General features: G+C 27.6%; 1 protein-coding gene across 1 annotated transcript; it reads right to left on the bottom strand.

Annotated features, from left to right (window-relative positions):
* Positions 1-2,288: 2,288 nt before the first annotated feature.
* Positions 2,289-24,294, bottom strand: LOC119685995 (paired box pox-meso protein-like). The gene is made up of 2 exons (XM_038100428.1): positions 22,949-24,294; positions 2,289-3,399 (listed from the first exon to the last, which is right to left on the bottom strand). The coding sequence occupies exons 1-2, from the start codon at positions 22,962-22,964 to the stop codon at positions 2,384-2,386; spliced, it is 1,032 nt and encodes a 343-aa protein (XP_037956356.1). The 5' UTR covers positions 22,965-24,294; the 3' UTR covers positions 2,289-2,383.
* Between the last annotated feature and the right edge of the window lie 37,706 nt (positions 24,295-62,000).

Below are 62,000 nucleotides of genomic sequence, written 5' to 3'. Positions count from 1 at the left end.
AATATTTATTTTTTTATGTATAATTTTTACATTAAAAATTAAATGGTCACAAATTTGGCAATTAGATACTGGGTAAAATTATTTAATGTAAAAATTGGTTAGTGAGGTTTTTTACTGCATATTGAATAGTTACGGACTAGTTGAAACTCAAGAGAAAGCTAAGGATTTTAAACTAATATAGATTTTTTTTTGTGTTAAATTTATTGGAACGCATTTATCTTCCTGTTGTAAAGTGAGCGAAAGTCTAATAAGATTTCAAATTTATAAATGTTGAGTTTATATGGCCGAATAATGGTAAAAGAAGTCATTTTAAATGAAACAGAAAAAAAATAAGAGCATAGAAAGAATTGTTTTTTTTCTTAATAATAAATTATTGAAAAATACATTAAAATTCTTTTAATTGAATTATTTCAAAGAAACTCCACAGTGTTCATATTTTCTGCAAATGCTGAAACTCCGACGGTAATTGTGACAGATATTTAATCATTTATGAGATGTGGTTCCGGATCATACCAATACCCGCTCTTAGTTATGATACATTTCAGTAGAGAAAAACAACAATATATCAGTACCTTAAATGTTTTTCTGGATGAACTACACCTGTTACATCTGTAGTGCGAGCACATTTTTTATTATATGTAATATTTTCTATTTTTTCTTTAATTTGCAAGACTCTACTTCAACCAATATATTTCTCGTGTCCATATTGTTATGTAGTCACTTTTTTTAGCATTAGTTTGTTAATTCACAAAATCAATTTTTTATACGACTACTACTACATCTAGCATTAATTTCTCTAATATTAATTGCTCTAATGTTATTGTGTTAGAGGCAAGATTCTACTCATCTCTCCATATACGCTGCATCTGGTTTCTGATTTCTGATTAATTTTATAATGCCAACCACAAAAATATAATATAAACAGCATTTTGATAACAAAATATATTACTAACTTTATAAAGTGAAAATAAAAAAAAATAATTAGAAACTGTGAAACAATGGAGTTAATTAAATGATATGAACAATTTTTTTTAAGGCTCTTATAATTAGAAACTTCTAAAATATATAGCTAATAAAAAAATATGTAAAATGCTCGATGGAGAAATTATTTAAATTATTAACTATTGGTTAAAAGGGTTTCTTAACCCATATCCGCCCAAGTATTTTTTTTTTTGGAATTTTTGGTCAAAATGTTTTTTTTTAAAGTTTAATTATTAAGGAGATGGGGTGTGTGTGGAGTGAAGTCACAAATATATTTGTAAAGCTAAAGTTTCATACATTCAAAGTAATGATATATATAAACTCTAAAGTTTTTTTACTATAAACAAAAAATCCATAAAAAGTGATAAGATTTGCTGTTTGATTAATCGAACGTTGGGCGGATATGGGTTAATAAGAGGTTTTAGCTGAAACCAAAGTGTTGGAGATGTGGAAAATGTTAAATTTATCGAATTCAGATCTTTTGCATGTTTCGACTCATATTAAAAAGTACTCACTTGTCTTACACAGCCACTGCACAGTGGTAATATTAATAATTAATAAAAAAAAATCTTTTAATTTCTTATAAGTGATAATAGAGTTTCAACTATTACTCCAATTTTATTTATAGATAAGGATGAGAGTGATTTAGATGTATATATATTTTTTTTTAGAAGTATAGTTCATAATTTTCTGAAGTAACTCTTGTACCTGCACTGTAATTATTGATTTTGTAAATATTTAAATTTCTCTTGAAAAATTTTATATATTTCTTGAGTATTAAATTCAAAATTTTAAACTATTGTGTTAACAATATATTTAAACAAAAATTAATATTATGTTATAAATTATAACATTTTTTTAAATTCAATTTTCAAAACAACTAAAACTCTTTACTCGTTAACTATAATACATGTTATCCCAAAGTAAGCTTAATTAAATTACTAATAATTTATATGATATGTATCTGAAATATGATATGTATCTTTTTGTGGTTTCCACTTTTTTACATAACATTATAAAATTGATTTAAATAATGTAAAATTAAAATTAAAATTTTCATTACAATTTATTTTATACTTAATTATTATTGCAAATTTATAACTACAAATTATTATTTTCTTTTTTGACAAGATTTTTGTTTACTTAAGAGTATTGATAAATTCTTTCTGTTCATTACTATATACAAATTCAAAATTAAATTTTTATCCATTTTTATATCTTAAAAATACAATTTCTTATAATAAAACTTAATTTAATGAAATTCCTTTACATTTTATCTTATGGCAAAATGAAGTTACACGGTATTGAGTATTTAAACTTATCTCTATTGTACGCCTTTCCGTTATTTAAATATAAAGTTAAAACCATAAACAAAAAAAAATTTGATTAACAAAAACAAACTTCATAAGCTCGTTGCGCCTGCAGCCATCATACCACCGTGATGATGGTGCATGCCGCCATTTTGAAAATACATATAATAATTATAGGGTTGCTGTACTACCTGATGCTGATGTGTTGCATTAGTGCTGATATTTTCATTATCGAGTGCTTGCTGCGTACTTCCTGTGCCGGCCACACTACCAACTGGAGACGGTGTCATTGGAATTGCTGGCGTCAATGGTGATATGGCGTTGCCTACTTGACAACTGGCGCGTAACGCAACCGCCTGATGATGTGCCAATATATCAGTAACTGAATGCGATGATGGCCAACAATGCGCCGCGGCTGCAGCAGCTGCAACACTGTGCAATTGATGTGCCTGGGCTCCACCTTGAGGCGGTGATGGACTTCCACATGAAACAGCGGTTTTCATACCGTATGTACTGTACGGTTGATAGATGGAGTTATATAAATGTGGATGCGCATGAGCGGCTGTGTGATGTGCTGCTGCAGCTACAGCTGAAACGGCATGTGAGGGGGGCGCTGAGTGATGATGATGATGATGGTGTGCATGAGGATGATGCGGTGAAGTATTTGTACTGCCTGTTATGCTTGCATTGTGATGATGTCCCATAGCGCCAAGCTTATTGCGTAGTATACGCGATATTGAACTGACGCTAGGCACATTCGTTTTATCGCAAACACCTTCTGACAGCAGACGATCGCGTATTTCCCAAGCAAATATGCCTGGATCTCGTTGCTTTAATTCTCGTATGTAACTGACTACTTTAGGTGTGGTCACCCGTGGCTTTGAACCGCCTATGGCGCCAGGTAATATGGAACCAGTTTCGTGATAACGTGCAAGTATTTTCGAAACACAACCATGACTGACACGTAGCTGTCGCGATATATCACAGGGTCTTATGCCTAAACGCGCCAACTCCACTATGCGCATACGTGTTGCGTTCGGTAAAGGTCTACCATTTACAAAGACACCGCCTAATTGATTTACTTCGCCATATTGTGGTAGGTGATTTTCTGTAAGGAAATAAAAAAATAATAATGATGAAACCGAATTGTATGATTAATTCTTGAGAAACATAAAAATCAATACTAAAATTTTTCCGTTGAGTTTGTAAGTGCGTTGTTCCTAAACTGCTTTTAATATTCTTGTTCATTAGAAAATTGAAATTTGCCTTGTTGTAGCAGTTCATTAATAGATTGTAAATTGTTGCAATTTAGTTCCTAGAATCGCAATGCATGCATACTTCTAATTATCGTAAGAAAGCAGGCACTTTCTGTGGGAAACATACCAAAAGCCACGTACTTGGAAAATGTTTCCGAAGTCGTAACAATTTCTGTTTTGTTATTTTTAAAACATAGAGTAAGAATTATAAGTTTTATTTGAATTGCAAGAAAAATTTAAATAATTTACGAATGAAAACAAAGAGAGAAACATACATTTAGTTTCTAAGGAAGTCAGTTGAGAATTCAATCACTAAAATTTTAAAATCATAATGTTGCAGTTAAATTTTATGTTCATAAAAGAAATAATTCCTATTGATTAAACATTACTTGAAATTACCTAATATGCAACATAAGTCTACGCTGTATTAATAGTTTCTGAATTTTCATTAGATCATCTAAAAAAATTTATTACATAAGATGATTCTATACGATTTTTATGTTGTATGTTATTGTATGAGTTTATGATATAAGAATTTTCTACATAAAATATTAATCCCATCTTTAATTTCCGAGTACTTATATGTGACTATATATAAATTATGTGGCGTTATAATTTATTGCGGTAAATTTCACTCTTACATCTCCTTCTTCTTTCCGCTAATGAAGACATTGTACAACTACTTGGCCTTGTCTGTTTATTCGGACCAGATATTACGTGTCGTTGAGTGTTCGTCGGTAAGTGGCGTGCTTAACTCTGATGCACTCCATGAGTCTCATAAATCATCATGTATTGTAACATCTAGTACTGATGCCTAAGTGATGTAAAACTCCTTACGATTTATAGATATGATCTGACCCATAACTTTCTTCAATAACCGTCACTCGCAATCTAACTCAACGATTTCCTCGTGGTTGGTATATATCATTGAGTAATGAACCGAACTTTTAAAGGATTTACTTGAGTTATGTGGTCCAAAGCCTTTCTCTGTACGTTTTGTATTATTTATAACTACTGTTATAATAACAAGTCTGTTATTCTTAATTATTGGTTTTTCAGATGATTCAGATGTACACCATTTCCTTTTCCAGCCTTTAGCTATTGTTTGCTGTTCGGTTAGAAGGAGTTACATGGGGTATAGCATTGCTGTTAACAATAGTAAGTTTGTTGATTAGTTGTGATGTTTGTTTATTTGTTGTGGTGGCTGGTGCTTGGTCAAGTGATTGCGCCTTGTACACTCGACACACTATGTTATTAAACCTTTTTACCGGCATTTTTACTGGATTCGGCAGATACTCGTGCCGTGGTCTTGCTTGCTTTGATGTTACAGTTTATATTCTGTACAGTTTAGTTAAAAAAATTCAGTTTTTATCAAACAGAAATAGCTACATCAGTTATATAATATTATATCCCAATGGCATTTCTAGTGTTAGACTAAAATATCGGTTACTAGTAGTTGATCTTAGTTATTTTTGCAATTCGTATAATTTTTTAGAAAAATAAATGCTTTTCGCACACATGTGAGCACTGTGACGATCTTATTATGTGATTAGTTTGCAACATTGGATGTCACCAATATACAGTATTCCCCCTGCTCTCCCCTATAATACGGTACTCTTATAACGCGTTTTCATATTACGCGATTTCAATCCTCCGTATAACACGGGCATTATTCCCTCATATAACGCGGAGATTTGTATAGTTCATTACTAGCTTCGCGTACCTTTTCACGTTCGTATACAGGGTATACGCAAATACCCCTATAACGCGTTTTCCTATAACGCGTTTTCCTATAACGCGGAACTAATTTTCCGTGTTATAGAGGGTTTTAGGGGGGATAACTGTGGTTCATTCGAATTCTACACGTTACTTGGCATATAGATACCAGTATTTCCACCTTTCATATGAAAATATTGTATTTATCGCTATTGTCTTCGTCGGCGAAATCCTTCTAATGTTTTGTATGTAGTATATTATTATTTATGTATGTTACGTTACGCTACTTGGCATATAGATACCAGTATTTTCACCTTTCATATGGAAATATTGTATTTATCGCTGTTGTCTTCGTTGGCGAAGTTCTTCTAATGTTTTATATGTAGTATATTATTGATGTGTGTTAAAAACAAGAATTTATTTAATCTTGCATTAAATAGTTAATCTCTAATGCTTCGTTTATAAATTTTACTTATTTTTTACTTAATAACCAATTCACTAAATCGATAATCTGTGCACTTCAAAAAAAACCAAATTGCATCATAAATTACCATAAATTCTACAAAAAAAGATTTTAAAAAATTTGTTTCGTGTAGTGTAAATTGTGCTTTCTGTTAGAGAAACAAAAAAAATTCTCAGCCAAAGATCTATCCGCTACAGATGTTGACTCAGTATATCGGCCTCATTTTCATTCATAAAATTTTTTTTTTTTTCAATATTTAAACAAACGTGCACAAAGCTGCTTAATCTTCAGAATTGTTATTGACTTCGTCTATGGGTCATAATTGTGATGATTGTTTTGTGGAATACTAATAAATATTTGCCGTTAAACACTTGCACTTGCTACTACTTCTGAACTCTTTGTGAGTGAGTGGTTTTAGTTTATTGAGGAAAGCAGAAAAGTTCTAAAAAGAAGTACTTGTACGTGCAAATGTAAAAGTACATCTCGGTACTTATTGGATAAGCGTGAGTAGTAATAATAGCGGCGAAATTGAATCACTAATGGAAATGTGTGCCGTAATATTGATTAATAAAATACCCTACAGTTGAGTACAATAGTAATAGGCCAAATAATGTAACACTAACGTGTACACGTTAGTTATGAGTAACTTCTAGATAACAACTTGAAAATTATGTCAATATTTAAATCACGTTTTCTTAATTATTAAACAGTACTAGGTATATTTCCTTTGCGTTATGTTACTACTCATACTTGAGCTGTAACCAAGTATAATAATATCTTACTAGTAATTGATAACACCAATTACATTTACTTAAAGGTTGTAGTGCTGTGAAGCAATTTAAATGTGTTATTTACTCTTATGAACAAATGATTTCTTTGGTGGCAGATCATATTACCATATAATAGTACGGGTATTGCACTTAGTGTCGCATGAAAAGTTAATTTAAAAAAGAAATAAAGAAACTAAAGCGTGGTTTGAAACTCAGTTTATGACATAGTCACATTACATATGACTCTGTTCCAACCGTCTCGACTTATATGACTGTGTTCAAATAATTAAAGAAAAATTTGTGTTATTAATCATTTAAGTTTTAATAAAAAAAAACATCGATAAATGTGTTACAATATTTATAAGATATGAAGTAAATCTAACTGAGGATATGAAGAGATTTTAGTCTGATAAATGAAAATATTATTTTAAAAAATACAAGTGATCTACGGTCCGTCATCAGTTAGAAAATAAATAAATGGGGCAGGAATAAGCCCCCCAGCCACAATAGAGTAAAAGTGCGCAATAGCACTAGCTCAAATCACAACAACAACAAGTCAATTTACTAATCAATTTTCCTTTAATATGTTTTTTTATATGTCTATACTTTTTAAATTTGTCAAGATTTAAAAAAGAATTTACTGTTTCAGTGACGATTGAAGCAAATTTCTCCTCTTTCGAGCATTCTTTCGAGGTTTTCGTATATTTAGTAGTTGTTTAGAGCCAAATATGAGAATATTCATATTTGTCGATATATATAATGTAAATATTGTAGATAATATTTTCAAAGGCAGAATCTATCTACTAATTCTGGTTTAGCACAATAAACCACCTGATTCACAGATTATAGCTTATCCATTTAATAATAATAAAAAATTTTAACGTAATTTTAAAAAAAGATTAAATATTTCGATAGAACTTCAATCCTATGGCTATGTAGCTTACTTAATATATTAAAAATTCAAATATGCAAAGTTAGTATACCATATTTTGTGAGCTCATTTAATGATTTCGAACAAATAGATCATTGACAGAGTATTACAATTTATAGAATACAAAATGTTTAATTTATTTAAAATTTACTGAATTGTTTTCTAAATAATTTTAAAACTTTTTTCAATAAATTTTTTATCAGTTCAAAAAGTCTGTTTAGTCATAACTCTTCTTCTAAGCATTTTAGTTGATCATTAATCTTCAGTAATTACCGAAATCGTAAGTCATGCGCATTTAGAAATCCATAAAAAATACCACAAACAAACATTAAGAATAAAATGAACAAAGCCATGAGTATCTGAATATATTTACATATGTGAAATCTGTATTAAAGTACAAATAAAGACAAATTTATTGACATTTGGTGCAAAAGTCAAAATTAAACAAAATATTTTCTCTAAATGCTCTTTCAGTTGGTACAAATTGTGGATGTCACTAAAAAATATTTCATCTTTAGAACTCCCCGCACAAGCAAGAGGAGATACTGAGCTGTCTCTAATATACGGATATATATGTGTATACAGAGGCAGATACGCAGCTCTATCTAAATACTACTGGGTGGCACTGTATCTCTCAATTCAGAAATAATTAACGATTGTAAGATTACAAATGTCAAACAGTGTAGTATGTTTATGTGATGTACTTCTTGGTATGTCTTAATGTTTAATTTCATGATGTTTATTTTTCTTCAAGACTAGTGAGCGAACATTATTTTTTCTTTTTAAAAATACACATTTTAAATGCAGCTATATGTATAAGATAAAAAAGGATAATATAGAAGTTCTACAAAATTTTTTCTTCAACCACTTTATTGATTTCCTTTTTATAATTAATATATAATTATTTTTTTTAATTATTGTAATTATTATTATTCTTATTATTTATTTAAATAAATTATTGTAATATATTTAAAGTTAAAGGCATTAGTTGTCTAGTTTTGAAGTTAATGGTAATACTCTGTGTATTGTTGCTATTCTTGGAGCTCTTGTTAAGATATAGCTGTCAGTTTTGTTAATCTTATTTCTACTAACAATAGGAATTACGCTGCACTTGTTGGTGATTATACTTAATGTGAGTTTATTGCAGTTATCTGAGGTGTTAATGTTAGCGGTATTGTAATCACAAATGTTTTAAAATTTTGGAATTGTACTGGTTGAGCGAAAATCAGACCATAACATTTTTCAGGGTTAAAAAATCTCAGATGGGGTTAAAAATGTGGTTGATGGTTTCTATTAACTGCTTCAACTAACGAGTATAGTACTTTGTAATTACGAGTTTGTAATTACTATAATTTTAAAGAATTTAAAGAAGATTTCAGTCTAATTATTAGTTTCATTCATTGTTTTTAATATTTTGAGTTAGAAAATAAATTTGTATGTTCGGAAAGAACCGAACAATTTCGAATATTTGTATTGGCAAAATTAAATCATCAACATATTCCAGTTTTTGATAAATATGGGTCAACATTTCTGAATTTTTATATTACATTTAATGAAAGTGTTTTTTTCAAGTTAATTGGTCAAATTTTTTTAATGTTGTTAAAAAAAAAATTAAGAAAAAGAAATCACAATTTATTTTACAATAATTTTTATATTATCGATATTTCGACTAAAATCATAATCAGGAACTTAGACTAAAGCCGAAATATGATTCTTTTTCCTAATTTTTATTTTTTAACAACATTAAAAGAAATTTGATCAATTAGCTTGAAAAAAAACACTTTTATTAAAATCGTTTGGTCATAAAATAATTAATATATATTAAATTATGTATAATAAGTGTAGATATTAACAGAGTTTGAGCGAAGTGTAGCGATCATGTCAGATCTTTTGTGTCAGTAACTGATTCTAACTGAACAGAAGACAGCGCATCGAATGAAGACCAATGGATATTGGATATATCTAAAAAATTAAATCTGTTTGTGATAATTATTTACTAAATTCTATTATAATTATATAATAAGTTTTCACTTAAATGAAATCAGTGTTTATCCATAAAGTCAGACTTCCCATTTACTTTATTTATTTATTTTTCATTAAAATTTAACACTTTTTTATTTACCTTGCTGAATTTGCCACGAGACATTATTCGTACATTGGCCAACTAAATATTATCTTATTAGTTATTCAAACAAGATACCATATATGTGTATTATGCAAATTATTATGAAAAATTTGATTAAATTTGAAATCACTAAACATTCGATAGATAATCAAAAATTAGAAAAATAAAGAAACACAGAAAAATATTTAAAAATTTCATCAACGCATATTAAATAACTCAAGTCAATACCAATAAATCCGCGTGCTTACTCAAACCTATATGAATAATACTGCAAATAGTATGCCAGAATTTCTCAATTTCATCTCGAAAAAGGTGAAGAAAGTATTTAAAACTCATTTGTATGTCTATTTATTTTCATTTACCAAAGGAGTATTTTGTTTATACTACGTTAAGTAGCTGATCTTAAATGCAGAAAAAAAATAGTTTTATAATCCGTCTTTAACAACTCTTTTTTCCTTTTTGAAAAAATTAAAACAATGCATATTAGAAAGGTGACATGGTGTGAGACCTTGTATAGGATGTTGCTGATGCACTGCATAATTGGCTGGCAGGTACATGCACGGTCAAGCAGTACATGGTTCGAATGTAATCCAATTTTAATACAAAAGGGTTTTCATAATTGTTATTTGATTGTAAATAGTAGGCTTGTACTTATGAAAAGTAGCCGTGATTATTTATTTTAAAGTAATTTTAGATTTGTTTATTTTGTTAGATTAAATAAAAAAACACAAATATATATTGATATTGGTGGTATTTAGGTTCTTTATTTTATGGGATTAATTTTTATTTATTGGTTAATATAATATATGTATTAAAATATACGTTTTTATTAATATTTTTTATCAAAATTACTTAAGTTATTTTGTTTATGTTACACTAACTTATAATAATTTATGAACAGGCTAATTGGTCATTTAAATAAAAATAAAAAAACTATAATTTACTATTTACATTTAAAACAAATTATTTTATTAAGATATTTTTTAATATTTCGACAATCTTCGATAGCCATCTTCAGGGAAACTAACAAAATATACAATGTAAAAGTTATAGCGGAAAAAATAATAAATACAATAACAATAATAACAACAACAAAAGCAAAAAGAGGATACAAATTATAAAATACATAAACAATATCCTTTATCAGTTATTTATAATATTCTGATCACAGTTGTCCGTATCCGTTTTATAATTCAGTCTCTTGTTATTCGGAGTTTTTAGTATTAAAAGCATTTTCAGAAAGTTCCTTTTATTTTGATTTCTTTCTTCATGTAAGATCTTTACATTCTCAAGATCTGCAGTCAATACAATTTATGTATGAGTATAAATGTATGCCAAGTGTACCAGTATACACAAATATTTTGATTCTCTCAATCGTAATACTAAGTACTTATTCCATAAGAGAAGATTTAATGATCACATTTTAATTAATTGATTATAAAAAAATTTAAATAAAGTTAGTAAAACTGTTATGCCGGTTCATTTAAAAATTTACTAATGCATCAGCTAATTCCAAACATATAGCAAAATTTTAAAATTTTTCTATCTATAACTAATTGTTTTCTTTACCGTCTTATAAGAAAATAGATAACTAACTCATTACGATATTAAATTAAATCAACTAAATAACTAACTTTTCTTAATTTTGAATTCATCCCGGAAAATCAGAATCAATCAACTTTAAACTGTTTCGAACTATAAAAAACAAAAAAAAAACACTAAACCCTAAATCTTTATAAAAAACTCATCGTATAATTGTAGTAGTAACTAAGTAATTTAATTAATGAATTCAATTTAATTAATTAGTAATAAATATGATCAAAAACACTATTTTTTCTGGAAAGAATGTAAATTTATGACTTTCATATATAAAAATTATAAAATATCCAGAAAAAGATGGAGGTACAAAATTTTCTATATTGTTATAGCTAAGAGCAAAAGATGGAAGTAATCATTGAAACTTGATATGTATTTCTTAACCCTCTAGCAAATATTTGTGAAATGGATTTTTATAAAAACTACAGCTAATTTTTTCAAAATTGCAGCTGATTTTATTAAAAATTCAACAAATTTTTACAAATCATTCCGGATTAATTTACTTTAAAACACAAGACAATATAAATAAATACATCTGAACTTGAGAGGTTAAAACGGATGATTGTTCACAAAGAATCAAATATAGGGATGTTTGTTGATAGAATAAAAAAATTATATAAAGACAATATAAACACTAATTTTTAAAAGTATTTGTTTTAAACATATTTAAAAATGATTTGTATTAGACTATAGAAGGTATATTGTTTATCTATAATCTGTTGTATGCAGCTGTTTTATATGAAATATGAATATTTGCTTAAATGTGAAATGTTTACTAAACAAATATATTTAAAAAAGTATCATAAATAGTACACCACTCGTATATATGCGAATTATACATATAATATTTGTTTCATTTCCAATAATTATTGCTGGAATTTTTTTTAATATGTAGCAATAATATAATAAATATGTATCCCAACCAACGGAACCAGCCTTTTCAACGCAATCAAGAATAGAGACTACAATACAATAAAATTACATTTACCCAAAGACATATAAAATAAAATTTAGATATAATTCTTAACATGAATTATAGGGAAAAAGATCTAGATCTAGATTTAAAATTAATTTCAGTGTTAAATCACAAATAAATAAATAAATATATATATGTCTGTTCCACTTTAAAAAAAATTATGTAAAAATTGATTTTAAAAAATAAGTTTTATATTAAAAACATTTTAAATAATATTATTCTAAATTTTTTGTTTAAGTTATTCATAATTTGTTAAATTTAATTAAGCAGAAAATAATATTTTGACGTTTAATATAAAAAAAATTTGTTGCGATTTCATTATACCCTTTACACCTAGTGTGGAAGGATCATTAAGTTTAACAAGATGTTTTTAACATAATAAAAAAGTTATTAGATGCTTTATAAAGAATATAACTTGCTAAGATGAAGGAATCTAGTTAAGACTAGTAGTGTGTTTATTTATGAGTTTGAAAATAAAATTAATCTCTCAGTTCTCAAGTAGGCAAATGATATTTCCACATTATGATTTTGGGTTAGATGTCAAAAATTTAGAACTAAAACTAAAGGTTACTGTTATAATATTTTAATAAACCTTTCATAACATTGTAAATAAAGAGTATTTGAAGTTGGCGAAGCTGTTTTTAATTTAGTCTAATATAGTATAATTTACTTAAGACGACGTTAGATATTTTATAATCCATGTTATTTTAAATTAGTTAACGTACGTCTTTTTTGAATCTACGTTGATCCTGTCTTCGAGTTTATAACATTGATGAACTATGAAAAAAATTATTTGTGCTAATTTAAAAATTGTGAATTATAAACAAAATTTTTTTTATTTATTATAAAATAACAGGTAAAGGGTTTTAAAAATTCGACAAAGCCAAATGTAACTATTTTTGTCTTTTAATCAATTTTATTCATTGAAACTTTTAAGCTTAGAAACTTTGCTTATCAGTTGCTGAAATATAACGAAACTGTGAATATGTAGAATGAATCAAATTGTTTTTCGAGTAAAAATATATAAAAATATTTATATGTATTCATGTGTTAAAATCAAAGGTCGGTAATTTTATTATTTTGAACTTAAAGTGAACCGTTTAATTAGATTTGAAAATTAAAATGTCTGATTTGATAGAGATTTTTTATTTGTTTACAACAAAAAATAAAAGACTACATAATAAACTAAATGTAATTAAAAATAATCAATTTTTGAAAATAAATATATCTATTTAAATTATCTATTGAAGTACAAACAATTTTATATGAGTAAATTGAGTCCAAAAGTTTATAAAGTCTTTTAATGTAGTTTAATGTAGAGCTTTTTCATAAATATTCATAACTTTCTCATTAATATACAAAACAAAAACTCATATTTTTCTCTTTTAAATTTTGGCATTTGAAAACCAATAAGAAATTTCTTTGTTAATTTTAAACACAAACAATAAATTTTCATGTTTATTTCTCTAGCATTTGTCTCGTTATACCGATATCATCCCATTGAGACATCCCTACCTTTAAACAATTTAACACTTTCTCAAAGAATTTTTTTTATATTATACTACCCTATTTCTGCCAAAATCCTGGTTACGCCACAGAAATGTTTTTTTTGGTTGTAAATAATAATACAGACTAGGGGTATCCAGACCACGTTAGCGGACCAATATAAATTACTGTGCAGATTGGAGAACCGCAGGAACAAGTACATACCTAGATGGTTTTTTTGGAAGTACGGTGAAGTTGTTAAATTTAGTTTTATTAATTTATTCATTTGATTTTTTTTGGGATATGGTATCCCAATAAAATATTGTAATTTTATTACAATATATAATGGGAAAATTTACGTAATTGTGGTAGATTAGAATAAATCTCTTAGGATTTATTCGGTATAAATATATATATTTTGTAAAAAGAGTGTGTTACCATATGGGGTACATTTATTATATAAAACTATATAAAAATCTCAATGTGATATTCAATAAACGGTGCTCTAGACGGCAATAAATGTATATATTCTAACTTAAATTTATAAAGTTCTTAGTAAATTTCTTTTTTTTATTTATAAGTTAATTTATAATTTTTAATTTATAAAATTTTTTTTTAAATTTGATTTTTCCTTTTTAAAAAAGCAAATTTTATTTAAAAATTTAACTTGTATTTAGCAGTTTATCCACTTACGTATTTGAAAAGTACTCAAATCTTTAACATCTGAAGATTTTAAATTTAATATATTTCAGTATCTTTAATATTTGATTATATTTAATAATCACTGTTCAAGTAATCGCAATATATTCTTAGATGTGAGAATGACAGATTGAATGTTGTATATAAAAAAATTATATCCATTATTTTTTCGATGATATTTTTAATTTAATCGGTTCTAGTTGGTTTAACATTGTTAATTGCCTTTAAAATTAGATTCTAGCACATCAATGAATTTTATAAACTAAATAAAATTTATTATGAAAATGATTAAGATAAACAAGAAATATTATTTTATGTTATTTTGTATTTATTTTTGTAGTTTGTTTAAAAATATTTTTTTTTTATATAATTTGCACATCGATTAGTTACTTAAAGCCAAATAAAATAAATAAAGCCTTTATTTTATTAAAAAAAAAAATATTTTCCTTTTCAATATTTTTTATAATGAGATGCATTTTATTTTTTATTTCTTTATAAAAAATATATTTTCGGTTTACACAAAGTTAAAGATTCTGAGAAAAGCTAAACTGATATAAATTGTTAATACGTCTTCTCTGCTCCGTAGACAGTGTCTTTTCTTATAAGCAAACATATTTATATGCGAATACATACCCTCGTTTATATGATATATCATTCTTATAGTGGATGCGGCATTGCAACATAAAATTGTGAATTATTATTTGAAATACGACGATTTAATAAAAACAATGAACTTTCTTGTATTCGTCAATTTCCCAGAATTTATAGTTTACAATTTCATTTTTTAAAACTAAAATTAATAAGGCTTTTTATAATCATAGCATTAACTAATTAGGTATTAGATAAGCTCACAAGATATTTCAGAAATATGTGAAAAATTAAAATTTGATACAAGCACTATGACTTTGAACATTTAATAAAAGTTTTAAATAAGTTTTACAAATGTTTTAATTTTATATATAATGCTATATCTTTTTATTTGAACACATAAAATTATTGGATATCTGTACGAACAAAAACATTGTTTAAATAATACTGTTTCATATAAGAAACAATAATAAGACTTTCAAAATTAAAAAATTTGATACTTTATATAAGTTTTAGGTTAATATTATTATCGCATAGTAATTTAAACGTGATTTATCTAACATACATTAACGATTTTCAGTGATTTTTGTAGGGCGGCTCAATTAAACTACAATCAGCACCAACTGTTATAACTTCCAAGCTGGTAGAAACAGTTCCCGGGTTTTTAGTCTACTGATAACAAATTTTATGGTTTATAAACTTCACAAGTTCTGTTATTGTATTGCAGATCTTTAGAGTAACATTTTTCCACTATTAAATTCAAACGTAATAGTACGATAGCCCTATATTTAAGCGAAAAACTACAGTTACCTTTTATTTCAGTCCTTTACTTTAATGGGATGCAAGAGACAGATTTGTGTGCCCCAATGGGAGAACGATGCAAATACACAGCCTAGCCTCTTCAACAGCCAACCTCACCTACACTTGGTGCATTCTGTTCTCACATACGAGGCTCTGGCGACCGACAACAGGTGATATAACCTGAAAACACCTAACAGAGGAGATATTTTCTAGCTACCACACACCAATCTTATCCCCAGGTTTGCAAATAAGGGGATCTGGTCCTCTAGGTTCGGGGTTGATTGCAAGGTTAGCAGCCTAGCATCGGAAAAAAAACATTCGCTACGCAACCTTCAAGTAGACTAAGGTTCACACTGGACTGTAGTGTCAAATAAGAAGAATCAGAATATTTGAATATGAATTAATCTTTCCTCTCTCGAAGATTACAACGAAACTAATATGATTTAATATTTAGTTTTATCATAGAGAACAGAGTGCAAGGTATTTAAAAAGGAATCGTTTGATCACTTTTTATTATATCAGTCTTTTCATTTTTGTACTTTCATTATTCGTTTACGACTGAAATTGAAAATATATTTAACAACAATTTCTTTCGTACTTCAACTCATGACTATATAAGTGGAAGGTTATATTAATGTCAATAAATTATTTATTTATATATTTATTTATTTAAATTTAGATAATGTTCAGTCAAAAAAATTATTTTTATGAAGTAATACACATACAAAATATACAACAAAAAATCAATTATAAACTTTCGGTCGTTTTTAATTTACACTTTCAAAATTAAATGAAGTATTTAATAAAATTTACAACAAAATTTACTTAAATAAATGTTTTTCTGTGGATAATTTCAATTAAAGAGAATAACAAGAAAATTAAGTCTAAGCGTCATCAACATAACAGAAAATATCTACAGGTAATAATATCAAAATAATAATTGAATTTAATAAAATTAAAATATTTTATATTATTTTTTTTCCTATTAATGGCTAAAAATTTTTTTAAAAATTATATTTAGTAGTCTACAATTTAAGCAGTCTCATTTATTCATTCCGATGCAGAAGGTATTCATTTTGGCAGTTGTTCAGGCGTAGCCATATTTTTAGTTTTCTAGGATCAACAAACATAAAATTGAATATAAATTTGGCATGAAATAGCATTTTTACCTTCAGTACTCGTACTATAATTTCCACTGCACTAAAATGGTGTCTGTCTGATTTTGTGTTGTCTGTTGTTGTATTTGTTGTATATTTGTTGTATGTAAAATGAATATTAATAATAAAAAGTAAAAAAAATTAATTTAAAGATGCATTAAAATAAATTAAAATGACACATGAATTGCAAGAAGTTGGCAATTCTGTTGGTAGTGGGGGTGTAAAATGATTTATAGACGCATATTTTGCAGGGGAACGAAAAGAAACAAGTCTCTGGTATTTTATTAATAAGTCCATGAATATTTTGAACTATGATTTTGAAGGTATTTACTGCAGATAGTGGTCAATTAAATCTGACTATTCTACTAAGTCCATGTATATTTTGGATATGGTTTTATAGATATTTACTGCAGATAGTGGTCAATTAAATTGGGCTACTCTACTAAGTCCATGTATATTTTCGATATGGTTTTATAGATATTTACTGCAGATAGTGGTCAATTAAATCGGACTACTTTGAAAACTGATTGATTCCGTTAATAAAAATGTATTTAAATGTAAACTAACAGGCATTATTAAGACTAACAGTTATTATTTAAAATGTTGAATATTACTTAAAATACTGAACTTATTTTCCATTAAGATGTGTAAGCCTTTTTAATGAAATGAGACCTGCAAGAAGGATTTTTATCTATAGAATTATACATAAAGATCACATTACTTTATATCAATGTAGGAGTTTAAAACAGTTACTAGTAGAAGGAATATCTTGTTTTTGAGCATATTTACCGTAATCGTATTGTATGTCATTCATCTACTTAAATTTAAAATTTTGTCTATGTAGCAATGAAAAACGACTAGAAATGTTAACGATCAGAAAAAGGAATGAATTGAATATGATTTTTAGAAACAAAAATAACGTTGGATTGAATCAAAGTGACTAAGACTTTTTTAATATATAAGTAGTGTATATTTTCTAATAAAAAATAAAAAACACAATAAAATATCAATATTTTATACTATGTATATTGCAAAGCCAGATCATTAGAAAATAAAATCGGAAGGAATTAATCAATACATGAAAAAGTTATAAGTTCTCATTATATATATAAAAATAATAATGAAGCAAATAAATGCTGACTGTAGCGTAATCTTAATATTTATAAACATTTTATATGAAATAAATATTTTCTTTTAAACGAATACTTTCTTTACCAGCAGACAGACAATATCTCGTTGTTAATCGTTCATTTGCATTCGATCAATGTATAAAGTTCCAGGGTCCCGATAATGTTTAACGGGTCATGATAACAAATTTTATAAATAAATCTCGTATTCCACTTTGAATGTTGTGATCATTTAAGTAATATTCACATAGTCACAATATTTGCAGGAAATAAAATATGAAAGATAATCAATTGATAAAAGTTATATTTTTAAAGACATGATTTGCAACATTATAACTATATATCTTTAGTATATTGTACTATAAAATTGCATTTCATACTAATGTTTACATTGATAAAAATGTTCACTATTCACTATACTAAACTTAAATCTAGAATGGCATTAAAAATGTTAGTTGTGCTACTTCATTATAGAGAATATATAATTAAATAGATTTCTTGTGTGCAAACATCTTTGTCTGTCAACAGAAATTAATGACTTCATAAATCATGAGAGCCAACATCGGAGAACGTACTTTTCCGTTAGCAGATATGTACTACTTTGTATGGAATCGGTAGTTGCGTGTGAAGTACATTCCCGAAAAAAGGGGGCGAAACTTGAAAAAATTTTGCGGTATCATCAATTAAACATACAAAGAATGTGGAAAATTTAAGAGAATGACAAGAAAGAGACACATAACACATAACGATGCATAGAATTTTCAAAGCAATTCGACCAATCACCTTCAATGCAGCGGAACGAGTGCATAGTGATCATAGTGATCGCACTAATCACGACAATCAAGATATATTTATTATATGTATAACAGAGCAGAAGTTTATATAAGTTATCCAAAAATTATTTGTGTCTAATAACATAATGTAGTACATATAATTCAAACTAAAAACAAGGGAAATATCATTACATAGTATTCATACTTATATATAACTACATAAGTAATGGAATTATATCTCAAACACATAGTAGATTTATAAATACTTATTAAAGAAACACTGGTTTTATAACGTGGACCAGCATGTGCTGCACATATGAGGCAATGCAAAATTGATACTATTGAAAATATGTGAATTATGTCATGCATCTAATATATTCTCCGGGGATCAATATACGTTCAATGAACATTAGTTTTCCCTTTATCTTCAATTTTTGATTTGTTTTTAAAAATTAAAATATTTCAGATTTAATTACTTGTAAAACATTTATTCTCATAAGTTGCTTTAAATATATACTCGTTTTTCCGATTAACTGTAGATCTTCAGCATTCATCAATAGGAGCGCTAACATATTTCTAGAATGTGAGTACGTGTGCCATGAGGATAAATGACTATAATCTAGCACAAATCTTCTGTGACTATTATAAATTCATTAAATTTATTTGAAAAAACTTAATGTACACAGTTTTACACACATTATATATGTATTTATATACAATATTAGTGCTTCAACCGCAAGTCTCAAATTCAGAAGTTGACTTAGCGACGCAATATGGTTTGAATTGTTCATATTTATACACTTGTCAATGTCAATGTCTCCTAGTGGGAATATGCGCTGCAGTGCGGTCCAGTCATTTATTTCATTCGGCGCACATTTTCCTGTTATTCTGTGGGTTTTGCACTTTACTGTAGGCTGGAGTAACACAGTTACAGGAAGATTGATGTTGATGTGCTGGGACTTATGTCAAGGGGTTGTGTGCTTATTGAAATTTTTGTTTGGTATTTGTGTGGTAAGGGATCAGTTTCCAAGCAAATTAAAATTACATTAGACATTGTATTTCGAGTCTAAATACTTTTAGCAGAGCATAAGTGCATTTTATTAACAATTACTTAATTTAGAAAAAATATTCTGTAATGAATAATAAATATATATCAACATGTAAAAACTATCTTGAAAACTGAATTCGCCTTAATCAGCACGAAAACTGAATATGGAATTAAATTTTGTCGAAGAGGCGATAAGTCAATCTAGCTCATCTATTAGTCTAGAAGCTAAATTAGAATTACCTTAGAGCTATTAAATTGTTGTAGTATAGTTTAATTATAGATTTTGATTACATTGACTTCGGATTTTTGTTTCTTGATATTAATTCTATTGATTGTTTTGTATTCAAAATTACATAAATCGGAAAATAATAAATACAGTCGTTATATAAACAACAACAAACACTTGAAGAAATCATGTCTTGTCTTAATAGAAAAACGTACGCTTAAGTATGTCCGATTTATTGTGTCTACCGATTTAAAAGGTCCAAGAAAAGCAGCTTTAAAAATAAAAAAACCAATGTAATTAGATATATAAAACATAGCATGAAGTATAAGTAAAAATATTACCCAGAATTCAAAAATGCATTTCAATACTCTATAGCTTGTACTAAAGAATCATGAATCAATTAAGGAAGTCTTATGGTAGATCGTTTTTAGTCGAAAGTAAATTAAAGGAAGTAAAGGAAGTCTTATTGTAGTTCGTTTTTAATCGAGAGTAAATTACTTAGCGTCATAAGAAATGCAACTTGATAAGTTTGCCTTTTAATAAAAAAACATATGAGGAAGTTTCCGTAGTCTGCAAATTTAATTCTAAATTTATATATATAAAATCTGTTATTTGTAGTGAAGTTTCAGATCACATATACACATTTATTTATATTTTACTATAAGCAACCAATGCGTTAAAATCAAACATTTTGCTTTATGTTAAATTGTTGAGATTAAGTAGAAGATTAATAGTCCTATACTGATTTGAATACAATTTTTTTAAATTAATATAGACTATCCATAAAATTAATTATAAAATATTTAATTAAATTGCATTTTAAGATAGAAAAATCAATTCATTTTTTAATAAATAAAATCTAATAAGAACTAACTAAAATATTTTGGTTTGTTGCTATTTTATCATTAATTGAAATAGAAAGCTTAGAAAACTCGAAGTAACAAATTTACTTAGAAGAGATTACAAATAACAATTTTTTAACATTCAAAAGTAATTACTATGTGTTATGTACTCGTACTCATACGTATGAAGACTACCTATAGCTGTATCAATGCTTTTAAATTATAATTTATAGATGTATATGTCGGTATTTTATGTCACGCATCTACCGTCGGCAGAAGAAAACACATTACGAGTATTAAATTTATGAAATATAGAAGAGATTTTATTTCATATTAACATAACATATCACTTAATAAGTTAGTAAGATAACATATGATATCTGTGAAAAATTTTATAATATCTGTTCTTTAGTTGACAAGTTAGTATAGTTTTAGTAAAGCTAGTTTTTCAGTTTTTAAAACTGTGGAATAATCCAAATATCGTTTAAATAACGTTATGGGGAGTCTACTTTATCGAAATCAACTATTTATAGTTGGTTTGATAAGTTTAAGCATGACTATCTCTAACATACGTGTACTGATAATACTGAAAGCGCAATGAACGCCTGCATTCAAATTTTCTACTAAGCATTAAAAAACTTAAACAAACACTTCAATTATAGAATCCGAAATCTTTAAAGACGTCCGATAAAAACTTTATATTGCATTCGGATAATCAATTGGTAAACAGTAAAACGAAAAAATAATGAAAAGAACATAGAAATGATGAAGTCAGTTTTTAACCTTTTGGTATATGGAATATGGTATATGGAAAATGTAAAATTGTTTGTCTTTGATTTTGGCTTGTAGATCAAAAATAGTGGCGCAAACGGTTACTGGTTGCGCATGATCGCTTCGCGGTTGGTAGCTACTCCATGATTTCAGTTGGTTGATCTTTGCACCTTTTTATAGCTCTAATGCTTTCTAATTTAACTAATGATCTCTGTAATGTTTGTTGTTTGTTTGTTTGTTGGGTACATTTGTTTGTATAAACGTATGTTACTTAAGGTAAATAATTTTTGTTTATGTGTTAATATGCCTTAGAATCTTTGGATGTTTGGTGGTCTCGTATTGATGGGTTTATTTGATAAAATGTTTGTTGTAGGTATGTGTTTATTTATTGATTTTTAATTAACAGGTTCTTATATTTGACTTTAAAGACGTGATTTTTAATATTTATGTGCATGTAGTAATATTTCAGTATTTTACAATTTCTTCTAATGTTGCGTTTTATAATTTGGCATGTGAATATAACTTTTAAAAAATTAATTGATGCTTAATATTGATTTATATATCTTAGTTAAAAAGGCGGAGAAAGCACTTAGAGACATGCTGCCTCAGGCCGAAAGTCTGTAACGGGTTGTTATGGTCATTTAAGTAATTAAGTAATTAAGTAACAATTTAAAATGTCGCAAAAAATGATTAGAATTAGAAATAAAGATACTAGCTCTCTAGAAAACGAAGCACTGCGATCATGATTGATCTTTTGTGAATAGTATTGTGGTTGAAAAGGATAGAATTGATTAAATATGAGTTATAAATGACTTGAGATATTGAAAATAAATAAATAAATATTATAAATAAATAATAATAAATATTATAAATATTTTTTAAAAAATTAAATTATATGAAACTTTATCTGATAACTATACAAATTTGCAAAAGATTTGATTTATTAACAAATGAATAAGACTATACTTAGTCTTACCTCCTATTTGTATTATTAGAAAGACAGCGTCGCATATATCTATGTGTTGTAAACTACTAAAAATTTATGAATTAATAAAAATATCATACTAATTAATACTAAATGGAGACCTGATAATTATATTTTCTGATTCATAAATAATAAAACAGCGGTTATAAATAAAGATCAAAGTATTTCGTCGGCGTTTACAAAACGCTGGATAATAAATAGCTTAATTAAATTAAAATATCAATAAAAGTAGACACTCTTACAGAAATGCTTTATTGTTTATTTGATTTTATTTTAAGCTTAAATGGTAACTATTATTTAAAATTTATTTAGTTTGTCTAACCTGGATCCATATTCATGTTGAAATTGTTTTGTTTCAGTAAGTGGTTTTATTAGCTGTATTAGATGACTTGCTCTTGTTGGCAAACTTGTTGATATTGTTTAATAGACAAAAATTTTTCCGATATTTGTCTATATAGTGTAGCGTTAAACACAATAATCTGCAAATTGCGGTAATTAATTGTAAATTACTAACAATTACAGTCGAAATAAAACCACTCAGTTGCGATAATTAAGATTAATCCACTTTTATGCTTTTAGATTTTGGTCAAAAAACTATTCGACAAAGCATTCGTTTCTGCCACAAATTTAATTAGCACTTCTCTTGAGCCCTCAAAATTTTCCTTTGTTGGAAAATTAGCTCCCACTTCACACCTTATTTAAATGTTGTATTTTTTTTTTTTTTGTGATTTTATGCTATGTTTTCACAAAAATCGTTCTTTTGAGTATTTTCTTTCATACTTTCATATTTTATGATTTATTGGTAATTGAAACGCTGTAATAAGCGTTTCCGTGCATTGGACCTCCCGTACATAAATCACCGAAAACCATACTACACGTTTGTTTATGTTAGGCTTTATCAATTCTCCGTCATAATTATAAATTAACATTCGCCTTCACAAAAAAAAAATACAATTTCTTTATTGAGATCAAAGTAACTTTTGCAATTTATCGGGTGATGGAGTTTAGAAAAGTTCAATGAAAATTAAATCAAGCGCTTATGCATAGCTTCTTAAGCAACATTAGCAGCCGCACTCACTCAACTGTAACCTTAAAGAATTTTTATGCTCACAAGTATCATTATCTATTAAGCCAAATTAATGATCATTAACACATTATATTTGTCATGTCACTTATAAAATAATTTATTTCAAAAAAATTATTTCAATTTTATTAAAAATTATGATTTTAATTCATGTGTGATTTGCGATTTTGACTTTCCCGCGGTTTTCGTCAAAATTTTACTCAAACAAAATGTTTGACGCGACACGTCTTCGGTCCAACTTGTTCGTCACCCGTACTTGCTGAGACTAATAAGGCGTTAATGCTATTAACGCAGGCATTATTTGGCGGGCATCTCATCTATCTCAACCGCATTCATGAGAAATGAGATTGAATTTTACCAACACCAACTTGATCGTGTGCGAGTGGCTTCACAATATATTTCTGTTTTTATTTGACTCATTTAGTTTATTAGAAAATTTGTTTTATTCCATTTATTGTGAATACTTCGAAGACCCGAATAAGATTGGTACTTCTGTGTGTGCATCATCAAAATGAGTGTATAATTCTTAATGGCGATTTTTTCCTTCATGGAAACATATACACAAATGAAGTGAAGATGATCTCTTGATTTTGAGATATTTTTTCAGTGGCGGCATTAAGAATTTTGAAAATAGTCGGAAAGTGCTTTGAGACTTCAGTTGATATCCACACATATATATTTTTATATCAAAGCGTTTAAAAATGAGTAACTAAAAAAAAAAAGAAAAAAAGAAAAATAAAATTGTGGTTGAATCAATATAAAAATAATAAAAAGAATAATATATTGTACTACAAGCTTTAGATTTAGGTTTTTTGCTACGTAATAAGTACTATCGTTTTAATAAAAATAATATTTTAATATTTCATAAATTCACAGAAGCATTAAATATTGCTGAAGATAAGCCATAGGCCGTGTGTGAGTTCGAGTAAATTGATGGTAAATTGAGGGAAACAATATATTATATCGGTATGGCAGGAAAGGTTGGTATTTAACAAAATTTCGAGTAAGATAAATTAGATAATAATTAGGTAAATTAGGTGTTACCATTGTGAAAATTTTATAAAATATTTAATAATTAAATTTGAAAACTTTTAACCAAAAAATAATAAATAAGTGCAATAAATAAATATTTACATAAAAGCAGTGCAAAAAATCCCTAGGCATATACAATTTACTTTACTTCAAATTACTTGAATAAAACATTAGGTCGTTGTTTTGATATTTTGAAAATTCTGCAGTAACATTAAATACTGCTAAAGATGAACCATAGATATCAAATACAAATATTAAATTAAAGGAAAATACATCAACTAAACAGCTTTGATTATCTTATTTAATTAGTAAACAATTGCGTAAATGAAATTCAGCGGGTCTTCTCAAAAAAATTTTTTCTTTTCTTGACTTATGTCACTGTTATACAAGTTATACTCTATATAACTATATATATAAGAAATAAAAATTTGCTTTTATTCTATTAACAAATTGGTTTGAACTTGTTCAAATTATAATGTTAAGGCCAAACTATTAACTTTAAAAATATATAATACGCCACCGTGTTTCTCTCTTTCTCTTCCAAGCTAACAAACACTATTGCAGGCGAATTCCAAGTGGTAATACTGCCATTGGTGCTCTTTCTTTCTGATCAATTCATTCATACATTATACATATTTATACTCAGTGTTCGATCGTTATGTTGTATTTAAGATCTTTAAGATGTTGTATGTGCCATGAGTGTGAAGTATGGTCGAGTAAATTTTGTTAGCTTCACAGCAGTATTTAAGCAAGATAAAATTTTGCTTACGGGCGGGGTTAATTTTAAATGCTTGAATGGCCAATCTGTAGCAAGTAAGCATGTCCGTAGCGTTCCGCAGTATAGTTCTGTCATGAGTTTTTAGTGTTAGGGCGCCCATATCGCAATCGGCAGTTTGGTTTAGTTTATGTATATAGAGGAAAGCATGTAGAAGGCGGAGCAGAGAAAAATTTTGCATTAATCAGTTACCACTTCATTGATGTACATATTTGTTAATAAATTGCCATTTTAGACGTAAGAGATACATTTTTTGTATATAAGTAATTAATATAATTAAAATTTGAAAATTCAGTTCAATTTGAAAAAAAGAGAATATATATTTTAAACGAGTTATTTTGTAAAGTATAATTGCGCATTCCATATAAGCTCAAAAAAAATAAATCAGTGACAGTGTAATTGAATAAATTGAGTGAGAATATGAATATTGTTGACTGAAGTAGTTAATGCAGTGCTGCATTGCAATTTCTATGAGGCGTTCTATTATGGTTGGTTAATATTAATTAGGAGCAATATCCAGATTAATATTCGTTTAGAATTCATATATTATTGTTTGACTTGTATTTGATTAGATTGTTTTAGCTTCTTCTTATCACTATGACGCTGGTTCAATTTCATCTGTTCATACATTTAAAGTTTTTAATGCGTGCTTTTTTAAATAATATTATGAACACACCTTTTAAATGAATAAATTTATTTCTAGCAGTGGCGGAGCTAGACCAACTCTGCACGACGGCGATATCAGAATTGCGAGGCCCCCTTTATAACCCAGTTTTATTGCTAATCAAATTAAAATAAACACAAAATAAAATAAATAAATTTTCCTACTTTTAGCCTCACTCTTATTAAATTATATCATAATTTGCGCCTGCTGCTATTTTTGCTTCAGTTTATAGAATTTCCAATGGAGATAGTCTCTCTTGGATCATAATACTTTTATAGTACTTCTTAATCAATTTTAACTTTGAGAAGCTGACTAGAACTGTGAACATGAATCTGGTTACTATATAAACATTCGGAAATACTTCGAATATGGTTAATGCCATTATCAAACCAAATTGTTCAAAATAATTATTAGGTGCTTAGAATCCACAGTCGGTAACTTTTTGCGAGGCCCCTGTGGGCGCGAGGCCATCGGCGGTGGCCGACATTGATGACGCCTAGCGACGCCACTGATTTCTAGATGTCTTATTCTTGATCAGTATGTTCAGAAATTGGAGAATAATAATTGAACCAATCAATAGACCTCACTTACTTGCTTATTTGGCCATAACAACCCTTTATCTTGTTTCAGCCTGGCGCAGCATATCTCTCTAGGCGCCTCTGCTGCGTACGAGTTTTCTCCAGTCACGCACAACAAGTCCGGTTAGTGCACCCTCAATCACTCAACCGGAGGCATTCTTCCTCTAATTTTTGCTTGAACAAGTTCCTATTCACAATTAAATTGATCGTATATAAATGTATTATTTAGGCTCGAAATCATTTTCTAATTTTCATATCTTTGCAACTTAGAAAAACAATTGGGGGAATGGAACTCACAATTAAATTGATTGTATATAAATGTATTATTCAGACGCCAAATCATTTGGTAATTTACATATCTTTGCAAGTTAGAAAAACTATTGAAGGAATGTTAGCTTGCCTTATAATTGGCATAAGATATGGTTTAAAGCAATAGTAGGCAGATCAATCACATCAGTAACATATCCAAATTCATATCTGCATAATCAAACTCTTCAGCATCAAAAAGAAATTGATATTTAATTAAGATGCTTTTATTACTTATATATTTGTGTTTTAATTTGAACAAAAGTTGTTTGTGTAGTTTTTTAGTACTTGTCGATGGGCATTGCTCGAATATTGCAGCTTAGAACAGCTATAGACATAACAAAAAAAACAATAACAAATCTATCAAAATGCCATATCAAATTTTGTAGTGCTAAACTGAAATTGATAATCGGCACTACTCCTTTTATTTCTACATTTGGGCATAGATTAAACTAAACTAAACTAAACTAGACTAAAGTTGTTACAACTGTTCGGACAATTGTTATGTGTAGTTGTAACTGCAAAACCTATTTTGTCGTTTTTCACTTGTTTTTATATTGTTTAGTTCTAACCTAAGTATTTTTGTTACCTTTATTCGCTTAGAATATACATATTAAACTGCGTTTCATAAACTGAAGAGAAGATACAGAACAAAACAATAACTGAAAGAAAAATATTTGTAATATGAGTATTTTAAACGAGTGTTTTTTTGAAACGGTTATAATTTTAAGATTATGAAATAAAGGATATGAATTTGCTATACTAGCAAGTAAAAGAGAATATAAGTTACGCCTATATAACACTTCTCTTTCAAAAAATGAAAATTATTTTTACCTATTTTAAAATATAAAAGAAAAATAATGTTATTCTTGTCATAAAACATGAAAGTTCTCAATATCAAACTAATACATACATAATACTACTACTAACATATGCATATTTAATTTTCTTTTAGAATCCAAAAATAGAAAACTGTTTGGTGTCAGATGCTTTCTTCAAGTAGATGTAATAATTCATAGTTAACTATTTTAGAACCGAGTCGTCGCACGCCCCAAAAATATTATATTTCTTAGGACATTTTTATAAGTGCATATGTTACATCCTTCGAATTGAGTTATTTCGCTGTTTTAGAACAGTTACGGATGGACAACATAATTTTAAGTGTGGATTGGCAAGTGAATGCGTAACTAGGTGAAACGTTTGTTTGGGCATCTCAAGTAGTTCGTATTTTCTTTCACAGACAATTTGACGCTTCCGCATCGGAGACCCGGTACTGGTAATTTTTTCTTTGTTGCTCTGTAACAAATGTATTATCTTTGATTTTTTTTATTCATCATTTCTGCTTTGATATTTGAACCCTCGCGTTGTTATTTTAAGTGTGATATTTTTCAGTTCATACAAACGCAACATTATGTCATTATTTTGGTGGAATACAATAAAAATAATGTTAATTGGCTACGCTCAAGATGTAGTATGTTTTGCATCCATTCTCAGTGTAATCGGCAACATCAAAGTTTGTCATCCAATTTATTTGATTTGAAGTGTCATTTATATATTCACAGTATTATTGGTCTATTTTGCAATAACCAATTATTTTATAAAACTAAGAAAAACAGATTTATTAAACATTAACATAAACATATCAAATAAATCTGAATTGGATTTAAATAAATTAACTTATCATGTTCATATTTTTCCGCTTAAAGTCTAGAGCGAAAACAAGTAAAGCGAAAATACTTGAAATTCAGTACTACCAAATAATGGTCTCTGAAGTGAAAGGTTAATAATTAATTAATATTAGATTTTCCAAGTAAAAATTCTAAAGATAGCTTTAGAATAGCAGAGAAACCTTATAAATCTCATCAAACAGAAAAGCAAGAAATTCAAATTCAATCGAATAATCAATAAAGTTCTGCTAAATATCTATTTTTTTATCATTAAAATTTACTCTATTTATTAAAAGATACTACTTCAGACAAACTTTTTAACACAGCTTCGAACTGGAATTTTTTCCGTTCCGGTTCAAGACAAAAAATATTTTAAGGGAAGGGAACCAACAGTTCATATCCACCCCCTCGTCTATTCCTATGAATCTTATTATTTTTTAATAAAATAATGTTTTATTTATCGTTCAATGGATTTCGAACCTTATAAATATTTTTTATAATTAAATATCATTTTTAAAATATAAAATTCAATGGAAATTATAAACAATATCAGTAATCGAATGTGAATTGTTTAAAATTTTTCCATTAATATCTTAAAACAAATGCTTACATTAATTAACTTTATGGTGTTAATTGTTAAAAATTTACACTTTTTATTTCACTCATAAAACAAAATGCAGACACCTTAAATATCGACGTGTTTTGAAATACTTTATTTAAAGAAAAAATAATGTTTCACTTTGTGGTGACTGCAATTAAAAAAAAAACAAAAATATTTGTTAATCTACTAATTGAAATTCAAATAAATCAAATTTTAAGTAGTGAATATGCAATGGACCACACAGAAAGTAACCTACAAGATTTACACAAGATTTGTACCATTTCTATTAAATATATCAAAAATAAGTAAGTTTATATACTTATATAAGTAAACCATCAGATAAAATTTAATAACTTCTGCATAATGGTCTATTGCTTTGTCGTAGGTGTGTCCATAAAACGCACCTGTTAAACAATAGATTACTTAAGATTGTGTTTGTATCAAATATTAACCTCGGCAAGCGACAAAAAAAAATTATGCTGCATGTTAAGTGAAATTATACTAACATCATTTGTTCATTATGATTTACTACCGCAAAGACAATTGATAAATTTGGGGATCCACCGCCAGTTATTAATGCCATTCAGACAAAAAAATTAAAATCGGCTGAGAATAATGAATGTACATATAACATATTTTGTGACGCGGCAAATAATTATAGATCTTGTACGGGATGCTTTGATGCATCCATTGCATTCGATTAGATCTATCAACTACACTATCAAATTTTAATTATTTAAGCACTTTATTACACTCTTGTTATCAAAACAAAGCGATTGTCACCTCCATTAGTTATAATAACCGTTGTACATAATGTTGATTCGTTTTTTATATAAAAACTTCAGGCTAAACAGTAGTAAAAACAAAAAATTTTGTTCTTGAAGCTAGGGTTAGATTCCAAACTAAGTATTGAAAGTATAAAAACGAATATAGTAAGCATTTGTTTTATAATGGAAAACCTGAATAAGTACAACAAATGTCTGACTGCAGATTCGTTCTTAAATAGATGTTTATTCAAAAAGTAAATTTCCAATGGAATGCTTATGATTAAGTGAGTGAAAAGCATATATACGCAACATTTTATTTGATCGATTATTTTGATTGATATACATATCTTACAGTTATAACTAAAACTGTTACATATTATTTAAAATAAACAATTCAAGCCTGCTGCAAAAGTGTTGATTTCAATCTTTTACAAAACTACACTTTAAAAATAGATCCAAAAAAAATATACTATACCATCCTTGATCAAAAACCAAAGTAATGGTGATCGTTTTATTTATTTATCGTTGTTTAGTATATTCGAAATTTCTTTCGCAAGAAAATTTAAGCGTTTTGCAAAGTTTGAAATTGAATATTTTTGACTAGTGACACAGATTTTTGAAAACAAAAATTTTTTTGGACTTTTCTTCACGATAATGCATCATATTTAATATTCTAATATTGACTATTGACAAAACATCAAGATAATAGATATAATTATACAAGCTGCGAATCCTCTCTATATGGGTTATGTGACTATACTCTGTTCTTAAAACAGAATTTTTCGTTTTAAGACAATGGGTATAGTAAAAAAGAATTCGCTGAAGACCGCCACAAAATTGACTTACGAAAAATGTTCTCGCTTAGAGTTACCCATGTTAAAACAGTGGGTACAATGAATGTAAATACTATTTCAGAATGAAAGGCATAAATAACAAGAGCAAGTTAGCATATCTTTGAAATTCGCAGTATAACAAAATAAGAAAATATTAACATTTAAAAATATTTACAGATTTAGTCTATTTACTCTTCCAGCAGAAGGTGTTTCGACAATATTGCGGATAGTTTACTTACTCATAGTGTCTATCAAAATACAGAAAATCATTTTCTAAAAAAAATAAGTTCTGTTTTTCAGTCTTCAGTTCACTCAAGTGAACTCGAACATTAACACAGCAATATACACTTAAGAAAAAGTACTAAAAGTACATCGTTTGACATATGTAATCTCGTAATCGTTAATTATTTCTGAATTAAGAGATACAGTGCCACCCAGTAACAATCAAACATCGCTATATATCTGCCTGTTATATATATAAATACTGATATATTGGACGAACTTGATATCTCCTCTTGTGTGGAGAGTTCTTATAACGTTTGAAATATTTTTTACTGACATGTATAATTTGTACCAACTGATAGAGCATTTAAAGAAAATATTTTTTGTAATTTTGACTTTTGCACTAAATGTCAATAAATTTGTACTTTACTATATACGTACAGATTTCACATATGTAAACATATTTAGATACTTATAGCTTTGTTCAATTTATTCTCAATATTTTTTTTGTGGTATCTCTTATGGATTCTTAAATGCGCATGACTTACGATTTCGATAATTAGTGAAGATTAATGATTATTAAATAATTGATGTTTATATATTGTAAATATATTTACGTGTACTAAAGGCTTATGAACATATATAATGTTATCAAAATTACGTTTTAAGCACTTATATGTAACTCTGGCAATACATCTATGATCAATTACAAGACTAAACTAAACTCAACTATGTTAAGTGATTATATACCACGTTATTACATTCAGCAAGTGTAAGAAAGAAGTAAAAATTTTTAACAGAATTATAATTTTATATAAGCTAAAGATACTGTTCATATCCACAAAAAATAAAACTGGTTTTTGTTTTTTTTTCAATATAAGCTATTCACTTATAATATATTTGTTTTAACTTGAACGATTTTTGTTGATAGTTTGTTGTTATATATATATATATATACGTCAACTAGATTATTTAAATCCAGTTTCGTTTCCCAAATCCAAAAAATTTTCGATTTATATGAAAAGATAATCGTATATGTAACTTTGTTCCAAGTCTTGCTATTTTTTAATAATGGCTTGCGTGCATTATATTCCCGACGGTAGATATATATTTACTTTATAAGATCCTTACAGATGTCTTGAATTTTTTATATATTTTGAAGAAACTAAAAACATTGTTTTGCTTGTGTTCAACAACGTACTAAGATTATTGATAAAGACAATATCTCAGACAATAACTTCAATTTCGGTTTAATTTTTTTTCAGTAAACTTTAGTACTTCAGACTAAAGAAGAAAATAAATTAAAATAATTTTTCTAATGATTTTTTTGAATTTAATTCGTTATACTTAGTTTAAGATTGTTAATTGCCTATAAAATTAGATTCTTGCACATCACTGATTTTTATATACTAAATAAAATTCAATATGTGTAAGAAACCATTTGAATAAACAAAAAAAATGTTTTTTTGTTTTCTTTATTAATGCTGGTTTTCTTATATATTGAACTTTGAAACATTTAATTTATTACTTATGTCAAATGAAATAAATGAAGCTTATATTTTATTAAAAAAATAATACTTTTTTAATATATCTGCATACACAATTTCATTTTTATATCTAAAAATAATTATATTCGGTTTTATACAAAGTTGAACCGATTTAACGCATTCTCTTTGGCAGTGCCTGATCTTATATACAAAATCATTCATAGACGATGTACCGTCTTTATGTGAATATTAAACAATTGCAGTGGCTGAAGAATTTTAGCAATAAATTGTAAATTATAATTTGGAATATAACATAATGACTTATAGAAAATAATGAAGTTTCTTGTTTTCGTCAGTTTTCTAAAAGTTATAGCTCATAATTTCGCTTTTTGAAAGACAAACTAACTAAATCTTTAGTAATTATTGGGTTAACTAAGGTTTAAGGGAAATACACATCTACTAAACAAATCGTTCGGCTTATTATATATATATGTAAGACCCAAAAAGAATAAATGGGGTTAAGTCATGCTCTTAACAGTATGAATCTTTTTAATCTCGCCGATCTCGACCTAATCGTTATGGCTTTTTGTTTTCAAAAGATTGGGAGTTCGAGGTTTCTCAGTATAAAGACGATCCTAATTCTATTATGTGTAAGTTAAGATGTGTAAGTTTTCATACATCATATATATATAATTCACTTTTAACAGGCTTTAATTTAATTATTTTAATTAAAAGCAAAAGAAATTTAATTTAATATTTAATTTGTGAAAAATAACGACCTAAAGCCTAGTAAACGTAAATTACTTATATTATTAAGAATTAGTAAATATTTTTCTGTGAAACATTTAATTTAAAATAATTAATGACAAAATGAAGTTTGAACGTCATCAAAAAGTAACTAATAAGATGACAGTGCATAAACTAATTCAATTAATTTAAAAAATTAATTGAATTTAATAAAATTAAAATATTTTATATTATTTTTTTTCCTATTAATGGCTACAAATTTTTTTTTTTTTTTAATTATATTTAGTAGTCTACAATTTAAGCAGTCTCATTTATTCATTCCGATGCAAAAGGTATTCATTTTGGCAGTTGTTCAGGCGTAGCCATATTTTTAGTTTTCTAGGATCAACAAACATAAAATTGAATATAAATTTGGCATGAAATAGCATTTTTACCTTCAGTACTCGTACTACAATTTCCACTGCACAAAAATGGTGTCTGTCTCATTTCGTGTTGTCTGTTGTTGTATTTGTTGTATTATTCATTTTAATAGTAAAAAGTAAAAAAATTAATTTAAAGATGCATTAAAATAAATTAAAGTGACACATGAATTGCAAGAAGTTGGCAATTCTGTTGGTAGTGGGGGTGTAAAATGATTTATAGCCGCATATTTTGCAGGGGAACGAAAAGACACAAGTCTCTGATATTTTATTAATAAGTCCATGAATATTTTGAACTATGGTTTTGAAGGTATTTACTGCAGATAGTGGTCAATTAAATCGGACTACTCTACTAAGTCCATGTATATTTTCGATATGGTTTTATAGATATTTACTGCAGATAGTGGTCAATTGAATCTGACTACTTTAAAAACTGATTGATTCCGTTAATAAAAATGTATTTAAATGTAAACTACCAGCCATTATTAAGACTAACAGTTATTATTTAAAATATTGAATATTACTTAAAATACTGAACTTATTTTTCATTAAGATGTGTAAGCCTTTTTAATGAAATGAGAACTGCAAGAAGGATTTTTATCTATAGAATTATACATAAAGATCACACATTACTTTATATCAATGTAGGAGTTTAAAACAGTTACTAGTAGAAGGAATATCTTGTTTTTGAGCATATTATTATTTTGAGCGTAATCGTATTGTATGTCATTCATCTACTTAAATTTAAAATTTAGTCTATGTAGCAATAAAAACCGACTAGAAATGTTAGCGATCAGAAAAAGGAATGAATTGAATATGATTTTTAGAAACGAAAATAACTTTGGACATTGAATCAAAGAGACTAAGAATTTTTTAATATATAAGTAGTATATATTTCTTAATTCAAAAATACAAAAACACAATGAAATTTTAATGTGTTATACTATATTGTAAAACTAGATCATTAGAAAATAAAATCGGAAGGAATTAATCAATACATGAAAAAGTTATAAGTTTTTATTATTTATATAAAAATAATAATGAAGCAAATAAATGCTGACTGTAGCGTAGTCTTAATATTTATAAACATTTTATATGAAATAAATATTTTCTTTTAAACGAATACTTTCTTTACCAGCAGACAGACAATATCTCGTTGTTAATCGTTCATTTGCATTCGATCAATGTATAAAGTTCCAGGGTCCCGATAATGTTTAACGGGTCATGATAACAAATTTTATAAATAAATCTCGTATTCCACTTTGAATGTTGTGATCATTTAAGTAATATTCACATAGTCACAATATTTGCAGGAAATAAAATATGAAAGATAATCAATTGATAAAAGTTATATTTTTAAAAACATGATTTGCAACATTATAACTATATATCTTTAGTATACTATATAATTGCATTTCATACTAATGTTTACATTGATAAAAATGTTCACTATTCACTATACTAAACTTAAATCTAGAATGGCATTAAAAATGTTAGTTGTGCTACTTCATTATAGAGAATATATAATTAAATAGATTTCTTGTGCGCAAACATCTTTGTCTGTCAACAGAAATTAATGACTTCATAAATCATGAGAGCCAACATCGGAGAACGTACTTTTCCGTTAGCAGATATGTACTACTTTGTATGGAATCGGTAGTTGCGTGTGAAGTACATTCCCGAAAAATGGGGCGAAACTTGAAAAAATTTTGCGGTATCATCAATTAAGCATACAAAGAATGTGGAAAATTTAAGAGAATGACAAGAAAGAGACACATAACACATAACGATGCATAGAATTTTCAAAGCAATTCGACCAATCACTTTCAATGCAGCGGAACGAGTGCATAGTGATCATAGTGATCGCAGCAATCACGAAAATCAAGATTATATGTGTTATATAACAGAGCAGAAGTTTATATAAGTTATCCAAAAATTATTTGTGTCTAATAACATAATGTAGTACATATAATTCAAACTAAAAACAAGGGAAAAATCATTACATAGTATTCATACTTATATATAACTACATAAGTAACGGAATTATATCTCAAACACATAGTAGATTTATAAATACTTATTAAAGTAACACTGGTTTTATAACGTGGACTAGCATGTGCTGCACATATGAGGCAATGCAAAATTGCTACTATTGAAAATATGTGAATTATGTTATGCATCTAATATATTCTCCGGGGATCAATATCCGTTCAATGAACATTAGTTTTACCTTTATCTTAAATTTTTGATTTGTTTTTAAAAATTAAAATATTTCAGATTTAATTACTTGTAAAACATTTATTCTCATAAGTTGTTTTAAATATATACTCTTATTTCCGATTAACTGTAGATCTTTAGCATTCATCAAGGAGCGCTAACATATTTCTAGAATGTGAGTACGCGTGCCATGAGGATAAATGACTATAATCTAGCACAAATCTTCTGTGACTATTATAAACTCATTAAATTTATTTGAGAAAACACAATGTACACAGTTTTACACACATTATATACGTATTTATATACAATATAAGTGCTACAACCACAAGTCTAAAATTCAGAAGTTGACTTAGCGACGCAATATGGTTTGAATTGTTCATATTTATACACTTGTCAATGTCAATGTCTCCTAGTGGGAATATGCGCTGCAGTGCGGTCCAGTCATTTATCTCATTCGGCGCACATTTTCCTGTTTTTCTGTGGGTTTTGCACTTTACTGTAGGCTGGAGTAACACAGTTGCAGAAAAATTAGTCTTTAGTTGATGAAACTTATGTCTATTAGTTATGTACTTGAAGTGTTTCTGTGACATATTTCTGTAGCACAAGAGATCGTTTTGAAAACAAATTTAAATATTAATGAACTTGCTTCAACAATTATAATGTGAATAATAACAATTAGATAATTTATAATAAAATTTATTTAATATTTCTAAAATATTTACATTAAAATATTAAGTTTTACTTTTGAAGTTTTTGAACTTTTGAATCCTCATAAGTCCACTACTCTAAACACCTCAACAGCAATCATTTACTAAGATTTTGACAAATCAAAAAAACGCTTTAACAATATTTGATAGAAATTTACTACAGCAATAGTTGGTAAGATATAAATTGAATAATAAGTAGTCATTGTAATATATTTTAGCTTTAGCTCATTCACAAAAAATTGTGATTGTTATTACGCATCATCGCTACGTGGTCAGTAGCAGTAATATGATTTAAGATTGATTCTGTAGGTTTCTATGACTCTGAAGCGTCCCACTTTGTTGTAATGTTTGTTTTTTGTTGTTGTCTTATGTGTTAATTGTTCGCACTGATGTATGCATTGCCGGGCAAATATAATTTGTTTGAGCATTCATGTGCTTTAAAACGTTTGGCTGTCTGGTGGTCTCATATTGACGGATTTATTTGACAAGATTTCGTTTGTAAATATGTTTCTTGATTTTCAATTAACAGTTTCTATACATTTTATAGATCGTACTAAGAAGACTCGAATTCTAGTGCTCATGCACATGCAGCAATATTTTATACCTATACATTTTTTAACACTATTTTCATATATATCGGAATGCACTTATATATTTTAAAATAATATTTATTATTTTAAATAACTTGTTTAATTCATTAGGTTAAATTACTTTAAGGTGTTGTAAAAAAATGTTCATAACACAAAATAATTTAAAAGTATCTCATTTTTATAGCTTTTGAATTATTTATTTATTCTTCCAAATCTATTTTATCACGGTAAAGTATTCGTCTTCTGATACAATTCTCTCATTCCAATGGTTTTTTTCTGTCCTGGAAACAATTGTTAAGTGATTTGAATTCTATCTCCTTAATCGTGTTGAATCCGTGTTCCAGATTCAGCCCTTGAGCTGAGGGAATACTCAAAAGCCACAGGGTCCTAAATCAAATTAATACAATAGTTGTGGAACGATATGTGTTAAACTGTTATTGAAATTAATTACAGTGTGAGATGGTGAATTACAGTACAGTAAAAGAATTGTCTGCCCATAATTCTGGCCTCTTTTTATGAATAGTTTTACATAAACTTGTAAAACGTTCAATAATATTCTCTGTCAACAGCTCAGATCGGTGAAAGGAATTCATTATGTACTACACTACGATTCAAGGAAACTGTTAACTGTCTTTGCTCGCTTTTTGCACAATATTTGCTTGATATATTAATTGTTGATAGATCATTTGCATAGATCCAACTTTCATCCTCAGTTATCTAACATTATCTTATCCTGTTTTTCAGAGAGCCTTATTTGAAATTTAATGTTCTTGACATCAAACAAATATTCAGCTTTATTAGACAAAAAAAAAGGTCAAAACTTTTGAATAAATGTTAATATTGACTTAAAATTTGACACAGATGTTTTTTATGTTATGATTTATATATATACTAGTAGATGACCCGGCGAACTCTGTTCCGCCTTAAAGGCAATAAATAAGCAGTTTTTTTTTAATTGGAAAAAATACAAAAAAAAAAAAATACCTACATTAATCATTCATAATTTATTTGTGTATTTTAGTACACATCGCAAATTATCTATTTGTTGACCTCTGTTGTTCGCTCGACCTTCAGTCCTTAAATTTGCAGTATTTCGTATTCTTCTTGCATTACGGCTTTGTCGGGAAAGATTCGATCGTCTTGGTCGCGGCATTATTAAAAAACTAAAAACTCAAATTTTCAACCATACCATACATTATAATTGTTAATTATTTATTTTGTTGAGTTTGCAACAACCAGGTAGTTTTATTGATTAAAAACGATATTTATTGCAACACAAACTTATATTGATCTAATACAACTTTTAAAAACACATTAACTAAGTTATATTTCTATCTGTTAAATTTTAATAAAATATTTTCTTATATCAAAAATTTGATAATTTCAAAACCTACTTTGTCGTGAACGGGATAAACAGGTATCCTATGTCCTTCTCCTGGCCTTAAACTACCTCCCTGCCAATTTTCAGCTAAATCGGTTCAGCCTATGTCCTTCTCCTGGCCTTAAACTACCTCCCTGCCAATTTTCATCTAAATCGGTTCAGCCGTTCTTGAGTTATAAGTGGTGTAACAATAACACATCTTTCTTTTATATATATAGAAGATTTGATTATATATATATAGTATCCATAAACTTTTAAAAACTGCACATGACTTTAAAGTTATATATGTTGTGTTAACCTGGCAACACCAGTAAGGTGAGATGGTGTAAGGTAAGCTGAACTTAGTAATTGACGAATAGCCAGGTAGGAAAGACTTTTGATCATATGTACTCTATAACCCGTATAGTTTCCAAAAGCATATATTGTAAAGTTAAGCACAAATCTTATTGAGGGACAACAAGCTTAATTGTTAGATATATGGAGTTTACGAACTTTACTACTTGAAGTTTACTAATTAAGAAAATATTTTCTGGTTCTAAAATATAAAAACAACTATAAATTATATAGAACAAAGCATTTGATCGTTGTTCACAAAAGATTTATGATAAAGTGATAAATGTTTTCCTATAGACTATTCTTACGGCATAGAGAATTTTTATTATATTTCTGATTTTGGTCATTCGGGCAAAATCAAGTTGAAATCAGAATCCGATTCCATACCAAAACCAGATATTCAGATGGACTCTTAATTCAAATAAAAATCAAATGAACAATTGTAGATAATTATAATTGGTTGGTTGGTTAGATTTTACGCAACTAGAAATGAATGAAGTTACCATATGATTTGCAGTGTAAAATAGGTCTTCGTGCAGTAAAAATATATAATAATAACTATATTTTTTTAATTTATTTAATTTGTCTAACCTGGATCCATATTGGTGTTGAAAATGTTTTGCTTCTATAAAAATTAATGACGATATGTGCTATTTTAGTTGACAAATTTGTTTACTCTCGTTAAATTGTTTTCGGGATATATTTGAGCAATCACACTACATCAAACGCGATAATCCATTTCCGAATTATTTTATATAACTGGTAATTACTACTAATTATAATCGGAATAAAATCAAGCAAAGGCAATAGATCTGTTGAAGCACTTTAATACTCATAGACTTTGACGAAAAATCTTATTGTAGAATCGTAGAAAACGTTAAATAAACACTAGCTTCTGCCACAAATTTGATTAACACTTTTCTTAAAATAATTTTTGGTGGAAAATTAGCTCTCAATTCACATCTTTTTTAATGTTGCATCAATTTTTTTATTTTAATTTTCTGCTACTTTTTCACAAAAATCTTTTTTAATATTTAATAACGTATGAACTTATGATTTATTAATATATTGATAATTCAGTTGTATCGATTGTTGTAAGACACGTTCCGTGTATTTCAATTTCCGTGCATAAATATGTTATGCTCTTTTAATTTTCCGTCATAATTACAATTTAATATTCGTATTCATAAAAAAAAGAATACAATACCATCTAAAAAATCAAAGTAACTTTAACAATGGATCAAGTGTTGGAGTTTAGAAAAGTTCAGTGACAATTGAGCTTCTTAGCTGCACTGAACTGTAAATACTTTCCACGCTCAGATATATTATCTATTAAAAATAAATTAATGATCATTAACTTATTATATATATTATTCTATTTATGAATTAATATTTTGAAAAGTAGATAGTAATTTAAAAATGTGATCATATTTATTTATTTCTGATTTTGACGTTCCCGCTATTTTCGTCAAAATTTTACTCAAACCAAATGTTTGATGCGAAGCGTTTCCGGTACAACTTGTCCGTCATCCGTACTTGCCGAGACTAATAAGGCGTTAATGCGATTATTTGGTGGGGATATTATCCAACATCTCTGTCTCTGATGTATGAGTGAGCGAATTGAGTTCCACTAACATCAACTCTTCGGTTTTATATATGCGCGAGCAGCATCGCGATATCTTTCTTCTTGTATTTTACACATTTGGGTTAGTTATCAAAAAATTTGTTTAATTCCATTCATTTTTAATACACTTATCAGGTAGGCAAGATCAATTCTTCTCTGTATGCATTACTAGAGAAATGTGTGTGAAGTACTTTAATGGCGTTCTTTTGTTATGTGAAAGCAAATAATAAACTAAAATGAAGATCATCTTTTCATTCTTAAGTTTACACAGTGGCGGCACTAAAAATCTCCCAAATAATCATAGTGTCCTAAAACATACTGATATTAAATTTTATAACATATATAACACAGTACAATAAAATTTAAAAAAAAATAGTATTTAAAATAAACGTATATTAATTTATAAAGAATTCTTTCAGATTATATTTAGAGTACTATTCAAAATAAGGAATAATCAAATATGAGTATTCCAGAACCATAAACTGATATAATTAAATAGATGACTAAAAAAAAATTCTTAAACTTATATATTATAATATATCTGACACTGCACTCTTCTAACCATATTGTTAACTGATATTGATACGAATTTAGTTACAGATTTGATATCGAGTTATTATATACAATAAACTTTATAAAACCCTATTTTTGATTTTCATTTGTTTTTTTCAAGTCTTGTCAGCAATATGCCCCTTTTCTCCCTTATTGCCTTTATTAATGTTATGGTTTTAATTTTTTCGATAATTGTGTAGTGGTAAATCCATAGTTTGTTTCAACCATTCTATCGCAGTCTTAGAAATGTATAAACGGATTTTGCATTATTTCATTAGTATTTATCAACAAAACTGTTATTACCAAGCCTCCAACAAATTTCGATTACAGTGAATAATCCATTTTCGCAAATACTTGGAGTTGTCCGATGACAAATATTATTAAAAACATTTTTAACATAAAAACTAGTAATAATTTCACTTCCCGATTGTGTTGTAAAGCATTGCTTTTAAAATTAAAAAAAAAACATATATTCGCCGTGAAGCATCTGCTTCATGTGTGAAGGCAAAACTTTTCGTACACCCTACGTATTTAACACACTTTGTTGCAACTTTACCAAAAATTCTTGGTCAATCTCTTTTGAGTGGAAATGAGATTTAAATTGTACGAGTGAGTTTACTTCACACTCGATTCACTCCAATGAATGAATGCTCCGTCAGAATTCTGATATGTGTTTGGATCTAAAAATGTAAAGTTGATGCAGCATCAACAACAATTAACTTTATTAGGAATAAATTCTAACGCAAATTCGAAGATAGGAATATAAAAGTTCTGCTATAACTTTGGAAAATGTTATTTTTCGTCTCATGGTGCTCGATGATATGATATGCAAAATTTTAAACATATTTAAACAAATTTCTTATTTACTTTATATATAGGTGCGTGATGATAGTCGTTTTTGATTCAATTGTCTATGCCATTTGCCTGTAGTCACTAAAGTACAATCTAGAGATGGTGAAACAGATTTTTAGCTATTAGTTAGTTAGTAAGTTGTGGTGGAGGGAGGGCCGAATCCACAAATTCTCGTAATAATAGCTAGTAAAAAAAAGATCAAGTTAGAACCAGCCTATATAATTGCCTCTGATTTATATAGGCAAGAATCTGGTCAATACTAAGGCTAGACATATTGCCGAGTGAGTTGAAGAAGGGAGCCTCAGTAACTGATATTATAGAATATATCTTATAAGCTTACTTTCGACATTTCTATTCCGTAAAGCCTGTGAAGAAACGATTTATAGTCTCGGACAAATGTATAGAAAGTGAATAATATATTCACGTGGGGTATACTAGTCAGAATACTCCACGCTTGTAGCATTTGTGCAATGTCGCAATGCCCTGTCAATACTTCAGTCCACGAAGTGCAAAATTTACTGAAGCTCAAAAGACTATTCGTTTAATTCTTTTCTAATCTGAATTATTTTGGTAATTGGGTAGGTTACCCGACCTCATGATTAGTCCACAAGTCATTTGTCACCGCAATGATCAACAGTACACACAATGAACAATGGTCATTCCACTTAGTATTCCTTTAGTCCAGTAAGTCCTGATCCTAGATTTTATCGTCTTGGATTCTGTTGCATTCATGATTTCCTGACTGTCTGATATAGATAGTGATATTCGAATGGCAACATATAAATTTCGATTAGTACCATATTTTATTTTTATTATTTGCTTAAAATAATTTGTTTACTAGGACATATATTAGAGACAATAATCTCTTATGGCAAATAGCTGTTCACAATAATAGACAGAGTTAACACACATTTGCATCACATAGCTCTGGTTTGACTTGTAACGATGTTTTCTCATTTAAGAATATAGAAGTATATAGAAGTATTACAGTAAAACTGACAGAACAGAATAAATGATTTTTTCTACTGAAACTGTCGTTCATTTTTTTTCTGATATAATCCTACTCTATAAGATAAGAGAGGTTTGCATTTTTCTTGGATAGAGTTTAGCTGAGCTTTACAAAAACTATTGATTCAATTTTTTTTTTTTTTTAAATTTACAATATATCTTTATTGAATCGCTTTAAATTAAAACCTAACAATAAGTTTTAGAATCTTAAGGACTAGTAACATTACAATACAATTTATTTTATATAAACATACTAAAATGATATATATAATGATTTGTAAATTATTTCAATGGGCCTTTGAATAAGTAGCCAGGGCTTATTTACCAGAGATCACGGCGTATAAGTTCACTTAATCAGGATTCAATTGACTTGATTCAATTGACTTACAAAACTTATACTTTTTTTTACTTTTAATTAGTATAATAAATGTTTTTTCAATTAAAATAATTACTCCTGATACAAGCACAAAAACAAATAGTTTAGAAAAGCAATCTATGTATATATTAGCTTTATATATATAAAAATTGTTTATCTTAAAACTTACCTATTAAGCACTTTTCTTATTCATTTTTGAATTATTATTCCGTTGTTCTCAGATTCGGGGATCTATTATTTAATACATAAATGTGTTTTTAATTTTTTAATAATTAAATTTTCAAATAAAATGCTGCTATATGAATTTATAATTAATACGTGATAAACTACTGTATAGCAATTTCTACTTTTCTGTATAAACAGATGTAAAGTCCGATTCCAGTTTTAGACTGTAAATTGAAAGCATGGCTAATAGCTAATAATGAAAGCCGCCACATACAGTGAATGATTCCAAATAGAAAAATACTGATTCTGTGAAAGACGGAATATATGTAGCTATTTTATTATATAAAGTATTTTAAATGGCTTTAGATATTTTTTTAAATCTTAGGACTATAGTATGTGGCATTGGTAGTATGATCTGCTTTATGAAGTATTCGATAATTACGATTATCAGGGCTGGTTTAAAAATAGAAACGATATTGCTGTCGACTGTAACGTTGAGAATAATTGATGTGGATTGTAATGGTAAGCATAATTGCATTTTTAACACTATATATATTAATACTTTTAATAATTATTTGTATTTGTTGTATTATTATTACCTTATAATCTAAAAACACACAAACTTACAATTGCTGGGAATTATTAAACCATAGAAATAATTAAAGACTTTATAGAAGGTATAGATTTCGAAGAACTTGTGTATGTACAATTACTGTATTCAATATTGCTCATATGCTTCGTTTTCTGTTCAAAAAAATCTACTGTGCAATCAACACGTCTATCTCCTTTCAGCTTTTATTTATTTTTTTATTAAAGTTCAACACTTTTTCATTAACATTTTTGATTTTGCCACGAGACTTTATTTTGGCGAATTAAATTAAGTTTTGTTAATTTTTTAAACAAAAAATGTTATGCAAATTAATGCTAAAAATATGTATACTGCTTATTTCAAATTCATACTTTGATAATAGGTAAAAAATAGATAAAGATTCATCAAAAACTGTTTAAGAACTCAATTAACATAAGTTAATTGGCTTAGGTCAATAATAACGAATCTATTTATTCAGTTAAACCTAAATCAATAAGCTAAAAAACTAAAAACTCTTATTTCTGTACTGAAATATTATTAATATAAAACATTTAAAATGCACTTTTGTTAAAACTAAGCAAACAAGATGTTCATATTTCGCCGTCTCTTTATAGATTAATCCAACAATCCAGGAACCTTAAGTAAATTCAAACAATGCAAGGCGACTGTAGTTTGATGGGTTACAACGGTATGTGTTGTTGTGCACTTCAAAACAATAACTTGACCGGCACTTGAACGGTCAATCCAAATACCGGTCGAATATAAGACCGGTAATATATGTTTTGGGAGAAAAGGGATTTGTATTTGTTTTTTGCTTGTAAATTGTATGCTTACACATACGGCAAGTAGCACAAATTATTTACTTTAAAGTCGCCTGAGGTTTGTTGATTATTTTTATTTTGACGTTTTTATTTATCTGACAATTCAAATACTATTAACTAAGTATAAAATATTAATATTAATAATTAAAATTAATTTAAATTTATTGTTTTCAACAATATATGTATTAAAATAGAAAAGACAAAGTGATACGTGTTGTCCACATCTACGACAAAAAATTTCTGGCAAAGATATAATTAATATTCATTCTAAATGATGTCTAAATTTTTATAATTTCAATTTTTATAAAAAAAATTTTAAAAATATCCTGAGTGAAATTTTTTATTTTTATCAAATTCTTAACGATGTTAATTATCTCCCTCTAATGACTATAAGTATCTTGTGCAAAATATGTACATTTTTGATCAAAAAAATAATCAATATATTTTTATAATAAATTTTAAATTATATTTTATAATGAAACAATTTATTAAAAATAAAAGGACTTCTTAATGTCATCAATAACAACCAATATAAACCATATTTCTTCACGTTAAGACGTCAACTTATTCATCTTTTTATAATATCGTTTACACTAAAAGTAATACTATTAAATTAATTCTTCTTGCAAACTAAGTTAATTTTTTAAATCCACTTGTAACAGATAAACTGTGAACATAGCGATTCTTTTGAGAACGCAAAAACCCTTAAAAAATTTCAATAACCTCACAATCGTTTGACATAAGTGTCAGCACATCATCATCAATCTTCCTAAAAGTATGTACCACTAGCTTTTAGTAATATATAAAGGATAACAGAAAATCACATTAGCGACCCGACTGCATTGCAATGCGGATTACCGTTGGAAGACATTGACATTGACAAGTGTATGAACTAGTTCCTGCAAGAAGTTTTGGAATACCTATCAATGGCTGTAATTATACATGTACATTTGTCTACTTGTTAAGATAAATTTAATGAGTCGCAATTGATTTGTGTTAGATTATTGCCATAAATCCACATGGCACGCGGGGTAGCTATCGGAACTACGTACTTCCGAAACATCTGCTGAATATATATTGTTTTAAACAAACATTTTAATGTGAAATAATCGAAATTCTTGAAAACATATTAATATATGAGTTTATTTTTCGTTATGCATTAGGGTTAAAGAATAACTTTAATGTGCATTGAATGTCTACTCGTCCCCTGAGACTAAAATAAATGCATATCATTTAAAGATTGAATATGAGTGATCTTGAAGCGCTATGTACTAAATTATAATACAAATAGCAGTGCAAATCAATTTTTGAAATACTTATCTATATTAAAAAAAAAACCATAAATAATATATTTTTTAGTATGCTCAAAAGTTACTTTACTTTTCTGTCTGTAGTCCGATGATCATCGACTTATGTCCACAATCAACGACTTATGCCCACAATCATAAAAATGCATATGGGCATGACTAACTGCTACTGGAGACAACTACTTCGGTAGCTGATATGCAAATACCATAAATGTTAAACACTTAAAAGAATGGTAGTAAAACATAGTACGAAGATCAGAAACTATTGGAAAACACAACAACAAAAGCCACTATATTACCAACAACAAACACTTGAAGAAGTCGCGTCAATGTGTACACGCCTTAATGGAAAAACATACATGAAAGTGCCTTCTCGTCACTGGGTTTACCGATTTAAAAGGTTCATGAAACGCAACTTCAAACAAAGCAACTAAATTAAATAAAACAAAACATGAATGTAAATATAAACAAAAATATAATAACCAAGACTTTAAAAATGCATTTTAGTAGTTTAAAGTTAGTGTTGAAAATCAAGAATCAAGAATTAAGTATCAAGAATCAAGCAAGGAAGTTTTATGGTAGATCGCTTTTAGTCGAGAGTAAATTACTTGGCGTCATAAGAGACGCAACTTGATAAGTTTGCTTTTTAATAAAAACACGTGTGACGAAGCTTCCGTAGTCTGCAAATTTAATTATGATTTTATATATACAAAAACTGTTTTATTGTACTGTATATGACAAGCTATTTAAATTTTATTAAAAAACAAACTTCATTAAAACAAAGTTTTGTTTTATGTTTAGTTCCAGAGATTGGGTCAACCAATGATGGAAATTAATTTTTTTGAAAGTAGCATCTAATAGGTTAGGTTAGGTTCTTTTTGTCAAAGAATTGTTGCAATTAATGAAAAATGATTTTTAAAAGTGAATCTTGCTACTAACTAGGATTGTTTAGAAAGTAAGTCCTAAACATATGTCAAGCATATTTCAAGCCTTTTCTCAACTTTTTCACAACAACTATAAGAGGTTATTAATAGAGAAAGGCTTAAGCATGTTGTTCCTAACAGCTAAAAATCCCTCAAAAAATTCACAATAAGATAATCTTTGAGGGCATCCTAACTTATTATAGATCAGTTAATTTAAAATTCAGCACCTACTCCAAATAAAGTGAAAAATCTTCGATCTATTAGTATTATATCTTGAAATGACAAATACAAAAACTACAAATTTATTACTAAATTATAAAGATAATAAAACTTGAAAGATTTGATAACATTTGACTTATGTACGAAATATGCATATAACACATAAACACTGTATCTAAACCCAAGCTTTTTTTAATATTTAATTTAAATATCTTTTGTTAGAATACAATATAGGTACATACATTTGCATTTAATATTATCTATCTACCAACAATAGAATAAAACACATGTTTAATGCAACAGATTTAAGAGATTCATAATTTTAACAACAATTACAGACAATTCTGGCAACTTTTGCTGACCGTTTGACAACTTAAGTAAACACTTTAACTCTGAAATCCAAAATATAAAAGGCGTCCGATGAAAATATCATACTGCATTCGGGTACATCAATTGGTAAGAAGAAAAATAAAAAAAGGAACTCACAAATAAGTATATAGATATGATGAAGTCACTCTTTTGGCTTTTGTATATAAATGAAATTGTTGGTTTTTGATTTCGGCTTATAGGTAAAAGATTGGAGTGCGGAAGGTTGATCAGTTGCGCTTGATCGGTACGCAGTCGGTAGCTATAAAATGATTTCAGATTGATCTTTGCACCTTTTTATGGCTCTGATGCTTCCTAATTTAACTAATGATCGTTGTAATACTTGTTGTTTATTTGTTGTGTTAAGTTGTTTGTATTGTTGTATGTATCTTAAGGCAAATATAGTTTTGTTTGTTCAATTGAATGCTTTGGAGCCTTTGGCTATCTGGTGGTCTCATAATGATGGAATTATTTAACAAGACTTTTGTTGTAGTTATATTTATTTATTGATTTTCAATTAACAGTTTATATACACTTTTCATGTCGAACTTTAAAGATATGATTTTTAGTACTTATGTAAATGAAGTAATATTTGAGTATTTTACAATTTTTTTAATTCAGTTTTCATAATTTGGCATGTGGACATAAATTTTAAAAATTAGTTGACGTTTTATTTTGACTATAAGATGTCTTAAAAATGATTTGCAATAAACACTTTCGAAACGATGTCAAATAATTGAATTAAATTTAAAATATTTCCATGTGAATACAACACTATGATTGTTTTATGCTATTATAGGTAAATCTTATTTTTTTTTGCGGAGAGAAGGTTTAAATATGCCTAACGCAACGTCACTATGTCGTCACAATAGTGGTATGCCTGGTTTGCACGGACTTAAAACAATATATCAGAACCTTTCTGTCCTAAAATTTTATCGGAATACTTCAGGATAGGGTCCCTATATTTGTTTTTTATTAAAAAATTTTGTGTTGTTTCATTAGCCTGCGTCCAGGCCTCGCTTAGAGGTTTATTTGTTTTTCAGTTTTAGTATGATCGCAATGAATCGCTCTATGGCGATAGGTAAATCTTAAATAATATATATTTGTATATTTTTTATGATATTAGATTAGAATTTAAGATTATTTTAATGTTTCAGTATTTTATCTTCATTCAGAATTAAACTAATTAAATGAAAAAGGTATTTTTTCTAAATAGAAATATTATAGGGAACCATTGTGTGATCTAAATATAATCGAACATACTTTATAAAAATTTATATGATTTTTAATTTCATGAACCATAACACCCCATTAATTTCCTTCAGTTATTCAACTTTCAAATGTGAGAAAGGAACTTTCTATGACAAAAAATACATTTGATATACAGTTGAGTAGCTACGATCACTCGATTACTAGAGAAATCTTCAAGTTAAGCTGTAGTTGCGGTTAAAAAACTGACAATTTGTTTTGTTAAAACACATGTGTACTATTTTGTTACGAAAAGATATAGAAATATTATATTAAACAAAAACTATTTGAGCTATTTTATTTCAAGAATCCGAACTTAAAACAAAGACTTATTGATATCAGTTGTTTGCTTTATTCATTTTTTAAGCAACAATAACAGTTCGTAATTATCTACTTTTCTAGCAGACCTATAGAATTCACGCCCTTAACAAGTCCGTCAATTGTATTCGTTGCATTATTGACAATAAGTCGTTAAGTTTTATCTCTACTCCTTTAAATGGACAAGTGTTATTTTAATTGTTGTTTAGATATATTTGTTAATATCTATTTGTGTTATATCTATAATATCTATAAAACTAAAACTCTTGTTTATGTGTCTCAGTTGATTTATGTTTTTTTATAGACAAATACACGCTTCCACACCGCACCGTAACCCTAGATACACTTGTCATTTTGCTATTCTGTAACTAATAAATATGTCGATTCTAGTACTTTTAGCCGGCATATATGCTTTGATACTTGACTCTTGCGTTGTTATTTTAAGTGCGATATTTTTCAGTTGATGCAAAAGCAAAACTATTTTTGTCGCGATACAATAAAAATAATATTAATTGGATACGCTAAAGATTTGTGTTTTGTCTTCAGTGCTTGCTTCCCTCATCAACGTAATCGGCGTCTTCAAAGTCTGTCATCCAATTTGTTTGACTTGAAAATATTACTTATTTACTTTCAGCGTTCATTTTACTTAATATTTTATTTTACTAAAGGCAATTAATTTGTAAAAAAAAATTAAAATATTTATTGTCGACTATAATATCACTTATGCTTTGAGAGAAGTTAAAAATTTTAATTTTCAAACTTTTTGTTTTCAAACCCGAAATTATATTTCAATTTAATTGTAAACAGCATTTTAATGATTTTGAAGTCAAGTATATTAAGAACCTATTTTAAATTGCAATGGATAAATATTAATGAGTTGCAAAAATATTTTACTTCTAATTAATTGATTATTTTGACGGTATACAAGGTTCTTTTGGGTATTACCAAACACCCATTATCGGTGGTCTCTGGATTAAGGTATAAAGTTTAACTCTGCCAAAGTTGAACCACAGAACAATCTGAACAATCGCTGTACTTGATTGTGCTATTCAAATTTAAACTTTTGTCGACTCTTTGTTGTTCTTTCATTAACAAATTCACTTGCTAGTTTTATTAAAGAAACACATATATCACAGCTATATGTAATTAAAATTAACTACTGTCTTTGTTGTAGTTTTTTTATTTTTTAGGCTATTACTTTCTGTTGTTGAAATTTTGTTTCTATAAGAAAAAAAAGTTGATATACATATATTTAATTAATTTATTAAAATAAATTTTAAGTTTGTCTTGTCACTAATAGGTGACAAAAACTTTTCGGTTTTTTTTTTCATCATCATTTTGGCATCACAGTCCAGGATGGACTATTGCCTTCTCTACAATACGCCTCCATTTTTCTCTGCATTTTGCTTTCTTTCTTTGTTGTATTATTCTCATCGTTCGTATGTCATGTTCTACATCTTGTAACCATCTTCGCCACGGTCGTCCCCTTTTTCTACTCACCTCTAGCTTTGTCTCGAAAATTTTCTTAGTCATTCTTTCGTTACTCATTCGTAGGACTTGTTCATACCAGCGTAATCTTTGGGCTTTTATGTAGCATATTATAGTTCGGCATTCAGTTCAAGATTCCTAAAATCATTTTGAACATCATTTATTGAAGAATATTAAAGTGGTGATTTATTAAATATTCTTCTATTAAATAAATGCTTCGTCTCAAATGAGTTAGCTATTCTTTAAAAAATCTATAGTTTTTACGGGTATATAAATTTACTAAACTCAATATACCCGGTTAACCTTAACATTTCAGGAAGTTATATGGATGCAAAAAGTTCTTCAAAATGAAGTCATAAATTTGTATTAATTTGACTTTGACTTTGTGACGAATTGCTTTCGAGTAAAATTGGCAAAAAAAAAGTAAATGTCAGTTCTAAGGAAACTAGATGCATATACCATAATTAAGTTTTATGTGCTTTTTCATGGAGCGAAAGTGTGATTCGAGGTGTCAGTCTTTCATATTTGCAATGAATTTTATTTTTACTTTAGTAGTATCTACCCATCGTAGCCATTTATATTGAAATTTTTCTGGATACCAACGCAAATCGTCATGTTCTCTTTGGAAAAGTGTTAATGGCAAACTTCAGTTTAGTAGTTTTTTTTATGAGTTCGCACAATTTCAAAATTTAAATGTTGCGTAGCGTTAAATAGTGAAAATTGTTTTATGTAACATAGAATAAATAAAGAAAATATTTTTTAAATATAAATTGTAAGAGTATATACAATGCCTATAAAGTTTTATAAGATTGACATTTGCTATTATACGCAATTTTTCTGAAAATAGGAGTATTTCTGTATTATTTGATCTGGTTTGTTTATTTATTTATTAACAGAAAACATTATAATTAACATTATCCATTTATTTCAATTTTTTGGTTGTAATATATATATATTTATATTTTTTTTTGCAAGACACCGATTTGCTTGACTTGGAGGTATATCTCCGTGGAGACAGTAAAGAGCAATGCCGCCCTTTAATTTATTTTCTACACTGTCAGTGATTTTACCGACTGCTCTTACTTTGCAGACAAACTTTTAAGTTTAAATTATGTTCCATATATAGTGTGTTCACGGCTCATAAATTAATGAGTTTTAACTTAACAAATAATGGACTTTATGTTTGCTTTTTAAATCTGCATAGTTTTGCAAATTTTTTACTCTCTGCTTTGCCAAAAATGTCAAATTACAAAAAAAAATAATAATATAAACTATAATGCGGTTCACACTAGCGGAAAATAATTATTAGAGAAAGTTGATTTAGATGGTGATGAATGATATTTACTTAAAATATTTTTACAATATATACTTCGAAAAAAATAGTTCTAGAAATGTTCAATTCCCTAGACAAGATGATTTCAGAAATGAAGAAACCATGTCATTAAACTGTCTTAAATAATTGACTTTATATATGATTTATGTATATATATTTGAAATATGTATAGTTGTACCTGTACCATAAATGTCAAATTACCAAATAAAAAATTAATGACTAATGTAAATTACAATACTACAATTAGACAAAAGAAAAGATTATTATTAAGGACAGGTAACTTAATGTCCATGTAGGCTATGTACTCAGATTTTTTTATTACTATATTTAGAAAAAATAGTTCTGCAGAATATTTTTATTCCCTACACAAAATAGTTTCAGACTTCGTTTGAAAAGAATAAATAATATAATTAAACTATCTTAATGTGTACTTAGACATAAGTACACATATTATGAATTATTTACTTTGCATTGCATATAGCATATTATTTTTCATAGACTGTGAAAAATGTAAACACAGTGGAATCACTGAATGTCTCCGGGAATCTAATTTAGTATCAGTCGGCTCTGCTTCAGTGACCTCAGGCAAATTGCATAAAATAATTTAATGTCATGAGTAAAAGAACCCACATAGTCACTCTGCCAATTTAACTTTAAATTAAATTAGAAATTGAAACGAACATAAAAATTGAATTAACTTAAATAAACAAAGAAGTATAAAATTTTTATTTCATAATATATTATTTACAGTTGTAATTTTCTGCATTTAACATCGTGATGCGGGAAAATATATTCTCAGAATATAAATCAGAATAGCTAAATTTTACTTAAAGGGCTTAATACTCCTTTCAATAAAAACAATCCTTAATATTTTTTTATCAGCAACTTTCCACATTTACTAAAAACACCTTCCACGTAAAAAATAAAATAAAAAAAATATTGCTTATATTTAGAAAACTTCCTTTTTTTAAGAAACTTTTAATGTGGCTGCGTTTTTATAATTTTTTTCTAATGAAGTTTGTTATAGAAAAATTGCAGAATCGGCATTGCATTTGCAGATGCAGCCACAAATCAGAATTTCGACGAAGCGTTCATTCATTGAAGGGAATCGAGCGTGAAGTGAACTCGCTCACACAAGGTAACGTACGTCCTACTAAAGAGCGAACTACCAAAGAATTTGTAAAATTGCATTAGAAGCGCAGACACATGCTATCGTCCAGCACTCAAAAGGAAATACATTGTATGAATGTATCAAGCAACTCATGCTGTAGTTTTTATTAAAATAGAGAATTTTAAGTCATAAAGTGTATCTTAAATGTGAATAAAACACTAAAGTATAGTACAAAATTGCGAGTGATTTGTATTTGAAAATTAATAGCTATGAATTGAAATCAAATAATATCATTTTTTTAATTATAGTGAGAAAATTAAATGTTTAGTTTGGCCAGTATTCTAATCGGGTAAGTTTCTTCAAGATCATAGATCATCATTCAAATTAATCATATATCTTTTAAACTTACTGATAGGCTAAATTATCCTAAGGTGAAGTTTAATCCAAAACACTTTTATGCTTCATGTCAAGTGAACCATTAACACATAATGCTGTCAAAAATGCACTTCACAGATACAATCAGCTCAATAGCAAAGTTAAGCAACTTTGCCTTGAGAAACTCATCCGTCGGCTATTAGTCGGGTATTAGTGCTCATCAGATAATATTAATACGAGCCTAGAAAAAAAGTTCTTCGTGATTATGTTAATTACTAACGATGAGCTAGTGACAACTATTATACAAAGTGCTAAAGCTTATAGTTATAGTAAAGTGACAAACTTTGAAGAATTTTTATTGTATTTAACTAGGAGATAATTTACTTGATGTCATGAATTTTTTCCACGAGCCCTAATATTGATCTATTATTTTTTATACTTGCTCCACATCATGCGGCATAACCTCCTTATTTCGTTATCCCTTTATTAAAACATTTTTCCATTAATTCTACTCTAAATTCGAAGTCAATGAAACTCAGCTGACTCAGTATATAACTAATTCAATCTGGCAACAGTTTAGCTTTTACTCCACACTCTAGCCATCAACATTTCTCTTATTTTAGTTGTTGTTCATGAGTTGTAGTTAAGATGAAACTTACTTTCTAAATATTTAACTTATTAGTTTCTCAAATCTAACTTTATTTACTTAAAATTGATCTTTCTTCAACTGCGGGTTGGAATCTTTTTTTTGCTATTAATTCCTGAAATTTGACTTTAAATACTTCATGTCTCATTCTGTAGTATTTGAGCTTTTTATTTATAATAAAAAAAATGTTGTATGCGTATTACTAAATACACTGACAAAAAAATTCTTTATCAGACCGGCATATCTCTATGGTTGTGTCGCATATAGCACACAAAGTCACATAGTTGCTGAAAGTCAGGCTCTCCGAAGACTCTTTACAACGCCATGGTACATTTGCACGAATGCTAAGAGATCTCAGAATAGACCCGTTCAAAAACTACATGAGAAACAGAGCCCTGAAGCCATACGCGAAAACTCACAGGCAGTCCTACATAGCACTATCTAATCTCAGAGCAGTCTTTACCCGAACGGCGCGGTATGCAGGTCTTAGATTAGTCATCGAATAATTAGCGAACAGAAGGAGGAACCCCAGCTAAGAAAGAGTAAAAGTGCTCAGTTGCACTAACTCGGAAAAACCTCAACATAAGAAAAATTCCTAAACCAAGAATTCATATTTTTCAAAATACAAGTATAGTAATTATTTCGTTAACGAAAAAAGGAAGAGTCACTTTAACTTAATATTCTGTATATTGTGTTTAACTATAAATTTCTATACATTAACACCCAGCAAATATTTGTAGAAGGGATTGTTTCAAATACAGCTAATTTTTAAAAATTGCAGCTTGACTTTATTTCTAAAATTTAAAACAAATCATTCAAAATATTTACTTACCAACAGAAGTAGAAATAAACAAATAAATATCAACTCGAAAGGTAAACACAAATCCCTGAATACAGCAGAGATACTCTTAAGACAATATGAATTCCAACATTTAACAGAATTTATATAAAACATATTAAGGCCGTGTGCGAGTTCAAATAAATTGATAGTAAATTGGGGGAAATAGTGAATTATGTCGGTATGGCAGCGAATATTGGTATTTCAGAATTTCAAGTAGGGTAAATTAGATAAAAATTAGGTAAATTAGAGTTACCATTGTGAAAATTTTATAAGATGTTTAATAAATAAATAAATAAGTTTGAAAACGTTTAACTAAAAATAATAAATAAGTGGAATTAATAAATATTTACATAAGCGCAGTGCAAAAAATCGCTAGGAAATTTCAATTTACTTTACCTTAATTTACTCGAACTCGCACACGGCCTAAAAAGAAAATATAAAATGAAAATTTATTTATTAGTTTTTTATAACAATTATAAGCATTCGCCTTTACAGTTTTTCTACCTTTCTTAAAAATTCTTCTTAAAGAGCATCCTAAGCTTTATTAAAGGTTCCAGATGGTTTTAAACCCATAGGGTTTTGTATGGTAACACAATGAGCGAAAACACTTAAGTAAATGTTTAGGTTATTTACTATTACCTATATTATAACTATTTAATTTATGACCTGTGACATGAAAGAATGTTTTTTTATATATATATTTTGAAATCAAAATTACGTTTGATTAAATTTAAAATAAGTTATCAACGATAAATGATCAATTTGTTAGTATTTCTTAACATAAAATTACTTTATAACGATATTTCACCTTCCCGGTCATAATAATAAACTCTAATATTTTCATTATTCTTTGCATTCATAACAATAAGAAATAGAATTTAAAATACGTATATAAAAAAATTATCTATTATTTTTTGCTAATTTTATTTCAATATAATTGGTTCTACTTGGTTTAAGATGTTTAATGGACTTTAAAATTATATTCTTGAGCGCCACTGAAATTCAGAAATAAAAAATGAAAATCATTATAAAAGTCATTCAATCAAATAACAAACAATAACAAACAAATTTTATTATATATAGTATTATATTTATAGATTTTTAAAAACAGATATTTTTATTTTTTTAAATAATCTGTTCATCAATTTGTTCAACTAATTTATTTATGCTAAATTAAAAAAATTAAGATTTTATTTTATAATAAAAACTATGTTTTTTTAAATATTTCTTTATGTTGTTTGAATTTTCTTTTTATTTCTTATAATGATTTAATATACGGTTTTATTCAAAGTTCATAATTCTAAGAATAAGCCAACTGGAATTTATTTTTCAAAGCGACTTTTTTTTCTCTGAAGTATATTATCTGTGACTAAAAGCAAGCAGATTTTTATATATGAGTGTGTACCCTCTTTGATTCTTAAATTTCAGAATTATATTCTTGTATGAAATCATGAATTATTATTTCAAATATGATGATTTAATAAAAACAATGGAGTTTCTTGTATTCATCAATTTCCCAGAATTTATAGTTTGCAATTACGTTTTTTAAAACTAAAATTAATTAGGCTTTTTATGATAAGCAGTTGAATACATGAATATAATCGCAACATATTAAGCATTAGAAGAATTTATATTTAAAATTGTATCACTTTAACAGTTAATAAAAAAAAATATGTTAGTACATGAAGGAACAAGATCTTAAGTGAGTCAATTGTTCTATAACCAATGTTAACAGCATTTTTCTTATTTAAGATTAGAAAACTATCAACCTAATAGTTACTTTTTTAAAAGAAATGCAAAGCGATGGTTGTATACTTCTGCAATATTTATATCGTCAAGCTAACGCAATGGCTACGCAAAATCAGTTCATAGGTTATCACTAGTGGATCCGATTAGGCCCATTGGCCCATTGTGATAAAGTTTATATAGAATGAAACTTTAGGATTTAAAACCACCTAGAACCTTTTGCGAAGCATAAAATGCTATTTGGAGTCAGATCCTGTAACTGGTCCAGGTCCTCAAGGAAGGGGGCTCCTAAAATACTAAGTCGCCGCCGTGCATGAGCTGAGCAAAAACACAATAGATGAGAGGCGCTCTCATCGTCTTCCCCACAGCTACGACAGATTTGATTGAAAGAAAGACGTAATCTTCTAGCATGGTTCCCTAGTTTACAATGTCCTGTAGTCAACCCTACCAGAAGACCAATGTCTCTATTGAGCTGCGTTGACATTTCGTTCAGAGATGTGTAGCAGTTAAGAACCGTCCTAGATGTAAATTGGACTGAACTTAAGGACTTTAAAGCAGCTTAACTGTCTGATAGTATGTATATATTCCTGCCAAATATATCATCTACATTCAAACAAGCTATAGCTTCCCTTATGACGACAAGATCAGTTCATAATAATTAACTACTACAGAAACCAACTAATAAGAGATATTAATAAATGTAGAAGTTGTAGAGTTCAGAAATAAACCATTGAACATTTGATACACCGGTGTCCTTTCAATGCACAAAACATATATTGAACAAAAAAAATAGTGTCGTAAAAATACTATACCATATAATACAATGTTTGTTGTAAATATTTGCTTTACTATATATATAAGCCATATCCAGGGAAGAGGATAAAAGTGTGTATATTATGATAAAACAATACACACTGGAAGCACAAAAGTACTAAATCGCTTTAAATTAATCATAATAAATAAAATCAACTGCCTCGGATTTTAAATTGATGTGGCAGTCCCGGCTTAAGGAAAAAGATAGATAGTAAAATTATTCATGATAAAAATCATAACAGGTGCGAAAGGACTCATTTATAAGAAAACTAAAAATCATTTAAAAATTTTGATTTTAACTAAAAATTTAATTATAAAGATTTTAATATTAGTAATGTTAGATGCATACAATATTCTTAGAAATGGAGTAAGTATTATCTAGTCATGTAGTCATGTCTAGCTGAAGATAGCCAATTTCAAAATATTCCAATTATACCTGTAAGTAGAGAAATAGTTGAATAAAATATACCAATAATATTAATAATAAAAATAATGATAAAAATAACAGATACTACATGATTAAATTGCGAATTCAGTTATAACTATTCGTTAATGAACTTAATTTATGTGAATCACTATACTGATTAGATTACAACTACAATTATTGAAAATTATAAAAATATATACAGTATCCTTAATATATATATTTTATATATCGTATATATATGAATATATTTAAATATTTAAAATCAACTAATAAAAATTCTTAATAATGTTAACAAATGGATTATGATGATCACTAAATTGAATATTAATAATAATAGAATAAGCTATGAATACTAAAAATAATAATAGTAAAAAATCAACACATAACCACAATAATTAAATTTTATTTTTATATATATTCTATAATCTGAAATTATTAAATATAACGTAAAATAAAATTATATTAAAATTACTTTTTAAATTAAACAAGAAATCATAGAATAAATGAATCATGGAATCATAAATATGTATAAATTTTATTTTGTCCTATAAAAATAAATAAAAGATATTTTTTAAAAATAGTTCCAAATTAATATTTAAAAATAAATAAACAATGTATAATATTTCGTGCTATTTTAATTAACACGTTCAAAAGTAAATGTTGCATTAAACAAAATTTAAAATAAATTAATTTATATGTGAATGGACATATATAACGTTGAGTAATAGCAATGCAACATTTTTATCTGAACGTAAAAAAAAAAATTATGTAGAATAAATAAATCAAAATAGTCTATAATACAAATTCTAGTGAATTAATGAATTTCAATATTCTGAGTAACTTTTTTCACTGAGTTTAATAGTTTACTTCTAGAGATATCGCGATTTAAGGTTATAAACTTAAACCATGAGTGTGGGGTGTGATCAAAACTTTATATTAATTACACTAGCAGCAACTTCATATGTCATATATTCCCAACACAATCGACTATTAAAAACAAATGGTTGAGATCGTTTTCGAAATTTTCAACTTTAAAACCCAACATCTCGATAACTAAACTATATCGCCATATAGCGTAGGTGAAATTGTTCCAAACTGCTGTTTTTATTGAAAAATATTGTGAATTGGACATGGCCAAGAAATCAGAATATTCCCAATTTCATAGAAATTATGATAAAAAATATATATATACAGTTATAATAAATATTTTACCTGCACTACTAAACGAGTAGAACATGAAATTATATATATTCATTATGTCTAAACATCTTCTGTCAACAGTAATTAATGGCGTCATAGGTAAAACACAACAGCCAGCATCCTTTGGTGTTTTACACAGTTTTTCATTCACAACTACTAACTACTAGCAACGAAAAATGTGAGTGCCTTGATAACAATTTGCTGTAACATCAATTATAGATATCAAGAATGAGGAAAACTTTAGAGAACGATAAGAAAGACACACCTAACTATGCAAAGGATATTCAAAGTTGTTCAACACACTACTTTCAATACCGCAGAACACCTTTACTATCTTAGTGATCATCGTTATCAGATAGAAAAAGGGCACACAGCGAAAACAAAAATTAGGTGTATAAAAGTTCAAAGTTCTTTACTTCGATGTTATAATATAAATTAAAATCAGATTGTATTTTCTATTTAAAGCGTACGTTGTTTTTAGAACAGTACCACAGCATCAGCATGCTTGTATTTTACACATTTCTTCCATAAATCTTTAAAATAAGTTGCACAGCCCAATGTAGTCTCCAGGGATCAGTCACAACTCAATGTGTACCAAAGTTACGACTTAACCCCATTGACTCACAATAATATAAGTTCAAATATTGATTTGTTGAAGTATTAAAAATTTGAAGTATTTTACATTGTACTGCACAGCAGATGTTTTGAATATACATATTTCTGATTAGCTATAAATTCCTTCTCTTTTTCAAAAATATACTCAAAACATTAATTCTTACAAAAGAGAAGAAAACATACATAAGCCAACAGGATAAATAATCAATGCTAGATTATCTAGTGTGACTATTAAAAACTCATTAAATTTATTTTTACAAGCACGAGTAAAACCATAGATATTTATTTCAAAATCAGGGTTCTTTCAGAAATTAGCGTGACATCACATTGTGGTTTAAACGATCATGTTTATACACTTGTCAATGTCAATGCCTCCCAACGGGATCGCAAGCAATGCAATGCGGTCGGTCCGCTCGTCTTATTCTGCGTCTAGATTTTACTGCTTCCGTACACTTTACTGTAGGCTGGAGTAGCATTGTTGCAGGAAGATTGATGGTGATATGCTGACACTTATGTCATGGGGTTGTGTACTTATTGTATTTCCTCTAGAATTTTTGTGTGGTACAAGAGATCAGTTTGGTGACAAATTAAAATAATATTTGACATTATGTTTTCAGTTTCAAAGAGGAAATAAATTCTCTTTTATAAGGATTGCAAAAGATAACGATTGTCAATTACAACCTTTATAACATTATTATAAAGGGTTTACTATAGTATATGCTCAATAAAACCTAAATTTTTTTGATATAAAGCAAAAAATTAAAAACTATTTAAATGAATTGTACATAAGCTTTTAATAACATCATCACAATCCTCATAAAATCTATAGAAAAATATGCTAACTAGGTTGAGGAATTGTAATAGTCTAGGTTACACATTGACAGATATAACATTATAATCCATAAGGCACAAGTTTTATTGCCACCTATATCTAACAAAATGAATCTAATACAAGAGCGAATAATATCAAATTATGAGAAGTGAAAGATATGTAATGATCTACCACTGAAGACAATCACCCAACCATCACCGCATAAAAGTTTTATAAGAACTGGTAACTATGCAAGTATTGCCTTGAAGTAACCATCTACACCACTTAGTTTAATAATTATTATATAAAATAATATATATATAAAATAAATAATATATATATAATATATTTATATAAAATAAAGATTTAAAATTTAATAACTATTTGTTATTTTTCGTACACATATATTTAGAATTAATATGTTTAATATTAATACATAATGGTCAAATATGCATAAAAACTAATTGATGTATAAAACTTCTTTGTCTTTTATTATCTCTTCTGATTGTTCTTCGAATGATCACCAGTCAGTGGCCACAGTCATAAAAGTGCCGATGTGCGTGACAGACTGCTACCGAAGACAACTACTTCTGTAGCTGAAATGTAAACACAATGGATGTTAAATCCATAAAAATGTAGTAGTAAAACAGTAGCCCAAGAAGAACAATAACTATTGGAAAATATTACAACTATAGCCACTATATTACCAACAACAAACACTTGAAGAAGTCGCGTCAATGTGTACACGCCTTAATGGAAAAACATACATGAAAGTGCCTTCTCGTCACTGGGTTTACCGATTTAAAAGGTTCATGAAACGCAACTTCAAACAAAGCAACTAAATTAAGTAAAACAAAACATGAATGTAAATATAAACAAAAATATAATAACCAAGACTTTAAAAATGCATTTTAGTAGTTTAAAGTTAGTGTTGAAAATCAAGAATCAAGAACTAAGAATTAAGAATCAAGAATCAAGCAAGGAAGTTTTATGGTAGATCGCTTTTAGTCGAGAGTAAATTACTTGGCGTCATAAGAAATGCAACTTGATAATTTTGCCTTTTAATTAAAATTCCTGTGAGGAAGCTTCCGTAGTCTGAAAATCTAATTATAAAGTTATATACATATATATCTATGTATGTTTTATATGTATATAAAACGTGTTTAATTGCACGGACGTTTTAAATC

The sequence above is a fragment of the Teleopsis dalmanni genome, chromosome 2 (assembly GCF_002237135.1).
Source record: "Teleopsis dalmanni isolate 2A chromosome 2, ASM223713v2, whole genome shotgun sequence".
Lineage (NCBI taxonomy): Eukaryota > Metazoa > Arthropoda > Insecta > Diptera > Diopsidae > Teleopsis > Teleopsis dalmanni.
The sequence above is the reverse complement of the archived record's forward strand: the minus strand, read 5'-3'. Positions and strand labels throughout refer to the sequence as shown.